Source organism: Lepidochelys kempii, chromosome 1 (assembly GCF_965140285.1).
Source record: "Lepidochelys kempii isolate rLepKem1 chromosome 1, rLepKem1.hap1, whole genome shotgun sequence".
Classification (NCBI taxonomy): Eukaryota; Metazoa; Chordata; order Testudines; family Cheloniidae; genus Lepidochelys; species Lepidochelys kempii.
Window position 1 is genome coordinate 214249642 of NC_136380.1, and position 71369 is coordinate 214321010.

Below are 71369 nucleotides of genomic sequence, written 5' to 3' on the forward strand. Positions count from 1 at the left end.
GTAACCTTCTCTCACTCCCTTTTTTGCAGCAGCATTATTAATGCTGTGAAGTAGGATATTCCTCTTCAAGCACGGATTACATCTGATAATGAGTCTCAGGGCAGCAGAATTCACTGCAATTCAACATGGAATGCAAGGAAGAAAATTCAGGGACTTGTGTAACACTGCTTGCACCTTGTATAGTCATTTACACCTGTCAAGAGTGGGCTCGAGGTTCTGGTGTGCTTTACTTTGTTTTCAATGTGCCCTTGTATGGATAAATCATCTGTGGGTGGGGGAGAGGAATATACTTGTCCAAGCAACTGAGGCAAGTTAAAGTGATGGCCAGGGCTGCAGGTGAGCAGGGCGTAAAGTAAAGGGGGATCACAGGCATGGAAAACATTTTTGAAAACTTGAGAAGGGTTGCACATCAAAACTGTAGACTCATGCAGCTCCTCAGGATCTGCTCCACACCCTCTGTGCAGAAGCACCACTGCCCACTTATTAGGTCATCTGCCCATGTCAGACATGCAGGGTCTGTTTACTGCCTCTCTATTGGGGAGAAATATTTTGACCCTACCCACTGTTGGGTGGAGAGTCGGGAAAGTTGCTGGCCTGATTGGCTCTTTGTTTGGAAGCTGGGAGCCAGTGGGGACCGAGAAAGAGAACACACCATAGAAATGAATGGGGCAATTCACATCTCTGCAAGGCTTCTAAGGTTCTTGAGGTGGGTAAGTTACTCGGGAGATCCCTTTTCCCCTCCAGCTTTACGCCAGGCTCCTTACAGCTCCTTCATACAGCAGTGTAAATACTGGGGGCTGAGAATCTGACCTCAGGTCTCCAGAGGCAAAAACCTAAAAGCTTTCAATATAGTGTCTGGAAATGTTCAATGTTCTTATTTGAAAATTAATCTACCTCTGTCCCTGTTGTTTGGACTCATCAAGCCATATCCGTCGGTTTGTACTGGGCCTAATTAGCAGCACAAAAGGCATGACTTAGCACCTGATCCTGAGAGCTGCTGAATGCCTCTTGCAAAGGTGCTGAGCAGCCTCAACTCCACTGATTTTCAGGTGGTTGGCCCCTTTCTCGAGTTGGCGATCCAGGGTAGGGGAGTAGTATTCAGTGTTACTTTTGAGAGAGGATTAATGCTGTAAACAAACAACTAGCACAGAGGAAAAATTGGCAGATGATGTAGAATTTCAAGCATCCTTGAAGACATAAGTAAATATGCTAGCTGCCCTGTTTACAGCTCCTTCATACAGCAGTGTAAGTATTGGGGGCTGAGAATCTGACCTCACGTCTCCAGAGGCAAAAACCTAAAAGCTTTCAATATAGTGTCTGGAAATGTTCAATGTTCTTATTTGAAAATTAATCTACCTCTGTCCCTGTTGTTTGGACTCATCAAGCCATATCCGTCTTCCTTTCTTCTCTTCATAATTTAATCCAGTCCAAAGAAAAACAGCATCTTTGTCCTTTAATTTGTTTATAAATTCCTACAGATAGAATTACATCATTACACCCTAATAATAATGGCATGTTGCAAAACTCCAGTGGTAATAAAGTTCAATAGTAACACAATATTTGCTTGTGCACTTTTCATGCCTAAGGATTCAAAAGTGTTTTACAAACCATCAAACTATGCACATGGGGCCAGATTTGCAGCTGTGCCCAGATTCACTGGTTACAGCTGCTATGGGGGAGTGGCATGGGAGGCAGATCTTGGGGTCTATTCTGTGCTCTCCCCAGCCCATGCTAGCTTACTTCAGACCAGCTGCAGGTTCTAAAGCACACCGGCTTTTAATGTGTCTTATTGCCGAGGAACTGCAGGGGTTAGGGATGCTGAAGAGCACTTCACTAATTCTGTCAACTGAAGATCCAAAAAATGTTGGGGAAGTCCCCATTTGGGGAGGTCCAGCTGCTTTCTAGTCCCTTTTTGTTGCAGGAGTGACAAAGTTGTTGTTTAGGATTTGGCCCATGGGACGTGATTCTCCACTGCCTTGTACAGACATTTAAAATTCTGCAAAGGAGGCCTAAGGTATGCAGAGTAATCACTCCACCCACCGGTGAAAAGCAGCAGCCTTCGGGGTGGTTTAGTTGTGCACAGAAGTTTAGGACAAAAATTGAAGGACAGAAATCCCTGAATAAGTTACTAAATATCTATTGTTGTTGGGGTTTATCACTAAGACAAATTACTGCAAATATTGTTTATGTGAAATTTAGGCTGATGCACATCACATCATTCATACAGACAGCCAAGAGTTTTCTTCATATACAGGGGTCTATTTTCCCTCAGCGCACTTGCTTACTAGCCATTAATATTGCATTATATGAGCATATTTATAGAACTGACCTCTGTTAATACGGGGAAATATTCTGCTCTTTTTCAGATTTATATCCATGTAAATGAGATCAGAAGTTGAAACACAGTAAGCAATGCAGCTTTACCATTTCAGTTTCATCTTCAATAACAAGGAGCTCAGATATTTTTCTGAACAATATTCTTTATTGTAGTTCCAAGTCTCATGATCTTCTGAGTAACAGTAACATCTCCCACTGTGCAACACCCATGCATTGGGGCAGAGCTCACATTCTGAATCTGAAGAGTTAAGGAGTGAAAAGGTATTAATATTAGTTATTTATAATTGTTTTATGTATTGCCCAATTCAAACTTTTGTTGTGGATTTTGAAAACAGAAGCCAAGATTTTTTTTTTAAATGGGTGCCTAAAGTCATGCCCATAAGTCTGTATTTAGGCACCTAAATAGGTGCCTGCTTTTAAAAGTCTCAGCGTTAAAATGAAAAGGAGGACTTGTGGCACCTTAGAGACTAACCAATTTATTAGAGCATAAGCTTTCATGAGCTACAGCTCACTTCTTCAGATGCATATTGTGGAAACTGCAGCAGGCTTTATATATACACAGAGAATATGAAACAATACCACTTTTCATGCCTCATGTACCTTGTACCCTTTCTACTTGTGCTGCTTTTCTTGTGGCTTTTCTATAAGGAGAAGCCCAGCGGGCAGGTATTGGGAACTAGCTGATCAAATTAAACAGCAGCTAATAATTGGCTCTGATTCCCAGCTGGAAGATCTAAGTGAGGCCTCAGTGCTGTTGTGGGGTGGAGGTGAGAAGGTATAAACACTTTTCTGGCAAGGTTGGTGTCCTGAGATTAAGAGAGGGCTGTGATCCGATTCCATGAGCTGTGGGGTGGGGATCCTGCAGCATCAGTCCAGGTCAGGACTATCATTTGTTACAAAACCATAAGGAACATAGAAAAGTGACAGAAAGTAAAAGAGTCTGTGCAGAAGGCTGACATAGAGTGGGAGTATCTGATTGTTTTGTCCCCTGAGCCAGTGGGCAGGCCCACCACACTACAGCCTCCTTCCATGAAGTCTTCTGAATATAACAGGGCTGGGCAAACTACAGCCCGGGGGCCACATCTGGCCCTCCAGACATTTTAATCCAGTCCTCTAGCTCCCGCCAGGGAGTGGGGTCAGGGGCTTGCCCCACTCCACACAGCTCTTGGAAGCAGCGGCATGTCCCCCCTCTGGCTCCTATGTGTAGGGGCAGCCAGGGGGCTCCGCATGCTGCCCCTGCCCCAAGCACCTCCCCTGCAGCTCCCATTGTCTGGGAACTGCAGCCAATGGGAGCTGCAGGGGAGGTGCCTGCAGATGGGACAGCGCGCAGAGCTGCCTGGCTGTGCCTACATGTAGGAGCCAGAGTGGGGACGTGCTCCTGCTTCTAGGAGCTGCTTGAGGTATGCACCGCCTGCACCCCCTCCCTCCTGCACCCCAACCCCTTGCCCCAGCCCTGTTCCCCCTCCTACACTCCAACCCTCTCCATCCCAGCCCGGAGCATCCTCCTGCACCCTCACCCCAACACAGAATTATAGAATATCAGGGTTGGAGGGGACCTCAGGAGATCATCTAGTCCAACCCCCAGCTGAAAGCAGGACCAATCCCCAATTTTTGCCCCAGATCCCTAAATTGCCCCCTCAATGATTGAACTCACAACCCTGGGTTAGCAGGCTAATGCTCAAACCACTGAGCTATCCCCCAACCACTAATTTCATGAGCATTCATGGCCCTCCATACAATTTCCATATCCAGATGTGGCCCTTGGGCCAAAAAGTTTGCCCACCCCTGGAATATAAGATGCACCTGTTGGGGAATGCCTAGGTTAAGAACATGGATCCACATTCTTAAAGGTATTTAGGTATCTAATGATGCAGGGGCACTTAATAGGATTCTCAAAAGTACCTAGACACCTAACTCACATTGATTTTTGTCACTTAGGCACCTAGTAGGATTTTCAAAAACTCCTGTCTGTATTGTAAGGTGCCTAAATTCCTTTAAAAATCTGGCCCATAGTGTCAACTCACTTAAGCAGCGCTTGGTTCCAAAAACATTGGCTGAAATCCTGGCACTATTGAAATCTGTGGGAGTTTTGCTATTTGCTATTGACTTTGGTAGGGTCAGGATTTCATCCATGCAGGAGCAATGAAGTACTTAAACGGTACTAGCCACACTGTTACTTTTTTCCTTTCCTTTTATTTTTATAAATGTGTGGGCCAAAATGTTCCAATGTGGGTGCCTAAAGTTAAGCACCTACATCCATATTTAGCAAGGAGAACATGACTGCTGGGATTTCTGGAGGTGTGGAGCACCTGGAGCTCCCACTGATGTCAGTGGGATTTGTGGATGCTCAGCACCTCTGAAAAATCAGGACAGTTTTATTTAGGTTCCTAAATAAACCTAACTTTAGGCACCCACATTTGAATATTTTAGTCTATAGTTGTGGACATGCTCTACTTTCTCTTTACATTACTGAGGACTTAAACAGCTAATATTGCAGAATAATATTTTATTTTCTTACCCTTTGTATCTATGCACAGACTGTCCTTTAATCCAATCCCGCCCTCTGAACCCCTCGGTCCCAGCCTGGAGCACCCTCCTGCACCCTAAACCCCTCATCCCCAGTCCCACCCCACAGCCTGCTCCCCCAGCCAGTGCCCTCACACACACACCCATGCCCCAGCCCTCATTTCCCTCCTGCTCTCCAAACTCCTCAGTCCCAGCCCAGAGCCCCTCCTACACCCCAAACCCCTCATCCCCAGCCCCACCCCAGAGCCTGCACCCTCAGCTGGAGCCCTCACCCCCCCCCCCGCACCCCACCCACCCTGCCCCAGCCTGGAGCCCCCTCCTGCATCCTGAACTCCTCATTTCTACCTCCACCCCGGAGCCCACACCCGCAGCCAGAGTCCTCACCTCCCACACCACAACCCCAATTTCGTGAGCATAACATGGCCCACAATACAATTTCCATACCCAGATGTGGCCCTCGGGCCATAAAGTTTGCCCACCCCTGCACTATAGGAAGGAAAAGCAATTAAGAGCAGAAATAATGGGGACCCTAAAAGCAATTTTATTTTCCCACTGAGTGATACTGAATGTGACGATAAAGTACTGAGTATTAGATAATAAGAAAAATGTCAATTATGTAAAGTCCATATTCTACTCTTGATCTTTGTGCAAACCTCCCATTGACATCAGTTGGAGATATACTATGGACTGAGGAGAGTATGGGGTCCTAAATTTATGCCACAGTGCTCTTAACATATTTAAAAATGGAATTTGGACCTCTCTACAGAACAAATTTCATATTCCCTGTGCTAAAGTGTCAATTTGCTCTGGAATAAAATAATATCTTGATAACCCAAACTGGATAATCCCCTGACAACAAATAGCCCCAAATACTTTCCCATCACTACAGTGGATTTTGTTCACAAAGGAGTTTTGAGGTTTAATAAATATTGACAGAAAAATTATGTTTCAGAGAACATCCTTACACTTTACTTTGATCACAGTCTTTATTGTGTAGTATCTACACAGGGAACAAATATTTGCTAATGGGCTCTTCAGTCTAGCAGAAAATGGTATAACACCATCCAATGGTGAGAAGTCAAAGCTAGACCAATTCAGACTGGAAATAAGGTGTACATTTTTTACAGTGAGAGTAACTAACCCTTGGAACAATTTACAGAGGGTTGTGGTGGCTTCTCCATCACTGACAATTTTTAAATCAAGAGTGGATCTTTTTCTAAAGAATCTACTCTAGGAATTATTTTTGGAGAAGTTCTGTGGCCTACTTTTTCTGAGGACTTCTGGCCTCGGAACCTATGGATCTACTTACCAATTCCTCTTTGCTTTCAATTACAGCAAGTAAAGCATCTTGTTGAGAACAGAATTCCTCACTAGTCTCCCAATACTTTACTTCATCAGAAAGGTAGTAACATTTTCCTTTGTAGAGCAGCCAGTTATCAAGACATGGATCTTTTCACGTTGGGTCCCAAGAAGCTAAATAATTGGAGAGCAAACGTTATTATTGTTCTCTTATAACATGCTCTCAGCGCATATTCACTGGGGTAGCTTGGCCCAGCCTACAGGTCATTCCCGTCTGACGAAAGACAGCACGATGGCAGCAGAGGTGGTGCCTACACATCACACCTTGTGTCAGAACTCAAAAAATCTCAGATTAAGATGAAAAACTGAAAAAATCTACCCTATTTTGTGGAGATTTTTAATGAAAACAGAATTTGACACAACTCCCAAAGGCAGGTCCAATATGGCTATTAATCCGACCTTCTGTTCCAAATAAAGGGTGGGCATAATCATCCAAAAAGTGATGTTAATTTGTCTCTTATATTGTTAAATTGTAGAGTTCTTTCCTATGCTTTAACTCTGCCCACCAACTGTCACCCTTCCCACCCCTGTTTTGCGTTTGTCCCATCTATTCCAGTGTCAAAAATTACATAAAACATGCAACTCTTTGCTAGAACTGGTCAAGAATATTCCATTGAAATGTTTGTATGAGATTCCCATGATATACCAGAGTGGTTCAACCAGAGCAAAGACTATGGTGCAACATGGGATGTGTAGCCCCGCAGAAAGAAAGATGGGCACACGAAGCACCCGCATTACAACACTCATGAGGTACTAGGGCAGATGCACTTCCAAGTTAAACTGAGAAGTAAAACATTTTGATTTGGGAATGTCAGAATATTTCATTTTGGCTGAAAAGGTTGGAACAAACATTTTGAATCAAGTTTTTTCTTAACTTTTCCTTCTGCAACAAATTTCAGTATTTTGACTTTTCCTCCTGATTCAGGCTGAAAACTGTTGAAATAGCAGAATTTACCACAGGATGGAAATTCTAGTTTTCCTCTGGCTTGACCACTGGCATATACTAATACTTCCCTGGCACTAAGTGCTTTTGACAGCACATATATCTGCAATATCTTCACTGAAGTTGCTTTCAAACACACAGGATGATGTTGTGGCTGCACAAAGGGAAGGCCACCCATGCTATTGGGCTGATATGGTAACACTACTGAAAGGAGAGCCCTACACTACATCTGCTGCAGGAAAGGACCCCTACTATCTTATACCCTGGTTTCTGAAAATTCATGTCACACACACACGGAGTCCGGAGACATGGCAGTTGTAGCGGGGGTGTTCCCTGTCCCTCAGTGTCAACATGACCCTGATACAGCATCTGCACTGCATGAACTCCAGCCCCACATTACCGTTATCCTACTTTCCCAATTACTAGCTGCACTGAGAGGAACTCAGGCATCCTACTGTGCTGAAGTGGTGACTGTACGGAGTAGGAACCCACAGCCCCTCCCCACTTACAGTGGTAATGCGCAGCTCCACTTAGGAAACACCCCAAACTCTCACTCTGCTAATGTAGTAGGAGCACTGAAGAAACCCTTTCCCAATCCTATGTGCTGATGGGGCAGTTTCATGTCCTCTGTACTCCCCGCTCTCCTACACACCGCTCTCCTTTTCCCATCAATGTGGCAGCTGCACTGAAGGAACCCCAAGCACATACTCAGCCGATGTGTGGGAATCACCAAGGACCTCCCTCCACCTAAATGCACGCCATATGCCGGCACAGCAGCTCCAATGGGATGAGGGATCTAGTCAAGCTTTCTGCCACGCCACACTCTATTTGTCTCTATTGCACCTACATTTTGGGGTGGGGGAAGTCCCACAATACTATTTGCCAGTGCAGCAGCTGCACCAGGGGAATCCACGTGCCAACACTGAAATTACACAGAGAGAACTTGATACACGACTGATATGCAGGCAGCATCAGAACTCCCACCTTTATACTTCATACATCTGCTAGCCCCAAGAGAAGTGTCCCTCCATTCTAGCTAAATTTGATCAGATGTGCAAAGGGAAACACACAATGTGGAAATGAGTTGGCTGTACAAAGGGCAACCCCACATACATAAGGTGATTGCACATGACATATTGAAAGAGAACAGATAGCTTGCGCCTTTTGATGGTGCTATAAGCTTCATGCTGGGAAGGTTTAAAGAGAAAAGAAATTATCTGGTGCCTGCATAGGAGAAAGGAGAAAGTGTTCTCTGTCAGTATTAATTTAAATAAATTATATTAGGCCTTGTCAACAGTACACAGTTATTTCGGAATTAGTCGAGTTACTTCGAAATAAAACTTATTTTGTCCACATGACCAAACCAGTTTTTTTTTTATTTAAAGGGCTCTTTAATCCGATTTCTGTACTCCACCTCGGCAAGTGGAGTAGCGCTAAAATTGAGATTGCAGTTCCAGGTTACAGGTACTGTGGACGCAATTCGACGTTATTGGCCTCTGGGAGCTATCCCAGAATGCTCATTGTGACCGCTCTGGACAACACTCTCAACTCCGATGCACTAGCCAGGTAGGCAGTAAAAGCCCCGAGAACTTTTAAATTTCCTGTTTGCTCACCATCAACACAGGTCAGCATCAGCACAGTCCATCATCACAGGCGACCATGCAGAGTCCACCATCACAAGAGACCACGCAGTCCCGGATTCGCAGACGAGCTCCAGCATGGTCCGAATGGGAGGTACTGGATCTCATTGCATGTTGGGGAGACAGATCTGTTATGGCAGAACTACCTTCCAAAAAAAGAAACGCAAATACATACGCTAAAGTCTCCAGGGCCATGACGGAAAGAGGCTACTCCAGGGACACAGAACAATGTCGTACAAAAATCAAGGAGCTCAGGCAAGTGTACCAAAAAGCCAGGGAGGTGAACGGGCACTCTGGTCACAGCCCCATACATGCCGCTTCTACCGTGAGCTGCATGCAATTATGGAGGGGTGATGACACCACTACCCCACCACTGTCCATGGACACCTGCAAGGGGGGAGTAGCACGGGGCGAGGAGGATGAGTTTTTGGAGGACGAAGAGGAGGAGGACAGTGCATAGGCAGCAAGTGGGGAATCCGTTTTCCCCCCTAGCCAGGAACTATTCTTAACGCTGGAGCCAATAGCCTCCCCCCACGCCCAAGGCACGCTCCCGGACCATGACCCTGGAGAAGGCACTTCTGGTGAGTGAGAGCTAGATCAGAGCCACACGGTGGGGGGTGGGGGGAAACCCAGCCGTGCTGGGCTGTTTCCGTTTAGTTTAAAGAGCTAGTTCCTGCTCAGAGCCTCATCAGAGCCACGCGGTGTGTGGGGGGGAGGGGGTAGTGTGAAGCGATCATCCCAGAGAGCCCGCAGGCCCTCCTTTTATATGGCAAACCCATCAGGCATTGCTTGCTATGGGAAAGGGGGCCCGGCAGTTTGAAAGCATTGAAATTAATGTAGAAGAAGCAGAATCCAGCGTGCCCCTAGGGCTTACCATGGCTGCCTGCAAGCTGAATTCTGTTGCCCGGCCGCATGTGATAACTTACTCACACCAAAGTGGCAGGCACTTCAGTATAAGAGGCAAACCTTGTACAGAAAGAACATGTGCTGTGTACTATGAATTGCCTGTTTCATGGAGAAAGAGTGTCCCCTTTGTTCTCTAAAATGTATCTTTTAAAATACTACCCTCCCTTTTTCTCCTCCCCCAGCACGTGCAAATGTTTCAACGCGGCCCCTATCTACTCCATCCCAGAGGCTGGTTCAGATTAGAAGGTGGAAAAAATGAACTCGGGACGACATGTTTGCCAAGCTCATGCAGTCCTCCCGCACTGATAGGGCCCAGCTGAATGCGTGGAGGCAAACAATTGCGGAGTTGTGTAAAGCATTACATGAATACGAAGAGAGGAAGGACGCGTGCGATGAGAGCAGGCAGGATGCTATGGTCAAGCTCATGGGGGAGCAAACTGACATGCTCCGCTGTATGGTGGATCTAATGCGGGAAAGGCAGCAAGACCACAGACTGCCGCTGCAGCTCCTGAATAACTGCCCTCCCTCCTCCCCAAGTTTCATAGCCTCCTCACCCAGACACCCAAGAACATGGCGGGCTGGGGAGCTATGAGGACCCACACAGTCAATCCCAGAGGATTGCACAAGCAGCAGAAAGCTGGCATATCCTAAATTTTGATTTGCTTTCTGGACTTGTCCTTCCCTCCGCTACCACCACTCTAACCCAATACCCCTTCCCCCCTCCCCATCCCCCTTACTCTCACACATATTGTGGGGCACACAGCAAGCAGTAACAACAATGGGAATATTGGTTTCGCTGAGCTCTAGCTGAGTCAGTCAACTGCGCCAGCGCGCCTTTAAACGTCCAAATGCACATTCTACCACCATTCTGCACTTGCTCAGCCTGTAGTTGAACAGCTCCTGACTACTGTCCAGGCTGCCTGTGTACGGCTTCATGAGCCATGGCATTAAGGGGTAGGCTGGGTCCCCAAGGGTAACTATTGGCATTTCAACATCCCCAACAGTAATTTTCTGGTCTGGGAAGTTAAGTCCCTTCCTGCAGCTGTTCAAACAGACCAGAGTTCCTGAAGATGACCCTTTCCCAGCCATCCCACATTGATGTTGGTGAAACGTCAGTGAAACGTCTCTTGTGATCCACCAGTGCTTGCAGCACCATTGAAAAGTACCCCTTGGGGTATATGTACTGGCTGCCCTGGTGTGCCGGGGCCAAGATAGGGATATGGGTTCCGTCTATCGCCCTGCCGCAGTTAGGGAACCCCAGTGCATTAAAGTCATGCACAATGGTCTGCACATTTCCCAAAGACACTACCCTTGATAGCAGCTGGTCAATGATTGTGTTGGCTACTTGCAGCACAGCAGCCCCCACAGTAGATCTGCCCAGTCCAAACTGATTCCCGACTGACCGGTAGCTGTCTGGCGTTGCAAGTTTCCACAGGGCTATCGCCACTCGCTTCTCAACTGTGAGGGCTGCTCTCATTTTGATGTCTTTGTGCTTCAGGGCAGGGGACAGCAAGTCACAACGTTCCATGAAAGTGGCCCTACGCATACGAAAGTTTCTCAGCCACTGGGAATCATCCCAGACCGGTAACACTATGCGGTCCCACCAGTCTGTGCTTGTTTCCCGGGCCCAGAATCAGCGTTCCACGGCATGAACCTGGCCCATCACCACCATGATCTCCCAATCGCCACATGCCATGCTTCTAGGAACGTCTGTGTCCATGTCCTCATCACTATCATAATTGGCTATTGTCACTCCCTCGCCCGGTTTTGCAGGTACTGCACATACTGCTGGATAATGCGCAAGGTATTTACAATGGTCAAAACTGCAGCGGAGATCTGAGTGGGCTCCATGGCTATGGCGCCTGCACGGGTAATCCTGGAAAAAGGGCTCAAAACGTAGGAGAGCAGAGTGGCACTGGAAGAGGTGCTGTTCGGTTCATGATAGCTGAAAAAAGGCGGGAAATGGTTGTCTTCTGCCCTGCCTGCAGCCAGCCCCTGTCGCATGCACCCGCTGCCTTGTCTCCAGCCAGCCCTGCACCCCCTGCCTGCAGCCAGCCCCTGCCACAGCCCCTGCCCTGTATCCAGCCAACCCCTGCTGCACGCACCCCCTGCCCGCAGCCAGCCCCTATCTCCAGCCACCCCCACACCCTCTGCCCTGCCCTCACCAACCCCTGCCGCACCCCCTGCCCTGCCCGCAGCCAGCCTGTCTCCAGCCACCCCCATACCCTCTGCCCTGCCCGCAGCAGCCCTTGCCGCACCCCCTGCCCTGCCTGCAGCCAGCCCCAGCCACACCCCCTGCCCTGCCCGCAGCCAGCCCCTGTCTCCAGCCACCCCCTGCCCTGCCTGCAGCCAGCCTCTGCCGCACCCCCTGCCCTGCCCGCAGCCATCTCCTGTCTCCAGCCAGCCCTTCACCCCCCTGCCCTGTCTGCAGCCAGCCCCTACCTCCAGTCAGCCCCTGCCCTGTCTCCAGCCAGCCCCACACCCCCTTGCCTCCAGCCAACCCTGGACCCTCCTGTCTCCAGCCAGCTCTGCACCCCCTGCCCTGCCCACAGCCAGCCCTGCACCTCCTACCCCCAGCTAGTCCTGCCCCATGCCCCTGTCTGCAGCTGGTCCCATGTCCACTGGTGTCCTGCAGTTCCCAGGGTAGTAACCCTGCACACCTGCTTCAATGAGGGGGGCAGGGAGCAGCTGAGACCCACACATGTGCACACCCTAGGGTGACCAGACAGCAAGTGTGAAAAATCAGGACATGGGGTTGGGGGTAATAGGAGCCTATATAAGAAAAAGACCTCAAAACCGGGACTGTTTTTATAAAATCGGGACATCTGGTCGCCCTAGCACACCCCCAGGGAGTGGCGGGGACCCACACATGTGAAACGGAGCTCATTTCTAGTTCAGGCCCATCTTTTAAAAAAAGAACTTTAGGCGGGGTTAACATACACCTGTATTTTCCCAGACAAGTCCGGCTTTTTGGTTCTTAAATCGCCGTCCGGAGGAATTTTTAAAATTTAAATTTTAAATTTAAATTTTAAAATTTAAAAATTCCTCCTGGGAAAATACGGACGTATGGTAACTCTGTTGGTACAAAAAATACATACTGGGGACATCCCTTACATCAGAACTTGTTAAGATTTTGGCAGCTCATCACTGCCTTCATGTATGTATCAGCCTTAGCAGAGAGAGGTCTGGAACAGGGGAAGAGGGAGTTGGAGAAGAGTCGCTGCTAGGCCCATGCTCAGTTGCTGTCTCTTGTTGCCCTGGACTTGGGGGAGTTGGGGAAGTGGTGCTGCAGAGACCTGGGCAGAGGAGAAGCCCCAGTACAGTGGGAGAGAAGTATAATTTAAAATAAAAAATAATTATTTTAAACTATTTAATTAGTGCAATTAAAATGAGATCTTTTTTAAAAACCTAAACGATTTATTGTAATTACTGGATAATTTATATATTTATGTCATAGGCGCTGACTCTGTGGGTGCTCCAGGGCTGGAGCAGCCATGGGGAAAAAATGGTGGGTGCTGAGCACACACTGGCAGCCCCCCCATCAGCACCTCCCGTTCCTCCTGCCCACCAGCAGGCCCCACACATCAGCACCTCCCCGCGCCTCTCACCCACCGCAATCAGCTGTTTTGCAGTGTGCAGAAGGCTGGGGGGGAGAGGGAGGAGTGGGAATGGCCTCACTCGGGGGAGGGGGTGGAACTGTGCGGGAACAGGCAGAGTGGGGTGGAGTGTGGGCGGGAAGAGGTGGGTGTGGGGTGGGAAAAGGTTGGGTGGAATGGGGCCTTGGGGGAAGGGGTGGAGTGGGGGCAGGGCCTGGGGCAGAGCTGAGGGTTGAGCACTCCCCAGCACACTGGAAAGTCGGTGCAGTTTATGTAGTTATCAAAATTATACAAAGAAAGGCTGATTTCAAGATATTTTTGAAACACTTTGAATGTGATTGAATTGCTTATTTGAAAAAAAAAAACATATTAAGAATGCTAAATATAATTACTGCACCGAGACATAGAAAGCTCTACTTGGGTGAGGGTTTTCCAGCAGTTAGCAGGGTTGCTGACATTATAAAGATGTGTAGATAGACTCATAGATATTAAGGTCAGAAGGGACCATTATGATCATCTAGTCTGACCTCCTGCACAACGCAGGCCACAGAATCTCACCCACCCACTCCTGTAATAAACCTCTCACCTATGTCTGCACTATTGAAGTCCTCATATCATGGTTTAAAGACTTCAGGGTGCAGAGAATCCTCCAGCAAGACCTTCTTCATGTAAAGATTTTTGCAGCTCACCTAATCTTTACTAAAAAATTCATTTAAAAACTTGATCCATGGGGCGGATGCTTTGTGTTTCTTGGATATTCACAGTTCACTTTCCAGCTCTATTTTATAGCCTTTGTACAGTATATTCAAAAATAACATCACAATCCTTTGTGTCTGATTTATGAAGGTGCAGGTGACCAGTCAGGAAAATGGGAAGGAGGAGAATTAGGGAGGAACGTTGAGGAGGGGAATATGGGGGGAAGGTGGGAAACAAGGAGAGAAGAGTCAAGACACAGGTAGCAATGGATGGGAGTTCTCTTATCAATGGGGGGGAGGAAGTAAGTGGAGTCTCCATCTGAACAGTCAGGGAAGGTGTGCATTTTTGTGTATGGTTGACTTTTCAATCTGATTTATCACACACAGTGACAAAAGTAGATATGATTTTAAAAGTCAAAAGACAGACTAAAAAATATGATTTGATTTTTTTTAATCTCATGATTTTTATGTCTGACATGTTTTTGATCTCTTGAGATTGGCAATATTGTAATAGATCAGTATTGCATAACTTGAGTCTTTTCATAACATAACAACTAGTTCCAACAGGCCAGAGCCTCTTAAAAGTACAGTTCCTCACATCTTCCTTCCCCAGTCAAACATAATAATAATTAACAATCAAATCAATATAATACAGAATTTGAACTACTTTTAGCCAACCTAGTAACTAAACTAACAATGTTCAATTAGTCTCTGAGGTGCCTTCTGCTGTTGTGTGGACCTTTCAGGCTCCCCTGAGACATCAGCACCACTGTTATCAGGCAGCAGTAAGTCCATTAGTTCAGGCTGGTCCATACCAATGAAGTGAGCTGTAGCTCACAAAAGCTTATGCTCAAATAAATTTGTTAGTCTCTAAGGTGCCACAAGTACTCCTGCTCTTTTTGCTGATACAGACTAACACGGCTGCTACTCTGAAACTTCCTATTGACACTCTGTTTTTGTTAGCACCTTCGACACATACATCATTGGTCTCTAGTTTTGACTATACTTCCGTAAGAGGACTGTACCAGTACCCTCTTCAGGGGCAACCCATGGACAACACTGTTTTGTGCTTCCTGTCATAGAACCTTAGCCCTGGGGCCTCTTTAATTAACTCCTTCCGTTTCTCAGACTGTTTATTAGAATTTGCATCCCATGTCCAGTGGATATCTTTGTAGAACAGCAGTTTCAGGTTACTGGTTTGAGCAGCTAGATTAGGGATAGATTCCCTTATATAGTTCCCCATTCCAAAGAATCTTTGTACCCTTTCTTTGTCTAGAGGCAGGCATGTTGTTATACCAATAAAATAAAAACCAGCAGGATCTTATTAAAGGGGAAAAGGCAAAATGCCACATTTATTGTGAATACAGAAAGAATCATAGTAAGCAGTTAGTTATAGCTATAACATTCCATTCAATTTCATATTTATTCACACATTCATTCATACACACACACAGGTTCTGCAAGGTTGTTATCATAGTAACCAGCCTTAGAGTTGCTCATGCCACGCCACTGGCCAGGTGGCCTAGACATGAGGAGGGAGCAGGGCCTTGTCAGATGCTCATCTGATGCTCCTGGAAGTTGATTTGCAGAATCAGACCCCAACGTTCTCACTTTCTAGAGTCCATTTTTATAGGAATTTCTTCCTATGCCAGTCTATGGGAATTGCTTCATCATGCTGTTGCTGAATCAATCAGCAGATGTCACATTCCTGACAGCTCCGTGCTGCCAGATGTTATCATGTTCTTTGGTTCTCCCATCCTTGAGGCTGTTGGGTGGATTCCAGTCTGCCCTCCGGGGGTCCTCCGGTTATTTCCACTTGACGCCTTCTTCAGCCAATGGACACTGGATTCTTAGGCTGGCACCTCCCTGATCAGTCAGTTATTATCCACACCAAGCATCCATCCACATACATCCTTTATTTTAATCACAATTGTTAACAAAGCAAGATGAATACAACAAAAGGGCGGGGAGTCTCTGGGTGCTGTTTCTGTTGTTACAGAGTATTGCTTTGAGTCTCCCTCTCTGTGAGTAGTTGTTGTTACAAAAAATTGCTTTGAGAACAGACTCTGTCTTAGAATGTACTAACACAATTAGCAGCTTGCAAGTTTCACACATAGAGGGAGAGAAACAGTACCAAAAACCAAGAGACCTCTTAATTAGTAATACCATGGAATTTAAACTATGGGGAATCAAACTCATTTATGATTTTAGAACTTCTTTAATATGATCCAACAATGTTGGTGATGGCCTCAACCTTACTGTGATCTACCTCTACACCTTGCTGTGTTAACTTCTCTCGCAGGTATTCTTATATCCATTACATGAAATTTACATTTTTGGTTGCTTAGCTTTAGCCCTGCTGCTCGGCTCTTTCCAAAGCAGCCTGGAGCTGCTGGTCATGCCCTTGTCCTGTTTTTCCCCCCGATCAAAATGTCTTCTACATAAACCTCAGTGCCCTCTAAACCCATCAAAATTTGGTGTATTTTTCAGTGAAACATGTTGGGTGTAAACAACCCAAATGGCTGTCTGTGGAAATAGTGTCTCCCCAAGGGGTATTGAATGTACACAAACCTACGCTCTGTTTTAATAAGGGCACCAGCCATCTCCCCAAAATTCCTCCTCTTGTAGGCAGTGGAAAATGTTCCTACTAACATATTTATTTAATTCTCTGGGGTCTATAAATAAGTGAAGGGGTCCATCTTTTTTTCCTGCAGTGACCAACAAATGTACACAACTCTGCTGGTTCTTCTATTTGTTCTATGATTCCCAAAGCAATGAACCTATCACGGGCAGCACGTCAATCCTCCATTTAGTGAGGCTGTGTGTGCCTGGACCGTGGCCCCATCCCAAGGCGTGCCCCAATTCAACCTCCACCCCTGGAAGCCCCGCCCATGCTCTATCCCCAGCCCTGGTTGGTCCCCACTCCGAGGCCCCCCTACCTGCTGCTCATGCCTCTTCTCCCCCCCACCCTTCGCGCTGCCCCCTCTCTTTCAGTGGCAGCTCCAAAGGTGGCCTCTTATACCTGCTACCTATGGAACCTTTCCAGTTCTTCTGAGCTGCGTGGATGCAAGTCCTGTAACAATTCTATTTCCAGTACCCTATAGCCTGCCCAAGTCCTCAAAAGATGTGTGCCAAAGTTAGCCAGGTGGAGACTGCACTAGGGCAAAGCTTTTTTTTAACACTGCTGTGAACTGGTATCTTGTCAGGAGGCTGTCCTCTCAGTGTATAAGTGTCCTCTCAGCTCCATAGGGCTAGCAGAACTTTGACTGCCCTTATTCACTTGACTGCCCAAAAAACAAGTTTGAGGTGGCAAAATTGGCAGATGATACAAAACTTCTCGCTTTAACGTCACTGGCCCTTTTGGCCCCCTGGGCCACTGAGAGGGGGCAAAAGGGGCAGCTGCCTCGGGGCCAGCAGTGCCCAGAGTCCCGGGTGATTTAAACCGCTGCCAGAGCCCTGGGCGGTGCGGGCCGGGCCGGGCAGCATGGAAGGGTTGGCTGGGGGAGGCTGAGCCCCAGCCCCACCCCTTCCGCCTGAGGCCCTGCCCCTTCCGAGGGCCTGGAGCCGGGCCCCCGTACCGGTAAGAGTTTTATGTTACTTTCACCTCTGGTGCTGTGGGGCTAGAGATGCCACCTTTTTGAAGTGATGGTAAAACTCTGGCCCACTTTTGGTTGTTAAAGATCCCCTTGCACTGTTCACTTGGAGGGATGGCGGCTGCAGATCCAGCGCCTGGGTAAAGAACATGCTGATGTAGAGATACTAGATGAATCTGTGTAGGCACATTCTTCATGATCCTGTATGCGAAACCTGAAAAATATGTGATAAAACAGTCTTCGGGAAATAATTTCCAGCATGACATTCACATCCTGCTGTCTTCTATGAGGCAAAACTTCTACTGAAGCTAATTTCAATTCATGTGACTACTTGCGTCACTTCAGATTGAATTAAACGTTCCAATTAAGATTTTGCAATGGCATAAAAAGTTTTACTAAATTCCAGATACGGTATATACATAACTGCTGCATTTCTTCACAAAAAACAATCAAGTGTATTTAACATGATTTATTCTTTATAAACCTGACACTTTATTGCTCATCAACTAATTCCATTAGCCTCTAAGTGAAAACATATTTTCTCTTAAGTTTTCTCCATTATGGAGTGAAGGTAGATTTAACAGACAGTAACTGCCAGGATCACTGTACTTTCCTTTTTAAATATGCTTACCAGACTGGCTTTTTAAAAAATTTTATCAGCTACCTGCTTGAATCTCCGTGGTTCAGGGATTCACTTACAGCTCAATGTACAGATATTCACTTTTTCTTAGTATTTCATTCCTGCCTTCTACCAGTTTTAGTTAAAAGATCTTCAATTTTCCATTACCTTTTTTTTTATTTTTCTTGTTTAAAAAAAAAGACAGTCCATTACAACTATGTTAAAATCATGATAGATTCAGCCTGTCTCCTAATTTAAAGGCTGTTGTTGTTTTTTTTTACTGAGTTTTCCCTTTGTATATTATTATGGAAGTGCTGCTCACAATTCCATAATTAAGGCTGAGTTGAGTTTTCCACTATAAAGCAATGGTATAACCACTTTGTAAGACAAGAAGAATACAGGACATCTACCCTAAAATTACAGCACTTACTCTGAGTACAGAAGGAATTTCCTGAGAATTCACAACTAAATTTGTTACTTGGTTTGAGTTAAAAATAATTTTTAAAATTAAAGTTTAGCCCCCCGTGTCAGACCATTTTTATGTCCCAAATGATCTTCATAATGGAATAACACAAACCCTTAAATTGTCCCATATAGTTAAAACTCATGGATTGTGCATTGGCTATATTTTGAGAATTATCTTTAGTATCAACAGCCATTTTTCCTGTTATTCTTCATACCTGTTTCAGATGTTTGTCCTTCAGCAGAAGCTGTCAAATACTGTTCTCCATCATGGAACTCTTTCAAAATGGCTGCTATCTCCTATGTTCTCAATGAGAATGAAGCTAAAGGGATGCCATTCACAAAAATGCCCTCTCTCAAAATGGCTACTGTGATAAATGAAGGGGGAGGGGGGTAGTTCTCCTTTATGGACACCCAGCCAGCCAGTTAGCTGTAAAATCCCTTTTGGTAGCTGTTCTCTACTTGCTTTACCTGTAAAGGGTTAAAAACGTCCCCAGGTAAAGAAAAGGGCACCTGACCAAAAGAGCCAATGGGAAGGCTAAAACTTTTTAAATCGGGAGGGAAGCTTTCCCTTTGTGTCTGTGGTTGTTCTCCGGAGAGGAGGGAACAGAGCAAAGTCAGGGCTATGACTACGCTATAAACAGCTTTAAGCCAGGTTGGAGACATCATCGGATTATACCTAGAATTACTTATTTGAAACCCCCCCAAATATGTAAGTAAATTAGGAATGTTTAGAAAGATGAGATTAGGTTTGTTTCTGTTTATTTTTTAAGGCTTGTGGACTTCTCTGTGATAACCCCAGATGCTTTTGTTTGCTTGTAACCTTTAAGCTGAAACCCCAAGAAAGCTATTTGGGTGCTTAATTTTTGGAATTGCTCTTTTAAAATCTAGCAAAAGCCTAAATTCCAGATGTATTTTCTTCCATTTTGTTTTTAATAGAATTTAACTTTTTTAAGAACAGGATTGGATTTTTCGTGTCCTAAGAGGTTTGTGCATGTTGTTTGATTAGCTGGTAGCAACAGCTAATTTCCTTTGTTTTCTTTCTCAGCTCTTCCCCGGAGGGGGATGGGTGGGGACAGGGCTTGAGGGTACCCCACAGGGAGGAATTCCCAAATGCTCCTTCCTAGGTCCAAGGGGTTTTTTGCATTTGGGTGGTGGCAGCGTTTACTAGGCCAAGGTCAGAGAGAAGCTGTAACCTTGGAAGTTTAATACAAGCTTGGAGTGGCCAGTATTAATTTTTAGAATCCTTGCAGGCCCCCACCTTCTGCACTCGAAGTGCCAGAGTGGGGATTCAGCCTTGACAGCTACCATCTTCCATTGTTCCCAAGTGGTGTGAAGCCAAACTGTTCTCAGGAAGACGGTGGCTCTATGTGGCTATTTTGAAAGAGGGCAGTTCTAATACTAAGCACTTATTTTTAAAAATTACTGTTGCACCAGATCTACTCAACAGAGAGGGCAGGAGCGGGACATTTGGCAGTGTAGTGTAAGGACATTTGTGAACAGAACAGAGGAGGAAATCGGTGTGCGCATACGCGGGTGCATGCATGTATGTGAGTGTGCAGGGAAATGTGAGGAACAGCAGGGAGAGGAAAATTGAAGGGAAATGTTGGAGACAGTAATGGGGAGTAAGGGGCATGTGTAGGAATTTAAGTTCCACCACTTTTGGAGGGGCACGTTCTGTGCCCTCTCCTGTTGGCCACCAGCCAAAGGAGCTCACTCACCCCGCCATGGCCCTGGGACCAGAGGAGCTGTAAGTTCCCACCATGACCCCGGGGCTGGAGGAGTTCTGTGTCCCTGCCAATTACTGGGGGGAGTGCCATGTACCTGCTTACCCCTCCTTGTGCACGCCCCTGGGGAGAGGAATTGGTGTGTGCATGGGTGAACGGGGGGAGACATGTGGAACTGGAGGAAACTGGCCACTATATTCTGGCTTGTTTACATAGCACCACAGCAGTAAAAAGAGGCTAGAATTGGTGACTCTGATAATAAAAGTTAAAAATAGGGCTGTCAATTAATCGCAAAAACAACAAGGAGTCCTTGTGGCACCTTAGAGACTAACACATTTATTTGGGCGGGACTGCTATGGGTACCCGCATGGCCCCACAGTATGCCAATATTTTTATGGCTGACTTAGAACAACGCTTCCTCAGCTCTCGTCCCCTAAAGCCCCTACTCTACTTGCGCTCCATTGATGACATCTTCTTCATCTGGACCCATGGGAAGGAGGCCCTTAAGGAATTCCACCAGGATTTCAACAATTTCCACCCCTCCATCAACCTCAGCCTGGACCAGTCCACACAAGAGATCCACTTCCTGGACACTACAGTGCTAATAAGTGATGGTCACATAAACACCACCCTATACTGGAAATCTACTGACTGCTTTGCTTACCTACATGCCTCCAGCTTTCATCCAGACCACATCACATGATCCATTGTCTAAAGCCAAGCTCTAAGACACAACCACATTTGCTCCAATCCCTCAGACAGAGACAAACACCTACAGGATCTCTATCAAATGTTCTTAAAACTACAATACCCTCCTGGTGAAGTGAAGAAACAGATTGACAGAGCCAGAAGGGTACCCAGAAGTCACCTACTATAGGACAGGCACAACAAAGAAAGTAACAGAATGCCACTAGCCGTCACCTACAGCCCCCAACTAAAACCGCTCCAGCGCATCATCAAGGATCTACAACCTATCCTGAAGGACGATGCCTCACTCTCACAGACCTTGGGAGACAGGTCAGTCCTCGCTTACAGACAGCCCCCCAACCTGAAACAAATACTCACCAGCAACTACACACCACACAACAAAAACACTAACCCAGGAACCAAATCCTGCAACAAACCCAGTGCCAACTCTGTCCGCATATCTATTCAAGGGACACCATCATAGCACCTAATCACATCAGCCACACCATCAGGGGCTCATTCACCTGCACATCTACCAATGTGATATATGCCATCATGTGCCAGCAATGCCCCTTTGCCATGTACATTGGCCAAACCAGACAGTCTGTATGGAAAAGAATAAATGGTCTCAAATCTGACATCAGGGATTGTAACATTCAAAAACCAGTAGGAGAACACTTCAATCTCCCTGGACACTCAATAACAGACTTAAACGTGGCAATTCTTCAACAACAAAACTTCAAAAACAAACTCCAACAAGAAACTGCAGAACTGGAATTAATTTGCAAACTGAACACCATCAAATTAGCCCTGAATAAACACTGGGAGTGGACTACAAAAACTAATTTCCCCTTGCTGATACTCACACCTTCTTGTCAACTGTTTGAAATGTGCCACCTTATTTACATTGTCCTCATTAGCACTACAAAAGTGATTTCCACCCCTTCTTGTCAACTGTTGAGAATAGGCCACTTCCACCTTAACTGAATTGTCTTGTTAGCACCGAACCCCTACTTGGTAAGGCAACTCCCATCTTTTCATATGCTGTGTATTTATACCTCCCTACTGTATGTTCCACTCCATGCACCTGATGAAGTGGGTTTTAGCCCACAAAAGCTTATGCCCAAATAAATTGGTTAGTCTCTAAGGTTCCACAAGAACTCCTTGTTGTTTTTGCTGATACAGACTAACACGACTACCACTCTGAAATTAATTGCAGTTAACTCAAGCGATTAATGCAAAACAAATTATCTAGATTTTAAAAAATAGTCACAATTAATCACAGTTTTAATAGCACAGTTAACCAATAATAGAAGACGAACTTAAATTTATTACAAATATTTTTGGATGTTTTTCTATTTTCAAATATATTGTTTTCAGTTACAACATGGAATGCAAATTGTGCTGTGCTCATTTTATATTATTTTTGATTACAAATATTTGCACTGTAAAAAAAGAAAAACAAAAGAAATAGTATTTTTCAATTCACTTCATACAAGCACTGTAGTGTAATCTCTTCATCATGAAAGTGCAATTTACAAATGTAGAATTATTATTATGGCTTTCAATTACTCTCAGTTAATGCATGTGATTAACTCAAAACAACTTAACGTTATATTTTTTAATGAGCGTTAATCACACACCTCTGTAGATGGGATTCAGCAGCAGCTGGGCGAGGAGGGAGGCACTGGCTGCGGCAGCAAGTAGGAGACAGCCAGGGACAAGATACTCCATAATATCCAGACTAGACGTGCAGATTACAGAAATGTGTCCCGACTGAGGCTTACACCCTAACGACTCCTCTGAGTAATTACTGCATCTCTTGAGGAAGCTCATAGTAGGAAGGTAATATGGATGGGGAGTGTTCAGCTGTTGTGACCTGCACTGGATGTGCCATGTTTGTCTTTCTTCCACAGGACAGAAGCGACTTTGTGTGCACAAAGTGCAAGCTGGTCTCCATATTGGAAGAGAAGGTTCAAGGTCTGGAGCAACAGGTATCGACCCTGTGTTGCATAAGAGAAACTGAAGATTTTCTGGAAAGACGTCAGGATATGCTTCTACAGGCACAAGATTCTGAAGATTCAGAGCAGGCTGTGCAGCGGGGACAGGCGGACGGTGAAGAAATTTGGCAACATGTGACCTCCAGAAAAAGAAGAGGGAACGTCCATGTACCAGCAACACAGATACAGGTAAGTAACCGTTTTCATTTTCTCTCCACAGGTACCATTGCGGGGAGTGGTCCAGATGATACGTCTGGGAGAAGGGAGCAGAAGGAGACTCCACCAGTTGAAAGGCATGAGATGCACTGTCCTAAGGTTGGGGGTTCCACGACCACCACTCCCAAGAGAAGGAGGCGGGTGGTGGTCATCGGGGACTCTCTCCTCAGGGGGACTGAGTCATCTATCTGCCGCCCTGACCGGGAAAACAGAGAAGTCTGCTGCTTGTCAGGGGCTAAGATTCGTGATGTGACGGAGAGTCTGCCGAGACTCATCAAGCCCTCGGACCACTACCCCTTCCTGCTTTTCCACATGGGCACCAATGATACTGCCAAGAATGACCTTGAGCGGATCATTGCAGACTATGTGGCTCTGGGAAGAAGGATAAAGGAGTTTGAGGCGCAAGTGGTGTTCTCGTCCATCCTCCCCGTGGAAGGAAAAGGCCGGGGTAGGGATCGTCGAATCGTGGAAGTCAATGAATGGCTACACAGGTGGTGTCGGAGAGAAGGCTTTGGATTCTTCGACCATGGGATGGTGTTCCAAGAAGGAGGAGTGCCAGGAAGAGACGGGCTCCACTTAACGAAGAGAGGGAAGAGCATCTTCGCGAGCAGGCTGGCTAACCTAGTGAGGAGGGCTTTAAACTAGGTTCACCGGGGGAAGGAGACCAAAGCCCTGAGGTAAGTGGGGAAGCGGGATACCAGGAGGAAGCACGAGCAGGAGTGTGTGAGAGGGGAGGGCTCCTGCCTCATACTGACAACGAGGGGCGATCAGCAGATTATTTCAAGTGCCTATATACAAATACACAAAGCCTGACAAACAAGCAGGGAGAACTGTAGGTCCTGGCAAAGTCAGGGAATTATGATGTGATTGGAATAACAGAGACTTAGTGGGATAACTTGCATGACTGGAGTACTGTCATGGATGGGTATAAACTGTTCAGGAAGGACAGGGAGGCCAGAAAAGGTGGGGGAGTTGCACTGTATGTAAGGGAGCAGTATGACTGCTCAGAGCTCAAGTATGAAACTGCAGAAAAACCTGAGAGTCTCTGGATTAAGTTTAGAAGCGTGAGCAACAAGGGTGATGTCGTAGTGGGAGTCTGCTATAGACCACCGGACCAGGGGGATGAGGTGCATGAGGCTTTCTTCCGGCAAGTCGCAGAAGCTACTAGATCGCACACCCTGGTTCTCATGGGCGACTTCAATCATCCTGATATTTGCTGGGAGAGCAATGCAGTGGTGCACAGACAATCCAGGAAGTTTTTGGAAAGTGTAGGGGACAATTTCCTGGTGCTAGTGCTGGAGGAACCAACTAGGGCGGAGCTCTTCTTGATCTGCTGCTCACAAACCGGGAAGAATTAGTAGGAGAAGCTAAAGTGGATGGGAACCTGGGAGGCAGTGACCATGAGATGGTCAAGGTCAGGATCCTGACACAAGGAAGAAAGGAAAGCAGCAGAATACGGACCCTGCACTTCAGAAAAGCAGACTTTAACTCCCTCAGGGAACTGATGGGCAAGATCCCCTGGGAGAATAACATGAGGGGGAAAGGAGTCCAGGAGAGCTGGCTGTATTCTAAAGAATCTTTATTGAGGTTACAAGGACAAACCATCCCGATGCGTAGAAAGAATAGTAAATATGGCAGGCGACCAGCTTGGCTTAACAGTGAAATCCTTGCTGATCTTGAACACAAAAAAGAAGCTTACAAGAAGTGGAAGACTGGACAAATGACCAGGGATGAGTATATAAATATTGCTCGGGCATGTAGGAATGAAATCAGGAAGGCTAAATCACACCTGGAGTTGCAGCTAGTGAGGGATGTTAAGAGTAACAAGAAGGGTTTCTTCAGATATGTTCGCAATAAGAAGAAAGCCAAGGAAAGTGTGGGCCCCTTACTGAATGAGGGAGGCAACCTAGTGAAGGGGGTTGTGGAAAAAGCTAATGTACTCAATGCTTTTTTTGCCTCTGTCTTCACAGACAAGGTCAGCTCCCAGACTACTGCACTGGGCAGCACAGCATGGGGAGAAGATGGCCAGCCCTCTGTGAAGGAAGAAGTGGTTCGGGACTATTTAGAAAAACTGGACGTGCACAAGTCCATGGGGCTGGATGCGTTACATCCGAGAGTGCTAAAGGAATTGGTAGATGTGATTGCAGAACCATTGGCCATTATCTTTGAAAACTCATGGCGATAGCGGGAAGTTCCAGAAGACTGGAAAAAGGCTAATGTAGTGCCAATCTTTAAAAAAGGGAAGAAGGAGGACCCTGGGAACTACAGGCCGATCAGCCTCACCTCAGTCCCCGGAAAAATCATGGAGCATGTCCTCAAGGAATCAATTCTGAAGCACTTAAAGGAGAGGAAAGTGATCAGGAACAGTCAGCATGGATTAGTCAGGCATGACTTGTCCTTGGTGAATCTAATTGCCTTCTATGATGAGATAACTGGTTCTGTGAATGAAGGGAAAGCAGTGGACGTGTTATTCCTCGACTTTAGCAAAGCTTTTGACATGGTCTCCCACAGTATTCTTGTCAGCAAGTTAAAGAAGTATGGGATTGGATGGATGTACTACAAGGTGGGTAGAAAGTTGGCTAGATTGTAGGGATCAACGGGTAGTGATCAATGGCTACATGTCTAGTTGGCAGCCGGTATCTAGCGGAGTACCCCAAGGGTCGGTCCTGGGGCGGGTTTTGTTCAATATCTTCATTAATGATCTAGAGGATGGTGTGGATTGCACCCTCAGCAAGTTTGCAGATGACACTAAACTGGGAGGAGTGGTAGATACGCTGGAGGGTAGGGATAGGATACAGAGGGACCTAGACAAATTGGAGGATTGGGCCAAAAGAAATCTGATGAGGTTCAACAAGGACAAGTGCAGAGTCCTGCACTTAGGACGGAAGAATCCAATGCACAGCTACAGACTAGGGACCGAATGGCTAGGCAGCAGTTCTGCAGAGAAGGATCTAGGGATGACAGTGGACAAGAAGCTGGATATGAGTCAACAGTGTGCCCCTGTTGCCAAGAAGACCAATGGCATTTTGGGGTGTATAAGTAGGGGCATTGCCAGCAGATTGAGGGACGTGATTGTTCCCCTCTATTGGACATTGGTGAGGCCTCATCTGGAGTACTGTGTCCAGTTTTGGGCCCCACACTACAAGAAGTATGTGGATAAATTGGAGAGAGTCCAGCGAAGGGCAACAAAAATGATTAGGGGTCTGGAACATGTGACTTATGAGGAGAGGCTGAGGGAACTGGGATTGTTTAGTCTATGGAAGAGAAGAATGAGGGGGGATTTGATAGCTGCTTTTAACTACCTGAAAGGTGGATCCAAAGAGGATGGATCTAGACTATTCTCAGTGACAGCAGATGACAGGACAAGGAGTAATGGTCTCAAGTTGCAGTGGGGGAGATTTAGGTTGGATATTAGGAAAAACTTTTTCACTAGGAGGGTGGTGAAACACTGGAATGCGTTACCTAGGGAGGTGGTGGAATCCCCTTCCTTGGAAGTTTTTAAGGTCAGGCTTGAGAAAGCCCTGGCTGGGATGATTTAGTTGGGATTGGTCCTGCTCTGGGCAGGGGTTTGGACTAGATGGCCTCCAGAGGTCCCTTCCAACTCTGTTATTCTATGATTCTATGACTCCCGGGAGCCGGTCTCGTGCCCCTTCTTCCCATGATAATCCATTGATTTATTTTACATGAGGGGAGGGCTAAGGGCAATTGCTAGCAGCCGTGAGGCTATAAAGCAGGGAAAGGGTGATTCGCAGCTGCCACTGCAGGACCCCACCTGCCGGGTGACTCCAGTTATCTCTTCCTGTTGCACTAGTCAGTCGTGACCCAGTCCCGTAGTCTGCGGGCGATTTAGGAGAGCAGGTTAAACACCTTTCAGGGGGAGAGAGGAGCCAGGCCCCCTGCCACCAGCATCATCCCAGCCCCGCTAGACAGGGGCGGCCTTAGGGGTGGGCAAGGGTGGCCACTGCCCAGTGTGTCATGCTCAGTGGAGCACCACTGCATGCCTCAGGGCTGGGGTGCCTCTCCTCCACCACCCTGCTCCACTGCTGCTCCCACTTCCCCCACCACCACCATGGAGCTGACCCTGGCCAAGCTGCTCCAGACCAGGAGCCTGCCTTCTGTCTGCTGCGCAAAGCGGTGGCGGTGGGAAGTATGATATCAGGGTGTCCCTGTCCCGCAGCCTCTGTACCCAGGCACCACTGAGCTGGAGTCAGGGAACACGGGGAGCCTGTCTACTGCTGCTGCTAGCTCAGGAGTGAGTGCTGCCAACAGCAGCTGCAGCTGGCTGAAAAAGCGTTCAGGCTCCTGATTGCTCTGCTTAAGGAGACAGTACTCCCCCAAACACACACTCTTCCTCCCCAACACACACACCCTTTCTCACACCAAATCAAAATTTGAAATGGCACCCCGGTGAGCCAGGAATGGCCAGAGGGCTGGGGGATGGCCGGGGGCTCTGGCAAGATGGAGCCCCCAAGCGACAGCACACAGTCCGCCTTGAGCTGCAGGCTGAGTGTCAGGTACCATGAGCTGCAGCAGCAGCGCAGAAGTAAGGGTGGCAATACATCGTATACCATACCACCCTTACTTCTGATTGGCTGAACAAGAAGTAGGACTGAGTGGACTTGTAGGCTATAAAGTTTGACACTGTTTTATTTTTGAGTACAATTATGTGAAAAAAAATGTACATTTGTAAGTTGCATTTTCACGATAAAGAGATGGAAGTACAGTGCTTGTATGAGATGAATTTAAAAATACTATTTCTTTTGTTTATAATGCAAATATTTGTAATAAAAAATAATAATATAAACTGAGCACTGTACACTTTGTATTCTGTCTTGTAATTAAAAAAAATGGTTACTAACCTTTCCGTAACTATTGTTCTTCGAGATGTGTTGCTCATGTCCATCCCCATGTAGGTGTATGTGTGCTGTGTGCATCGTTTCCAGAAGGTTTTTCCCCTCCACGGTATCTGTAGGGTTGGCTCCAGCACCGTCTCCCCCCACCCCCCGGAGTCATGCCCTCATGGTGCTGTATATAGGAGCCTGCTGCCCAGTCATCCCCTCAGTTCCTTCTTGCTGGCAACTCCGACAGAGGGGTAGGAGGGCAGGTTTGAGAATGGACATGAGCAACACATCTCGAAGAACAACAGTGATGGAAAGGTTAGTAACTGTTGTTCTTCTTCGAGTGCTTGCTCATGTCCATTCCCATGTAGGTGATTCCCAAGTAGATGCAGGAGGTGGGTTCAGAGTTCAATGACAAGCAGACTGTAGCACTGCTCTGCCAAGTTCAGCATCGTCTCAAGCCTGCTGCATGATGGCATAGTGGGTTGCGAAGGTGCGGACTGAAGACCACGTTGCTGCTTTACAGATATCCTGGATAGGAACCTGTGCCATGAATGCCACTGAAGACACCTTAGCCCTCATGGAATATGCCATCACTGCCGGAGCAGAGACTTTCACCAGGTCATAGCATGTGCGAATACAAGAAGTAATCCATGAAAAAATTCTTTGCGTTGAGACTCGGAGGCCCTTCATCCTATCTGCCACTGCCACAGAGAGCTGAGTAGTCTTTGTAAAGGATCTGGTCCTATCTGTGTAGAAGGCCATCACCCGCCTGACATCTAGCAAGGTCAACCTCTGCTCCTGGCTATTGGTATGTGGAACTGCGACACTACCTTTGGGAGGAAGGCCGGCTGGGGGTTCAGCTTGTCCTTGAAGACCGTGTAGGGCGGTTCTGAAGTAAGGACCCTGACTTCTGAGACCCTCCTGGCCAAGGTGATGACCATGAGGAAGACCACCTTCCACGAAAAATAAAGGAAAGAGCATGTTGCCAAGGGCTCAAATGGTTTCCCCATGAGTCTCGAGAGAACCAAGTTGAGGTCCCAAGGCAGGATTGGCCGTCTCACCTGCAGGTAGAGCTTGTCCAGTCCTTTAAGGAAATGGCTACAGAGCGGGTTAGCTAAGATGTACCTGCCTCTCATGCCCAGGTGTAAGGCCAAGATGGCTGCCAGGTGCACCCTAATCGAAGACACCAACAGCCACTGATGTTTTGGATGTAACAAATAGTCCAGGATAAACGGTATTGTTGTTCAAGTAGGCAAGATCCTCTTCTGCCTGGCCCAGATTGAGAACCTTTTCCATTTGTCAGGTAGGTGGCCCTGGTGGATGGCTTTCAGCTCCCTAACAGAACCTCCTGAACCAGGTCCAAGCACGCTAATTCCAAAGGGTTCAGTCATGGAGCTTCCAGGCTGTCAGATGGAGGGACTTGAGGATCAGATGATGTCTGTGATCCTGGGAGATCAGGTCTGGAAACAGCGGTAAGGTGATTGGTTTTCCAACTGAGAGCTCCAGGAGGGTGGTGAACCAATGTTGATGTGGCCAGGCCAGTGCTACCAGGATCAGGCTTGCTCTATCCCCTTTGACCTTCAGTAGGACCTTGTGTATGAGCAGAATCCGTGGGAATGCATAGAAAAGATGGTGTGGGAGAAGGAACATGTCTGCAAGCGAACCCAGACTGTAATTATGAAAGGAGAAGGACTGTAGACACTTCCTGTTGTACTTTATCACAAGCAGGTTGTCAAGGTTCCTTCCCCACTCTGAACTCCAGAGTACAGATGTGGGGACCTGCATGAAAGACCCCCTAAGCTTATTCTTATCAGCTTAGGTTAAACGCTGCCACCACCAAAGTGTTACACAAAGAACAGGGGAAATGCCCACTTGAAAACGTCTCCCCCCCAAAATCTCCCCCCAAACCCTACATCCCCTTTCCTGGGGAAGGCTTGATAAAAATCCTCATCAATTTGCATAGGTGAACACAGACCCAAACCCTTGGATCTTAAGAACAATGAAAAGCAATCAGGTTCTTAAAAGAAGAATTTTAATTAAAGAAAAAGTAAAAGAATCACCTCTGTAAAATCAGGATGGTAAATACCTTACAGGGTAATCAGATTCAGAACATAGAGAATCCCTCTAGGCAAAACCTTAAGTTACAAAAAGACACAAAAAAAGGAATATACATTCCCTCCAGCACAGCTTATTTTATCAGCCATTTAAACAAAACAGAATCTAAATGCATATCTAACTAGATTGCTTACTAAATCTTTACAGGAGTTCTGACCTGCATTCCTGCTCTGGTCCCAGCAAAAGCATCACACAGACAGAGAGGATCCTTTGTTTCCCCGCCCCCCCTCCAGCTTTGAAAGTATCTTGTCTCCTCATTGGTCATTTTGGTCAGGTGCCAGCGAGGTTATCTTAGCTTCTTAACCCTTTACAGGTGAAAGGGTTTTTCTTCTGGCCAGGAGGGATTTAAAGGTGTTTACCCTTCCCTTTATATTTATGACACAGGTCTATCTAGGGAGCTCCCTATCTCTGGAAAATGTCCCTCACAACATCTGGGTAAATGGACCAGTTGTGATTGGAAAAGGACCTGTTGAGATGATCTGCTAACCCATTCTGGGGCCCCAGAAGGTAGGAAGCCTCGACTTCCTGGCATAGGTGAGAGGAGTGCGCTTTATCCTTTCTTTATATAGAATATCGATGTTGTGTTGTCTGTAAGCACTGACACACACTTGCCTTCAAGGTAGGGCTGGAACATTTGGCAAGCACACCACTCTGAGTTTTCTCACATTGATGTGTAGCAAGAGCTCCTCCTGGGACCACAGGCCTTGAGTCCTGAGGGCCCCAGGTGAGCTCCCCATTCCAGCTCAGAAGCGTCAGTGACTAGAGACATTGATGGCTGTGGTCTCTTGAATAGAACACCTGTGCACAACACCCCTGGGTCCAACCACTATAAGAGGGAGTCGATCACCAAAGGGGGAAGTGTGACCACTCTGTCCAGGCAGTCCCAGCCTAGTTGGTACATGGTCATTAGCCAGGCCTGAAGCGGTCTGAGTTGCAGCCTCATGTGCTTTACCGTGTACATGCACGACACAGTGTGCCCCCGGAGCTTCAGGCAGGTCCTCACAATGGTGGTGGGATATTTTCTGAGGTCTCTGTGATTGAGCTCCGCATCTGGAACCTGGCTTCTGGTAAGAAAGCTTTGGCCTGGACTGAACCGAGGACAGCCCCTATGAACTCTATCTTTCGGATGAGGGCGAGGTTTAACTTTTGCGTGTTGAACAAGAGGGCTAGCCTCTGGAAGGTTGACAGTACTAATTGAATCTACTCTTCCATCTGAGCTCTGGACTGGCCTCTGACCAGCCAGTAATCGAGGTAGGGATATACCTGTACTGTTTCTCAGGAAGGTCGCAACCACTGCCATCCACTTTGTGAAGACCTGCAGGGCCACTGACAGGTCAAATGATAATACTGCGAACTGATAGTACACATGCCCCACAACAAAGCACAGGAATTGTCTGTGGTCCGGGAGTATGGAGATGTGAAAATATGTGTCCTTCAGGTTGAGAGTGGCAAACCAGTCTCCTGGATCGAGAGAGGGGATAATGGAGGCCAAGGAGACCATGCAAAACTTTAGCTTTTTCATGAATCCGTTGAGGTTTTGCGGGCCCAGAATGGGATTGAGGCCACTGTTGGCCATGGGGATTAGAAAATATCAGGAGTAAAACCCCCTGTCCCATAACTCTGGAGACCTCCTCCGCTTCTTCCACTTGTAGGAGCATCCGCAGCTCTTGAATTAGAAGTTGCTTGTGAGAACGGTGTGATGGGTTACCCCCGACCCACAGATTCGGAGTGCCACCTGATGTACTGGGGTTCTACTGAGCCCGCCCGTTCCACCAGCCAAGGGCTCCCTCACCCTGTCCTGCTGTGCCAGGCCCTCAAGCCTCCCCTAGCACACACACAGGTAGGGACACACCCAGCTGTAGAATCACACAGAGTCTGCAATCAGTTTGGTGTGGGAAGACTCAGCTCGGGGATTGCCCAGCATTCAAGTGCACATCCCCTCTGGAGTGTAAACCCAAAATTGTATTGTCTTGCGCTGTTCAGAAATCTATACAGTGTAAGCTCATGAAAATTGCCCCCTCTCTCCAGTGGCGGCTCTACCAAATTGCCGCCGCAGGACACGGACTGCCGCCTCATTCTGAATGCCGCCCCAAACACCTGCTTGGAAAGCTGGTGTCTGGAGCCGGCCCTGCCTCTCTCACTGTGGAGGAAGATATGCAGGGCTTCCCCCTGGCCCAGTTATGAATTGCAGAAACTGGGTTTTAGAATAAACAAAAACAAATGTATTAACTACAAAAGGGAAATTTTAAGTGATTATGAGGCATAGCAAACAGATCAGAGCAGATTACTGAGTAACTAAGACAAAACACGCAAACTAAGCTTAATACACTAAAGAATGCTGGCTACAAATAATAATTTCTCACCCTAAATATTGTTTTAAACAGATTGCAGAGTTTCTTGAGGGTAAACTGTACTGGTTGCACCTTAAATCTCCAAGTATTCCTTTCACAGGCCAGACACCTTCCACCCTGGGTCCAGTTCTTTCCCCAGTTCAGTCTTAGGTGTTTCCAGCAGACATTTTGGGTGGGGATTCTGTGAAGAACTGACCATGATTAACTCACTCCCCAGCCTGAAATAGGATTTATATATGGCAGGAATCCTTTGTTTCCCAGTTTGATCTGCACCCCCTCCTAATGGGAAAAATACTAGCAGTTCAAGATGGTGTCCAGTACCAGGTGACTTTATCACCTGACCCTGCAGTGTCCAAAGCAGCATCCCAGGAAACTTCTTAGGAAGGAGGGAGATTAGCATCTTCAAAGACCTACTGTTCTCCCTAATGGCCCATCCAGGTTGACTGCATTCTGTCTGGTGGGTGTTTCCCCAGGTACAAACACAGTTGTAATTGTTACATAATTCATAGTCTTAACTTTAGATACAAACATGGTACATGCATACAAATAGGATAATCATATTCAGTAAATCATAACCTTTCCAATGATATCTCACATGACCCATCTTGCATAAAATACATCTTAGTTATGCCATATTCATATTATAACAATATTTCTGTGAAGAATATGGGGTGTCGTGTCACAAAGGGTCCCTGAAAAGAGACGAGGAGATAGGGCGGGAGGGAGAGGAAGAACTAATTCAGGAGTGTATCCTGGTCCTATTGTGCATAGCACCCAGCTATCTGAGGTGATATGGACCCACGCCCGATAGAAGTGGGATAGCCAGTCCACAAAAATAGGGGAGGATGCCATCCACGGGTACACCCTCAAAATGCCTGCTTGGTGCCAGATGACTGCCTGGTGGGCCCAGATCCCTGGATCGAAGAGAATTAGAAGGAGGTCGCCTCTTGTAATTCCTGCCCTGCCTTTGACTATAGTCTTGTCTCAGTTGTGACCTGTAGAACTGAGGCAATGGCTGTAACTTGAAATGTTTTCTCAGTAGGGTCATGGTGTGTGGTCCCAAAGACATCAGCATGGCCCTGCAGTCCTTCAAGCTGTGCAGTTTGGCATCCATTTGCTCAGAAACCTGTGCAGTGCCTTCAAAAGTCAGGGCTTGGATTGTCTGCTGCCCCTCGTGAGGGAGGCCTGAGGTCTGCAACCGAGAAGACCTTCTCATAACCACCGCCAACACCATGGTCTGCTCAGCTAAGTCAGCTACAGCCAGAGACACCTGCAGGGATGCCTTTGCTACCACCCTGCCCTCCTCAACCAAAGTTGAAAACTCTGCTCTGGACTCCTGGGGCAATTTAAATTTTGTCATTGCTCCCCAAATATTAAAATAATATTGGCTACAGAGCATTGCTGATTCGCAACACAAAGCTGGAGCCCCCCTGTGGCACAGATCTTTCTGCCGAAATGGTCCAGCTTTATGGCATCCTTAGCCTTCAGGGTATGACCCTGTTGCCTTTGTCTCACTCGTTTGCTGCTGAGACTCCTAGGGACCCAGGAGGGGGTGGGTTATAAAGATATTCAAATCCTTTTGGTGAAACTAAGTATTTTCTCTCCACCCTCTTTGCCATAGATTGCAATGAAGCTGGAGTCTGCTACAGTGCCTTGACCGGTTCTAAAATGGCACTACTGAGAGGCAGAGCTACCCTTGATGGACCCAATGGTGCCAAGATATCCACCAGAGCATGGGAGGTCTCTGAAACTTCCTCCACCTCGATCCCCAGGTTTTGAGTGACCCTGTTCAGCAGCTCTTGTTGCGACTTGTGGTCATCTTGTGTGGGCACCATTAAGGTTCCTGCAACCGCCTCCTCCGGTGAGGAGGTAGAGGATATTAGAACCAGTATCGGCACTTGGTCTTGCCTGTGAACTCCTGATGGGTCCCGTGGTGCCAGTCCCTGAGGCACAGTACCGGGCTTGGTGCCTTGGTCATGTCCCTGTACCACTAGAGGACGAGGCAGTGCTGGGGCTCTACTTTCTGATGCCACTGAATATGACTTCCTCGACTGAGGTCCTTGGGCCTGGTGAAAAGCCCAAGGAGTCCAAAATGGCCATTGCACCAGCATCTGCCATTGTGCTAGCCAGCCCATTGGTAGGAATCCCTGAGTCGTGTCCTTTATTCAGCACAGTTGGCCCGACCAGTGACAGCTCCTTTGTGAGTCTGATGCCAAGGATTCACTGCCCAGAGACCAAGGGGGTGCTAGATGGTACCAGCAAGCAGTGCCGGGATGGGCTGTTGCATCATTGCCGGCTTTCCTTTTGACAACGCCTGCGGTCTTGGTACCGAAACTGTCCTTGCTTCTGGTGCCGCTCGCGTCTAGTTGGTGATGGAAGTACTGGGAGGGACGTCAGGTCCCATGTTGCCTGGAACTCCTCAGCAATGCACGGGAGTGCCAGCCCTACACTCCTGTGGCTCTCCAGTGGCACTGGACGCGACAGCTCCCTCCCTGGGGTTGGGGTCAACAGTGCCACAGTAGCAGTTGTTGAGTCTGAGTGGCCCTGTGCAAGTCTCACTCTGCCAGAGTCCTTATGACTGGTGGGCTTTGGGGTAGGGGAGTGCCCCCATCAGTTTTGCACTGCTTTTTGTGCAGTACTGGGGAACAGGAGTAGTGCCGCCTACTCTCCTGCACCAACCTCCTCTGTACTGGCAAACTGTGGCAATGCCGGGAGTCATGTGATGCTGATGAGGAGTCCTTCCTCAGTGCCAGGGAGATTGGGCTGCGGTGTCTGTCCCTCACAGAAGCCTCACACTCCTCACAGAGGCAGGGGTGCTCAGTGTCCAGTCGGGGTGACCCGGCTCTGAGGGATGAAGAGCCGCCTCCATCAGGAGGAACTTAAGTCTCTGTTCCCTTCCTTTTGAGTCCAGGGCTTAAAGCTGATATAAATTCCTCTGTGATCACGCAGCTGGGATTCACCCAAACACTTGAGGAAAGTGGAGTGGGAATCACTGTTAGGCATAGGCTTGTGGCAAACCTCGCATGGCTTAAACCCCAGAGACGGAGGCATGCCCCCATGCTGGAGCAGGAAAGAACCCATGAAGCAGGGTCCTACTCTATGCTACCAACTACTAACTACCGCAAACACTAACTACAAACTTCTATATAACTATTTACAGGAAAATGTACAAGAAAGTCCACTGGGGAGGGTACCTGCAGAGCAAGAAGGAGCAGTTCCAGCAACCGTCACAGGCAGAAAGCTGGAACTGAGGGGATGGCGGGGCTGCAGGCTCCTATATACAGCACCATGAGGGCACAACTCCTATGGGTGCTGGAGCCAACCCAATGGACACCACTGAGAGGAAAAACCTTCTGGCGATGGTGCATGCAGTGCACGTACACCTACATTGGAACGGACATGAGCCAGGACTCGAAAAAGAATCAATATATTTGAAAATGTAGAAAACATCTAAAAATATTTAAATAAATGGTATTCTATTGTTGTTTTACCGTGCAATTAAAACTGTGATTAATCATGACTATTCTTTTAATCTCACAATCAATCACAATTCATTTTTTTAATCCTCTGACTGCCCTAGTTAAAAATAAAATGATTTAAGATACAAATATCAGATGGTAATATTATTTGGGGGCTTATTATTTAGTGTTTGGGTATACGATTGTTTGGTTTTTTAAAAAGGAAATTCCTAAACAAAAATTCCAAAACATCCAAACGTTAAAATATGGGGCATACCCAGGTAAGCTAGCCAAACAATCTAACTCTGCCCTGTAGTGATAACATGAGGAACATGAAAAACCTAATATAGCTTTATAAATCCGCTTCATCTAATCACAAACATTATTATGCACTAATCATGTTTGGTTATTGCATGGCATAGCTACAGGCAAAGTTTAAGTTGTTTGGGTGCCTTAACTGTGCACTTCCATACATAAAATGTTTGGTTCTCCACTTGTGAGGTAACTCCCTTCTCTTCATGTGTTGGTATAATAATGCCTGCATCTGTAATTTTCACTCCATGCATCCAAAGAAGTGGGTTTTTTACCCACGAAAGCTTATGCCCAAATAAATCTGTTAGTCTTTAAGGTGCCACTGGACTCCTTGTTGGTTTTGTGGATACAGACTAACATGGCTACCCCCTGATACTTGACAAAATGTTTAGATTTGTTTTATGTTGAAGTCAGTTTCCTGAGTTCGTAATGCTTGTCTTTGGGATAATTACAATACCCCAGTGATGTTTTACTTCCAACGTACTGATACGTTTTATATATTTTTTATTCAGGAATATTTATGAAAGCTCTTCCTATTCTCCTGTGTCTAGTAGTAACACATTCTATATTTTTGCTGCATTTCTTTGTTCTCTGCAGGCTTAACAGACCCTGTTTATCTTATGTATTTCCCTGGTTCATTTTCTGTAAGAGTGCTTTTTGTACTAGGGAAAAAGCAGAGCAGTTTGGAACTATACCACTGTCAGGAGTGTCTATTGCCAACTCCACGCATTCAAAAATAATGAGATTTTTAAAAGTAATGCATTTTGTGTTCTTTTTATTTGTCATCTGGGTTGCAATGTTAGGGCTCATATTTTCAAGCTTTTCTCTACATCATAAGCACTGAAACTTACTGGTTTTGTATAAAAGTCATGTGTAGACAAGCCCTAACTCTGCATTTGTTTAATTACTTCCCTTATTCTTGATCAGCATCAATATATTAGAAACTCAGAGGGAACTTACAGGTCTGTTGTAAGTGGAGTGCCACTGACCCAGTAGAAGCCTTCTTCTCGCTTGCGCAATCCAATCCAAGAGTCTTGCATGTGCATACGCTTAGTGAGGAAATGCTAAACAAGACAATGTTTATATTAATTTGAATTTCCCCACTGGGCACTTTTCTGTACCCACTCAGGAGGGATGATTAGTCATTCTATCAAGGAGTTCTCATTGTTATTGCACAGAAAGTGATGGGCCTGATTCTGCACTTACATCTGTCTTATATTCATGTAACTCCAATGACTTTAGTGAAGTTACTCGTGGTTTACTCCAGTGCAAGTTATTGCTGTTTATTGTTTACACTGCAGAAACACTTAGCAGTCCCAACAAGGTCAGCGCCCCACTGTATGCTGTTCTGACATACAGTAAAAGAATCACTGCCTTGAAGAGTTTACAATCTTAGTTTAAGTCACAGTGTAATCTAACCTAACCTGAGTGAAGCCAACAAAGAGCAGTGGAAGGGAGCAGGAAAGGGAGGACAAGGTAACAGAAATATGAGCATGTTAGCATGTGGAACTCATTGCCACAAGTTATCACAGAGGTCAAGTGTTGAGCAGGATTCAGTAAATCATTAGCTATTTATATGGCTAGCAGGAATATTCAGGATTATGACTGTAAGGGGGTTTATTTAAAAGATTTGGAAGGGATATTATAACAGACTGACAATATCCTGTAATATCCTGAACAAACCTTATGGAATTAAGATAAAGTTTATTGAATTAAGTTAGACCTTATTGAACAAGGCTTAATACTTCTGGTGTACAATATATTAAAAATGTAACTGTGTATATGTTGTTGGGGCATTGTATGTATCTTCTCTAATAGGAGGGGGATGCTAATCAACTTCTTCCTTCATCAACCTTTGAGGTCCCACGGGGAGATAAGCATATGTTAGTTCCAATTGGATTTTCCAGGGAAGAGACGACAAAGAAAAGAATTTTGGATAAAAGCCTGCATTTAAACTGATTCTAGGCCTCATTTTTGATGCAGCAAATGGACATTTGATAACAGCCTTCAACTACCTGAAGGGGGTTCCAAAGAGGATGGAGCTAGGCTGTTCTCAGTGGTGGCAGATGACAGAACAAGAAGCAATGATCTCAAGTTGCAGTAGGGAAGGTCTAGATTGGATATTGGGAAACACCATTTCACTAGGAGGGTGGTGAAGCACTGGAATGGGTTACCTAGGGAGGTGGTGGAATCTCCATCCTTAGAGATTTTTAAGGCCCGGCTTGACAAAGCCCTGCCTGGGATGATTTAGTTGGGGTTGGTCCTGCTTTGAGCAGAGGGTTGGACTAGATGACCTCCTGAGGTCTCTTCCAACCCTAATATTCTATGATTCTATGACAGGAGCCCTAGTCTATGGAGGGCCCCAATCCTTAGGGGAGGACTGGAAGGACTTGGCTATTAAGACCTCATAAGATTGTGTGCTTGTTCTGACCTGAAGCTTTGATAAGCTTGTAACCACAAAGAAACTTCTAGAGTGGGGTGATGCCTGGTAAGCTTATTAGCATGCATGGAGGTTCTTTCACTGTTTTTAATGTTCTCCCTGTAATGCTTTTTACCTTAAGAGTAAAGTTGGCTTGCTTAGAAAGAGCTGTGTGGTAACTTGTATCTATAGTAATCACTCTGTTATCGGTCTCTGAAGAGAATGCAAGCAGGTCTGGTCAGACAGACTATCTGTGCTGGGAGATACACAGTGAAGGCAGGGAACTGTGCAGCCTGGAAATACCCCAGTCAGAAGGGAGTGAGACACAGGGTCTCCACGAAGGAAAGCAACAGCTGGGCAGCTGGAAGCCAAAAGTGGGTGCCGTTGCTGAATTGCTGAGGGGAAATACAGGTGCAGTTACCCTGAACTTTAACAGATGTGCTTCCTACCAAAAGCCAATCGCCAACTAATGGTATGAAGAAGAAACTTTCACTGTGGGCACATTTATGTAACTGCCTTCTCCAGGGTTTCTTATACTTTCTTCTGATGCAGCTAGTATAATGGATGAGATGGATCACAGTTCTGACCCAGTGTAGCAATTACTATGTTCCTTTTTTTTTTTTTTATAGACTAGCTGCGATCAGTTTATAGGTATAGAGCAGTGGTTCTCAACCTTTCCAGACTACTGTACTCCTTTCAGGAGTCTGATTTGTCTTGCATATCCCAAGTTTCACCTCACTTAAAAACTACTTGCTTCCAATATCAGACATAAAAATACAAAGGTGTCACAGCACATTATTACTAAAAAATTGCTTACTTTCTCATTTTGTCTAGATGAAATTTTTGTTTGCACTAACTTCGTTCGTGCTTTTTATGTAGCCTGTTGTAAAACTAGGTAAATATCTAGATGTGTTGATGTACCCCCTGGAAGATCTCTCCATTCCCCCAGGGATACATGTATCTCTGGTTGAGAACCACTGGTATAGAGCATTGTTACTGCTGAATTCCTTTCCAATACAAATAAATAAAATTAGATTAAAAAGCGTAGACTAAATTCATTCTTGATGTAAATTAGTGTAAATTGACTTCAGGACTGAATTATTTCCCTGTCACTATGTTATCACCAATAAAATCAGTAAATCAGATAAAACTCTGGCTTTATGACCATATTCAGTGATTAAAGTAGGACAGAAAGCTCAAATATCAGTCTATCACAGAGGTGGGCAAACTTTTTGGCCCAAGGGCCACATCTGGGTGGGGAAATTGCTTGCAGGGCTGGGGCAGGGGGTTGGGGGGCAGGGGCGGAGTGCGGGGAGTGGGAGGGGATGCGGTGTGCAGGAAGAGGCTCAGGGCAAGGGGTTGGGACAGAGGAGGGGTGCAGGGTGTATGAGGGGCTCAGGGAAGGGGGTTAGGGTGCAGGAGGGGTGTGGAGTGCAGGAGGGGGCTCAGGTCAGGGGGTTGAGGTGCAGGAGGGGTGCGGGACGCAGAAGGGGGCTCAGAGCAGGGAGTTGGGGTGCAGGAGGGGTGCAGGATGCAGCAGGGGGCTCAAGGCAAGGAGTTAGGGTACAGGAGGGGTTCAGACTCCGGCCCGGTGCTGCTTACCTAGAGTAGCTCCGGGGTGGCAGCGGCGCGCATCAGGGCCAGGGCAGACTCCCTGCCTGCCCCGGCCCCGCGCTGCTCCACTTCGGGAAGTGGCAGGCACCATATCCCTGCACGGCCCCTGGGAGTGGGGTGGAAGAGGGGCGCAGAGGGCTCCGCGTGTTTCCCTCACCTGTGGGTATCTCCCCCGAAGCTCCCATTGGCCGTGGTAATCCATTCCTGGCCAATGGGAGTTTTGGGGGAGGTACCCACAGGCAAGAGCAGCGTGCGGTGCTCTCTGCTCCCCCACCCCACGGGCTGCACGGACGTGGTGTGGCCGCTTCCCGGAGCGGCACAGCGCCATGGGTGTGGCAATCCCATGGGCCGGATCCAAAGCCCTGAGGGGCTGGATCCAGCCCGCAGGCCGTAGTTTGTCCACCCCTGGTCTATCAGAAACCAAACTTTCCATAAGAGTACAGTATGTTACCTGTTCAGTATATTACTCAGAATACACAGGTTCAAGTTCTCATCTAATAATAAGTAATAATGCAGCAATGTCACTAGTGTTGATTAACCCAGTGCGGTTGGACAACAACAGGAAGGAATGAAGATATGTCCGTGCAAATGACAAAACAGTGAGTTAGAATCCAAGGAAGGCCAAAGTAGATCAGTCCCGATCTACACCAAGGGATGATCTACAGTCAAGGGATCTACAGTCAAGGGATCTAGTCCCACCTTGGCATAGTTGGTGTGTATCTCTAATAGGGATGAAGACCAAAATGTTCAAATCTGGGTTATTTAAAATTAGGCAACTACATCCATATTTAGGCATTAAATAAAAGTGACCTGAAGATCCACTGCTCCCAGTGCGATATGGAATTAGTTGCCTAATTTTAAGAACCCATGTTTAACACTTTGACCTAAGTGTGTGTCAAGGAGAACAGATGATACCTGGAGGCAAGGAACCACAAGAAACAGCAGTGTAATCATTCCACATCACTCACTGCTTTCCAGAGGGAGAAGGGAGAGATAGGAAGGGAGAAACAAAAATTTACAGAATTTAGAGACTGGAGTGGTAAAGAACAGAGACCACAACTAGAGTACTCTCCTGATATTGTAGTCCATACCCATAGCTCTGCGAAAGCACCCCCTTTAATCTAAGGAAATTTTCTCCCACTAGTGCCTGCAACCCAAGGAATGAATTGGGCTCATTGTTTTAAGATTCTGATGGCTGTCTTACATTCTTTTAAGGTGGTCAGATACCACAGGTATGGCCATGATATAAATATATTGACAGAGGAGCAAAAACACCACTCCTGTTGCCAAAATTCTGTTAGAAGGAGGTGGGTTAAACTAATGAGGCATCATCACTCATCTGTCTGAGACCATGAAAGCCCCTCCACAGAAATATTATTCCTATGTTATTACATGGTTTCAGGGATATGATTAGGTGTGGAAAGGATATTGAAGAACTGTCCTTCACAGCACTGTCCCCCTTCAAACTCATTTTGATTTCCCTACTGGCTATATCAATAAGATGGAATCCCACTCCATGGTATCAAACTTCTTCAGTAAGACGATTGACCTAGTGTATCTAGAGAAACCATGACAGCTAAGCCACTGAGGCCAAAGGTTGTGGGGCCAGGAAGTTGTGTGGATGCAGTGACCTCCATCTTGGTGCCTGGCCTTCTCAGAAAGGTCTCATATCTCCAGGTTTTCCTCATTAATCTTGGGACCTCTATGATGTTGGAAAACCATGTCTCCCACTTACTACATGGAAAGGAGTACTTGTGGCAACTTAGAGACTAACACATTTATTTGAGCATAAGCTTTTGTGAGCTACAGCTCAGTTCATCAGATGCATGCAGTAGAAAATACAGTAGAAAATACAGATGCATGCAGTAGAAAATACATTACACAGAGAAAATGAAACAATGGGTGTTACCATACACTCTGTAACGAGAGTGATCAGGTAAGGTGTGCTATTACCAGCAGGAGAAAAAAACAACCTTTTATAGTGATAATCAAGGTGGGCCATTCCTAGCAGTTGACAAGAACAAGTCAAGTTGACAAGAACAAGAACTGTTGTGTGAGGAACAGTGAGGGGAGGGGATAAACATGGGGAAATAGTTTTACTTTGTGTATTGACCCATCCACTCCCAGTCTTTATTCAAGCCTAAATTAATTGTATCCAGTTTGCAAATTAATTCCAATTCAGCAGTCTCTTGTTGGAGTCTGGTTTTGAAGTTTTTTGTTGAAGAATTGCGACCTGTAGGTCTCCTAACACGGCTGCTACTCTGAAACCTGTCATTACTACATGGAGAGGCAGTCTGTCTTCCCTCATCTGTACTTAAATTTGGTGGGAATTCTGCAGCCTCAAAGCCAAGGAGTCTTTCACATATGTGGACTCCGGGATTGTCTTCTAGGTGGGAAGCAGTTATCTAGTCTATAATTTGTCATTCTCAAGTAATAAAATTAATATGACTCATGATAGATGTTGTTTGTATGGGCCCAACCTTTTCTGGGGGTTTCTTTCTCCCCCATATTTAAAGGAAGACATCAGATTTGCAAGTAGATGATACTGGAAGGTGACCTCCATTTCACTGAACCGTGTTTTACAGGATCTGATTTCTTTACCACAGATCCATTCATCTCTGTGTCCTGTGAGCTTGGACATGCACTGGAGGGAGGAAGGGACAGGAAGGGTCAGGAGATTAATAATTTCACCTATAATTTGCAAGTTCAAATCCAGCCATCAGGGCAACGTGTGCATTGCTGCTGCCTCTGCTGGTGTTAAATAAAGGCCCTTGGTTTCCTGGACTGACAATCTGGCATCTTTCACTATCTGACTCACATAATTTTTTATTTTACAAAGATTTAAAAGGACAAATGTTGAATGAGAAAGTGGGGAAAAGCTAAGTGAAAGTAGCTTACAGGAGCTAAGGGAAGAGACTAAATGAATTTTGTTTTTATTCCCTTACCATTTCTTGATGGTTTTCAATCACAGCAAGTGAAGCTTCATAAAGGGAACAGAAGCTCTGACTGGAGTCCCAGTCCTTCTCCTCCTCTGAGAGGTAATAACATTTCCTTTTGAAGTACAGCCAGTCCTCAGGGCATGGCTCAGAGGGCAGGGAGATGGGAGGTTCTTTATAGGAGAAAAGACATACAAATAAAAAGGGGAAAAATGTGTCATAGTTCTTTCTGATAAAATCTCCCAGTTCAGGTTCTCTGGGGCAGATTAATCCAGCCAAGTTTAGCCCTTCTGAAGCAAGATTCACAGTGAATGTCAGAGGAAAAAACAAACTAAATAAAGAATAATAATGCACCTAATCCTGCAAGCCCTTCTGCATGCAGAACTCCCATCGGTCTCAGCAGTTGAGGGAGCTCAACACCATGCAGGATTGTGCCCTCAGTGACATGCCCAGGATCTCAGTGACAGTCTCATCCTCCATGAGCACCAATGCACATCCTAGGTCACGAGCACCTTCATTACCGAAGGCACCAGAAGTTCTCTACCACTTGAGCTATACTTTAGCGGATAGTAGTAACAAGCTCTAATCTTCTTTTTGGGCCACTTCACTCACCTCATGTCAAAATAATTGGGCTTTATACATGTGAAGTACTGTGGAGAGGAGGAGGAGCTTGTGGGGAGTGAATATATGTCCCAGTCCCTGTGGCCAGAACCTCCTGCTGCTCCAGCTTCTCCTCACCATTTTTGTGTTGTGTTAGATCATTGGATCTGCACAATTGTCAGTCATGTAGCCATTCTCTCAGCCTGTCCCAAATACCACCTTCTGCATTGGCCCACGTAGGACTGGTGTGAAATCCCTTTCTGCAATGCACAGAGAATATAGAATCTGCTTCCATCTGCACAACCTCATCGGGGGCATAAATGGTGTCAGGGGCTTTGCACAAGGGATCCTCACCAGGGTGAAATGCACCCCATGGTGAATTATTATTTATGTCAGAGTAACTCCCAAAATATCTCACAGCACTGTACTGACATGTAGACAGATGTATTACTGACCCCAAAAGCTTATTAACCAATGGCAGCCATGAAAAAAGAGCTACAACAATAGATGGGAAAATTGGAGGATGGCCAGAGGAGGGTGTGATGAAGTGGGGATTTTCCCTTGTTACATTGTATGTGTGAGTCTATGTGAGTTTTACTGTTTTGCATGAATACTGTGTGTGCCTCAGTTTCCGTATGCTGCACCAATGCCTAGGTGGTGGGAATAAGGGTGCGTGACTTTGGCTGAGACCCTCAGGGGGCAGGTGAGGCTGCTCCAGCTGCCTGTATGTAGGCGATGGTTGGTGCTCTTCATAACCTGAGACCCAGGAGGGGGATGCAACCAGGTGATGACTAGGTGATTTTGCCTGGGAAGCAGGACAAAGACTAGGAGAAGGAGCAACGGGGGTGCCTGAGGTCAGGTTGCTGGAAGCTGGCAGTCTGCTTGGGGGGACTGGAAGAGGGGGAGTCCAGGGCATCTGGCCCAGGACTTCCCAAGATGGACTTGGCTGGAAGTCACTGATTTCTGTGCTACCAAGCTCTGTTCTATGCTGTGTTCCTGTCGACTAATAAACCCTTTTGCTCTACATGCTGACTGCCGTGTTGGGGTGCAGGGCCCCCTGGCTTCCCCAAGAGCCCCATCCAGGTGAACTCACTATGGGAAGCACACGGTTTGGAAGGGGATGCTGAAAGCTCCAAGGTCAGATCCAGGAAGGTCGAAGCTGTGTAAGCATCTTGCCCTGGTGACAGTATGCTCAGAGAAAGTAGGCATGCTACCCCAGAGTCCTGACTGGCTTTATACGGCATAGTTCCAGAGCATTGCCCTGGTGACTCCATGACAGAGGGTTGCAGAAAATAAGGTCATGTACACTTAAAATTTTACCAGCAGAGATACATCAGCTAGGGGTATGATTTTTACCAATATAGTTATGCCAGTAAAAGCCTTAGTGTAGATGCAGTTATATCAGTATGACAGTGCTTATGCCAGTATAGCTTATGCTGGGCAGGGAAACAGGCATAAACTATACTACTGTAAGTACTTTCATACTCATAGAACTTCGTCTACAGAGGGTTCACCTGGAGTTATGCACATCTTGTTACAAAATGTGTTTGACAACATGTATAAAACTCCCTTAACTCACTTAAATCCTCTTCCAGGGTAGAGTGCCCCTATATTCAAACTCCCAACCCCATCCTCACTCACCATTCAACCTCTCCATCCACCACCCTCTCTAAACATCCAACCATCCTCTGTCCTCATTCTACATGGCAACTCCTTGGCAGGTCATCCTGTGACCATTCCATACCTACTCCTAGCAGCCTGCTCCTTCACGAGTTCTCCCCCCCCCCCCGGGCTATTGTGAAAGTTTTCAGTAACAAAACTTGATAAAGGAGAAAAAAACCTTGATTATTAGGCAATACACTTGCCCTCTCCAATCCAGAGGCGGTACTTGCAGGAGCGGGCAGCACACGGAGACCTGCTGCCCCCCCTCCCCTCAGGGGGCATGCAGAAACGTGCCAGCAGCAGCCAGCCGCATTTGCTTGTGGGAGCGGTGTGGGGCCACGGCATGCAGGCAGCCTGCCTGAGCCCTGCTGCGCTGATGGCCGGGAGCCGCCTGTGGTAAGTGCCTCCCAGCTAAAGCCTGCACCTCGCACCCCCTCCTGTATCCCAAGCCCTGCCTCAGGTCAGAACCCCGTCCTGCCCCCAAACTCCCTCCCAGACCCTGCACTCCCTCCTGTACCCCAATTCCCTGCTCCAGCCCAGAGCCCCCTCCTGCACCAAACTCCCTCCCAGAGCCTACACCCCTCACCATCTCCTGCACCCCAACACTCTGCACCAGCCCAGAGCTCACTCCTGCACCCAAACTCCTTCCCAGACCCCGCACACCCTCCTTTACTATAGTAGGAATGTGCGGCCTGGTACAACTTACCAAAATTCGTGGAGTGGCCCCCCCGCAAAAATTATTGTCCGCCCCGATCCAATGGCAGGTTGGTGTGGAGTAGGAAAATGGGATTCTTTCTGGTCTCCAATGAGTTAGGGGCTAGAGTTGGCTGAAAAAGGGGAATCCTTTTCTGGAAAAATTCTTTCCATTTTGAAAAAAGTTATGTCCTGAAGCTAAACTTATTTTCATCAGAAAATTTCTGACAGCTCCGTTAGGGTACACAGGGCTGTATTTCACCCTTAACAAATGTTTAACGAACAATACGAAAAAATAAAACATAGAAAAATAGCAAATGACCCCACAGAATGTTTGTGGGAAAGGGGCACAAAAGGTCGAGTTAAGAATAAAAAGGTAATTTTATTGCTAAATCCTCTGGATTTTATTAATTTGTGGGGGGGAATTAAACAGTTTTGGAATAGCAGACTTCATCATTTTTTAAGATTCTATATTGAAGTTATTCCACCTCAATAGCAGCATCACATTGCTGTAAAGATGCCGGACATAATAAAATGAAATGTTGCCTCCATCAATGGGGGTTCTGGCTTTAGGCCCCAGCATTTCCAGTATTGTTGGATACAAGTATTATTGCATTTGACAACTGAAGTCCTAGAGCATGATAGTTAGATGAAATGTACAGTACTTCAAATGGCAAAAAATAATACAAATACTTACTCAGGAAAATTACCAGGACCAATACCAAAATCCCAACAGCAACAGTTCCAGCAATGAGTTTCTGGCCTGAGAAAAATCCTGAAAAGGTGAAGATCATTAAAGGCTTTAACATGTGTTTCAGGTTTAGGACTACTGGCTGGAGTTAGGCTGTGCACCACAGAGCCAGATAAAGGAGTCCTCAGACAACGCTGGGACAATTTCTAATCTCAGTTACACCAATGTAATCCTGAGCAACTCCACTGCAGTCAAAGAAGTGGTTGCTCCAGTTTTACATCAGTGTAACAGGGCTTTTCTACACACAGAATTACAGTATACCTGATTAATGTCACATGTGGACACTCTTACTATTTGCACATGGATTATGTATGCTAAACATGAAGAAAGCACTTTTCTTACAGAATAATAGTGGCCACACATGGAGTAATTCAGGAACAGCTACTGTGCTTTAAATTCACACCCTATCTTAATCAGGGTCAATTTTCAAGCATACACAACTCCTGTGTGAGATCAGAATCTGCCCAGTTGTGTCTACCTAGCAAATCCACCCAACGCAGTCAACCAGTCAGCCACATGTACATACCTGTAATCATGTTATATTAACGAATGCAGCAAGATGGGATGTTAGATGGGGTGGGATCTGAGTTACTACAGAGAATTCTTTCCTGGGTGTCTGGCTGGTGAGTCTTGCCCACATGCTCAGGGTTCAGCTGATTGCCATATTTGGGGTTGGGAAGGAATTTTCCCCCAGGGCAAATTGGCAGAGGTTTTTTTTGCCTTCCTCTGCAGCATGGGGCACGGGTCACTTGCTGAAGGATTCTCTGCACTTTGAACTCTTTAAACCACGATTTGAGGACTTCATAGGACTTCAGTAGCTCAGACATAAGTTAGGGGTTTGTTACAGGAGTTGGTGGGTGAGATTCCGTGGCCTGCATTGTGCAGGAGGTCAGACTAAGACGATCAGAATGGTCCCTTCTGACTTTAAAGTCTATGATTCTAATACAAGATGAGGTACTTGAGTGGGGTTGGCGGGGTGTGGGGTTGGGGGGCATGGGGTGGGAGACAGAGAAGAGTTAGAATCTCATATGAGAGGAGCAAAGGGATACAAAGGATACCAGGACAAACCAAGGACAATAGTGACTTGGATTTAAAAGGGCATGTCTACTTGAAATCTAATCAATTTAGAATATATATGTTCGTTAAGAAGGAGCCTCAAGCTCTATACCTGCTCCTGAATACCCCTACCAATTGCTGTGGTTTTATAATCACATTTTTCTAGTTTCAAAAAGTTTTGTTTCATGCCTGTTGTTGTATGAAAGACCCACACAAACAACAGGGAAACAAATAAACAGCAATCACATTTCCCATAGATTTTGGGGCCAGTTTGAGAAGTGCAACTTTCATAGGGGGCAGCCCCAGACAGAGGCATTCAAAGCCACTAACCGCTTCTGACTTTTTGGCCTTCCTGTACAGGGACAGTAGAGAGTTTGACTCAGCACAAGACCCCAGACCCGCAAAGGTATTTCAGTGGGAGTCAGGCACCTAAATACCTTTCAGGTTCTGGGCCAATGTGCAAGCAAATAGAAAGTAAATGGATATTCTTTCTCTAATCTCTTTTAGTTACAATAATTGTTGATGTTATTTGTAGTTAGTATGAAACATTTTCAAAGAGAAGTATGATTTTTAATTGGCAGTATCCTTTTAAATAAGCAATGGCTTTACGTTTTCCTAGTGCACCTGTGATAATCCCTGCATAAAGAGGTATGCTTGAAAGGGTGTGAAAGAGTGAGGAATCTATTGTCTTGTTTTTCCACTTAAATAAAAACACATTCTCTTAATCACAGAATTTACAAGTGTATTAAGAGGCACTTGGCTGACAAGATTTATACTTTGTTCCTGAAAAACAGACCCATAATATTGCACAGTTCAAATGGCAGAATTTGGGGCAGGAGGCCTGGCTGCACATCTTGAAAGCGAATCAACTGTTGGGGTGAGGGGCCTCACCACTGGATTTTGTGAGAGAGAGAGAGCGTCCATTCCATTGTGTTGTGTCCTTCGCGTGCAACTAGCGCTTGCAGCAAACTCAGCCCCCACCCGCACCCGGTCGGGGCATCTCGCTAGGACCGCGCAGAACTCAAATCTGGGACTTCGGCAGTCTTTCCCAACCTGGATGTGGCGCCCAACTTCCCCCGCGATGGAGGTGTTCAGCGTGGCCCCTTTCCGAGATGGATGTGGCGGGGTTAATGTAATTAAACATTACAACCTCCCCCTGTAATATCGTCCCATCGCCAGCCCGCTCCCTTTTCTCCCACCCACACAATCCCCATTCTTGGGTCATCGTCCCCGAACACGACCTTTTCTCTTCTCTTCCCCCATCCAAAATCCCCCCACCCCCAAAGGTGGGCACCCTTCCCCCTCAAATGGTCTAGGCCCGTAACTGCAGCGGAGAGGAGTGGGGACAATTCAGATCGCACCAGCTCCAGTCTCCTGGAGTAAAAGCTCTTACCGGACACAGCTGCCTTCATCCGACTGAACGGCTCCCCGCACAGCTTCCAGGTCCAAAAAGTTGCATTAGTCGGTAACGAAGGGCTCCCGATGGCAGGAGAACCCCGAGGACTCGGCTCTCCCGACCCGCGGCGAGGCTGGGGCTCACTGCCGGCGCCGGGTGCCCACCGAGTGCCCTGCGAGCTGCGATCTTCCGGGGTTCCCGGGGGTGCTGTGCTTGTTAGCGGCTCTCTCTCCTCTCGGCCCTCGGGCAGGGTCCCAGCGGCTCCTGACGCAGCCCGAGGAGGAATCCCCCCTTCTCCTTCCCCCTGGGCCCCGACAGGCTCCATCCCCGCTGGGACGCGGCCTCGGAGTGGTCGCGCTTCCGCAACGATCCGCTTCCCCCCTTTCACTTTCACTTTCGTGCCCGCAGGAAAGGCAGCGGCTCCCCCCGGTAGCACCCCCCTGCTCTGCCCTGTAGAGGCAAGCAGGGAAGGGGAAGGGGTGGGGAACGGGGAGAACAGTGCCTCCAGGGGGCGACGAGGGCAGAGTGGCACAGGGGGAAGGGAGATGGGAATGACCTGGGAGTAGAGAAGAGGTTACAGGGTGGGTAGCACAGAGAAAGGAGGGGATGCCATGGGCAAACAGCAGGAAGTGGTACAGAGAAGAAGGGGTGGCCTGGGACACAGGGGAGAAGGTGAAGAGATGGCACAGAAAGGAGCCTAGGCATAGTTGGAGGGCTATATTTGGGGGGGAGGGGCAAAGCACTGAAGCCATTCTCCCCCCACCTGCAGTGGTCCCTGGGCTGCTGGTGCCAGGGTCGGGGGAATGGGTTGGGATGGCTTAATGGGGCATCCCCAGCTACTGCTGTGGCAGCCTGAGCAAGGGAGCTGTGGCCACTCTGGCAGCAGCTGCTGCCCCATTGTGCCTGCTCTGGTGCCCCCCTGTGCTGCTGCAGCGCGCTCCCTGCTGGGGCTGCTGCTGGGGGGACAATACATGCTGGCCTCTCGCTTCCCCCTGCCCCCCATTTCCATATCCAGGGATTTCCCTACACACACACACACCCCTGAGTTTTCTCAACACCTCTCCCCCCACTCAGTTATATGCAGTGTTGCCAATTTACTGGGTTGGAAATTTGAATTGATATTGAAACATTAATACACTTTAAAAGCATATACAGTATATGAGAAAATATTTTTACCTGAGAAAACATAATGGGTTTGAAAAGTATGAACAAGGACTACCTTCCTCACACAGCTGTTATTTATGACAATGTTGGTGAATTTGTTTGCGCTATATTGGCCTACCTAATCATTTCAAATTATGATTTGTAAGCCAGGTCTGAATGAGCTCTCCCCTGACATCTAGTGATGAGCCAGTAGTGGGTGGAAAGGCTTCAGGACCAGACTGTATATACATGAACACACTTACTCTGCCTAGGTATCCAGCAAACACAACTGTGCTGCTCAAGTGATCAATTTCGGCTGGTGTTGGGTTACAAATCACTTTAGTATTGAAAGTGGGAGTCATGAAATGTTATCCTTATTGTACGAGTAAAGGGTGGCAGAACTGTACTTAGCCTGCCTGAATTCAGAAGGGGGGTGTCTCCCTCAGTGCTTAATTTGTGTTAGGGCTTGCCAGAGCTGAGCCCCAGCACCTGTGGGCGTGGCAGTGCATAGCCCTGGGACCTCTGGGCTTGTCACATCAGTTATGAAAGTAAAAAATTTGCTTGAGCCCCACCACCTCTGTTGTTACAAAGTAAGCACAGGTCACTCTCAGCTGAACTGCACTCCCTACATAGGAGGTTTGGATGCCATAGTCTAGTGAAGAGAGAGAGATGTTTTGATTGGTGGTGTGGGCTCTGCCTAAAAGTCACAGGCAATATTTGACCTGCCCCTCTCTCCTATTTAGAGATAGAGCTGATTAGGCTCGCTAGGGAGTCTTTTGGTTTGTTAAGTGACCACTTGAGCTGAAATCACTGATAATCAGGTCTGAGTGCTTAGATCTGCTGTAAGACAGTGTTTCTGTGGAACAGACAACCCAGCCTTCACTAGAAGTGAGGTTCCCCCACTGAGAGTTGAAATCACTGAGAGCTGGGTGGCAGGTGACAGCAGAAGGTGACAGTGCCAGGCCATTGGGGACAGAGTGGTGGAGTGAATGGTGGCACGACGAACAGCAGCGGCCAGAGCATTTGTTTGTTGGACTATGTTTTTGTGACTTTGCTCCAGAATGCCAGATTTGTGACAGGATGGGCAGGGATGCATCACCATGCTCTGAGTGTCCCTAGCCTCTGTTCACCAGAAGCTGGGAGTGGACAACAGGGGATGGATCACTCGATGATTCCCTGTTCTGTTCATTCCCTCTGAAGCACCTGGCATTGGCCACTGTCAGAAGAATCATAGAATCATAGAATATCAGGGTTGGAAGGGACCTCAGGAGGTCATCTAGTCCAACCCCCTGCTCAAAGCAGGACCAATCCCCAATTAAATCATCCCAGCCAGGGCTTTGTCAAGCCTGACCTTAAAATCTTCTAAAGAAGGAGATTCTACCACCTCCCTAGGTAACGCATTCCAGTGTTTCACCACCCTCCTAGTGAAAAAGTTTTTCCTAATATCCAACCTAAACCTCCCCCACTGCAACTTGAGACCATTACTCCTTGTCCTGTCCTCTTCTACCACTGAGAATAGTCTAGAACCATCCTCTCTGGAACCACCTCTCAGGTAGTTGAAAGCAGCTATCAAATCCCCCCTCATTCTTCTCTTCTGCAGACTAAACAAGCCCAGTTCCCTCAGCCTCTCCTCATAAGTCATGTGTTCCAGACCCCTAATCATTTTTGTTGCCCTTCGCTGGACTCTCTCCAATTTATCCACATCCTTCTTGTAGTGTGGGGCCCAAAACTGGACACAGTACTCCAGATGAGGCCTCACCAATGTCGAACAGAGGGGGACGATCACGTCCCTCGATCTGCTCGCTATGCCCCTACTTATACATCCCAAAATGCCATTGGCCTTCTTGGCAACAAGGGCACACTGCTGACTCATATCCAGCTTCTCGTCCACTGTCACCCCTAGGTCCTTTTCCACAGAACTGCTGCTAAGCCATTCGGTCCCTAGTCTGTAGCTGTGCATTGGGTTCTTCCGTCCTAAGTGCAGGACCCTGCACTTATCCTTATTGAACCTCATCAGATTTCTTTTGGCCCAATCCTCCAATTTGTCTAGGTCCCTCTGTATCCTATCCCTGCCCTCCAGTGTATCTACCACTCCTCCTAGTTTAGTATCATCCGCAAATTTGCTGAGAGTGCAATCCACACCATCCTCCAGATCATTCATGAAGATATTGAACAAAACCGGCCCCAGGACCGACCCCTGGGGCACTCCACTTTACACCGGCTGCCAACTAGACATGGAGTTCCTTAAGTCTAGATGATCCAGGACTGTGGACCCACTTGAGCAGTAGCCTGAGGGACTTCCTTGTACTGTATGGGCCATAGCAAGTGAAAAACTTCATGTCCCCCAAAGACAATGAAGACAGAAGTTTCCATCCAACACATTACTGGCATGAAATCCCCAATGGTGACAAAGTGGAGAGGCCATGGCTTATGTACTCAAAAACCCAGAATGCTGCATGCTGTTTTTGTTGCAAACTCTTCCAGTCTAATGTTCCAGCCACATTGGGTTCTACAGGAACAAAGGACTGGAAAAATCTGGCTAGAAATCTGGCATGTCATGAGAAGGCAGCAAATCACTAGAGAGTATTCCATAGGTGGAAAGAGCTTGAGATGAAACTAAGGTTAAAGGCCACCATAGATGATCAGCATCAAGAGAAGATTGCATCAGAGTCTCTTTACTGGCAAAATGTTCTGAAAAGGTTCATTGCCATTGTGAGAATGCTTGCTACCCAAAACCTAGCACTGGGTGGCACTTCAGATCAGCTGTATGTGCCAAACAATGGGAACTTCCTTAAAATTGTGGAGCTGATGGCTGAGTCTGATGCTGTACTCCAGGAGCATCTAAGAAGAGTCACCACCCAAGAAATGTACACGCAGCACTACCTTGGAAAAACAATTCCAAATGAGATCATACAGTGACTGGCAACAAAAGTCAAACAGAAGATTGTGGCAGATCTGAAGTCAGCATGATATTACTCTGTTATTCTGGACTGCATACCTGACGACAGCCATACGGAACAAATGACTTTAATAGTGTGTTTTGTAACAACAACAGAACCTAGTGAAAATGTCCCTGCAATGGTGACTGACAGATGTTAGGATATAGATATTCAGACCTGTCGGTAAAGGCCTGTACTCTAAGAATTTAGGTGTATTCTTATCACTTAGCTAGTTATAGAGGTATAAAAGAAAGAATCAAATCACTGTCTGCCGGAGTAAGAGCCTTCTCTTACTGTGACAGTCTGAGGCCCTGTTCTTAGGCTAAGGCCTTTGGCTAAGCAGCAGAGACAGCCATAAGCTGGGAAGTGACCGGTCACATCCTCACATTCCAAACTAGTCACATTGAAAGAAGGTGCTATTGGGCTGTTAGGAATACAATCCTGTCCTGATACTGCCTGTCACCCCCAGAGAAAGGGAAGTGCCTAGAAGATGTAAAAGGAAACTTAGTTTGATAGCATCCTGTCTGGCAAGAACTCACTTATCAATAGCTGGGATGTGAAATCCTCACTTCTGTATTGTTTTGTCATTAAAGTTCCCACTTAGCCATTGTTTGTCTGTATAATCTCTGTCTGGTTCTGTGATTGTTCGTGTCTGCTATATAATTAATTTTGCTGGGTGTAAACTAATTAAGGTGATGGGATATAATTGGTTACATAATCATGTTACAATATGTTAGGATTGGTTAGTTAAATTTCAGGAAAACGATTGGTTAAGGTATAGCTAAGCAGAACTCAAGTTTTACTATATAGTCGGCAGTCAATCAGGAAGTGAGGGGGTGGGAGTGTGGGTGGGTGTGTGTGGGGGAGATGGGAACAGGGAATGGGGGTAAGGAAATTGGAATCATATTTTGCTAAAAGGGGAAATGGGAACAGGGAATTGGGGTAAGGAAATTGGAATTATGTTTGGCTAAGGGCAGGAATGGGAACAGGGACACAGGTGTAAGGCTCTGTAGTGTCAGAGCTGGGGAGGAGGATACTAAGGAAGGAAACTGGAATCATGCTTGCTGGAAGTTCACCCCAATAAACATCGAATTGTTTGCACCTTTGGACTTCAGGTATTGTTGCTCTCTGTTCATGCGAGAAGGACCAGGGAAGTAAATGGGTGAAGGAATAAGCCCCTAACATCAGAGAGCATTTTCTAGAATTTAATGACATTGATGATACTATAGGAGCTGGTATGACAAATGTGATTCTTAAAAAGCTGGAAGATAGGGGAATTGTGACAGCTGACATGAGAGGTCAGGGCTACGATAATGGTACCAACATGAGAGGAAAGAACAGAGTAGTGCAGACACGGATCCAAAAGTTAAACCCTCAAGCTTTTTTTGTCACATGGAGTTCTCATTCATTGAACTTGGTGGTCAGTGATGCAGCATCAGCTTCTAGTGAGGCTGCTGAATTTTTTAATGTAATTCAAAGCATCTATGTATTTTCCTCTGCATCAACTCATCGATGGCAAATTTTGAAGCAACATCTGGGAACATCCTCTCTGAAACTGAAACCACTGAGTGCCACATGATGGGAAAATCGAGTGGAGGCGATAAAGCCTATTAAACAACAAATTAGGAAGATAGATGAGGCCATAGTTGCCATTATGGAGGATAATGCTATGACAGGAACTGTTCGTGGAAGAACAGTGGCAGAGGGAAATGGAATCACCAGAAACATACATCACTCCAAATTTCTGTGTCGCTTAGTGTTGTGGCATGACATACCGTTTGAAATAAATGTTGTAAGCAAGAGACTCCAAGGTGTTGACCTTGATATATCTGGAGCAATGGAACAACTGGACAAAGAAAGTCATACCTACAGTCTTACTGATCAGGTGAGGGATTTCAAAACGTTCTGAAGAGTGCACAGAAGTTGGCAGAGGAACTTCACACTGAAGCTATTTTCCCACCCATTCAAGAATACAAGAGTCACCAAAGAAGAAAACATTTTGATTACGAGGCACGGGATAATCCCATAAGAGACCCCAAACAACAATTCAAAGTTGAATTCTTTAACCAGGTGCTCGATTGTGCAATACAGTCAGTTGAAGAACGTTTCATGCAGCTAAAGGAACACAGCAGTATATCTGGGATGTTTCTATGATATTCCAAAACTCCTCACTATACCTGAAGAAGACCTACACCAGCAATAGAGGGCACTAGAGACAGTGTTGACACCTGATGACATGCGCGATATTGATGCGAGTGATTTAGGTGATGAACTGAAAGCCCTTTTGAGATACATTTCAGCAGGATCAACTCCAAAGGCTGTTCTGGAGTATATGTTCACAAATAAGATGACCACCCTCTTTCCAAATGCTTTTGTTGCTCTGTACATACTTCTAACACTTCCTGTAACAGGTGCCAGTGGAGAACACAGCTTCTCCAAGCTGAAGTTAATAAAAACACATCTACGCTCCACAATGACACAGGAGAGGCCGGTCGATCTTGCAATCATGTCAACAGCATGAGCTGGCGCAGACTGTGGACCTTCAGCAAGAAGCAGTTCAAATCTTCGCAACCAAGAAGGCACAGAAAGCACCACTTTGATTATTCAAACAGATACAAATGCCAATGCAGACAAGAAAAGTTACATTTGCTGTTCAGGCATTTGAAAGTTAAGTGTTACTTAAAATTTTTGAACAAGGCATTTAAAGTTGTTTGTTCTCCTTTATTGGGGTAGGAAGCCGAGCAGTACCATGAGAGGAGTAGAACAGGAAGAAGGCAGAATTGAGACCTTTCAAAGCTATGGCCGAGCAAGAGGGCATGGGGACATCATTTGAGCTCCCCGTCTCAGATGCCAAAATGTTGTGGGCCGGCCCTGCCATCTAGGCATTAATCCCGTGTCCCCTGTCTCTGTCTGTCTGTAAAACCTCAGTCCTGTGCCTTGTTGCAAAGAGGGGGGTGGAACAGGAAGAATGCATTGATTCTGTGTCTTGATGTGGATGACATGGTTTGACACTAAAATTGGAAGCTTTTGCTTGCTTCTGCCACCTGGCTGTCCTGCGTCCTCAGCCTTTTCTACAGCGGGGAAGAGCGTCTGCATCTGGTGTTTGGGCTCAGCTCACTCGAAGGTTCAGGTTTCTGAACCCCTCTGATCTCCCCGAGTCTGGGCGCGCTGGTAACTCGGCAGGAGGGTGCCTGTCTCTCTCTGCTGGCTGCCGCCTGGGACTGTCCCTCGGCGGGGCCCCTGCTGAGCCCTGTCCCCGCCCTGGGCGGCGGGGCCGGGAGCTCGCGGGGGCAGTGAAAGTGAAAGTAGGCGCGAGAGGCGCGTGCTGGGTCCCGGGGGGCCGCTCGGGGCCGGGGGCGCTGCGCCGCCGGGGGGATGTGGAGCCTCGCAGGGCGGAGCGGGAGCGAATGGCGCCAGCGTCCTCCGCCCCGCGGGGAGAGGCCGCAGCTGAGGAGGAGGCTCGGCCGCCACCGTCGATCCAAGTCCGAGCCGGACCTGAGGGGTGTAGCCCCCGTCCCGGCTGGGGCCCCGCGAGCCCTGGGCGGCGCTTGCCCTGCGGACCCCTCCGGGAACCGGGGCTCAGCACGGCACTGCCTGGTGCAGGTGGATACCAGGGACCGCGATGCGGAGCCGGGACAAGGCGCAGGAGGGGAAGCGGAGCAGCTCTTGGGGCCAGGGCGGGGCGCCGGGACCGTAAAGGCCAGCTGGAGACAGGCCACGTGGGGTAAGGGGGGGGGGGAGGGGGGAGGTCTATGGCTGGTGTTTGTGTGACATGATGCCTCCTCCTAGAGCCCCTCATCGTCCCTTCTCCCCAGTTTGCCCTTTCACCCCCTCTGCGACGCCACCCAATCTGCCTCCAAGCCCTCTGCTTCCCCCACAGCCCCTGGCTCTCCTCCACAGCCCTTTCCCCTCCACTCACTGCCTTCTTCTGCCCTTTCTATTTCCTCCTCTGCCCTAGCCTGCTCGCCTTGTTTTTTTCCCTGGAACAAGCAATACTTCATTAATAATGTGCAAGACAGCTCCTTACACTTCAGCACAGCAGGGCTGAAAGAGACAGGAGAGGAGTGGGGGCAGGGGAAGATTGTGTGGGGAGAAAAAGAGGCAGGGCCTGTGAGAACAGGGTCACCTCACAGGCCATCTGTGAGGGAGGGGATTCCTGGATACACAGGCTGTGCAAGGAAATAAAGGCTTTCGAAGTCACTGCTAGAGCTGGGAATAATTGGGTTTTAGGTTTGGGGAATCGACCTGAAAAACCCAAATGAAAATTTGTTTTCAGTGAAATTGATTTACCTCCCCTGCAACAAAATGGAAACGCTGGAGGTGTTTGAGGTTGAATAAAACATTTTGTTTTGACCCATCATCAGCATGGACACATGTCCCCTGGACTGGTGGTTGAAGCATGAAGGGAGATATGAATCTTTAGTGCATCTGGCACGTAAATATCTACAGCAGTGCCATGAGAACGCCTGTTCTCACTTTCAGGTGACTTTGTAAGCAAGAAGCAGGCAGCATTATCTCCTGCATATGTAAACAAACTTGTTTGTCTGAGCAATTGGCTGAAGAAGAACTAGGACTCAGTGGACTTTCAGGGTCTAAAATTTTACATTGTTTTATTTTTGAATGCAGGTTTTTTGTACATAATTCTACATTTATAAGTTCAACTTTCATGATAAAGAGATTGCACTACAGTACTTGTATTAGGTGAATTGAAAAATACATTTCTTTTTTTTTACAGTGCAAATACTTGTAATCAAACATAAATATAAAGTGAGGAGTGTACACTTCGTATTCTGTGTTGTAATTGAAATCAATATATTTGAAAATGTAGAAAACATCCAAACATATTTAAATAAATGGTATTCTATCATTGTTTAACAGTACGATTAATCACACGATTATTTTTTAATTGCATGATTCATTGCAATTAATTTTTTTAATCACTTGACCGCCCTACTAGTTATCCTTCAGTATAACATGGGTTCCACTCTTTGTGATGTGAGAGGGATGTGTGTTGTAATGAGTGGACTGAGGTAGGGTAGACCTGGCCTCTAGCATCTCAGTTGTCCATCCTTCTAAGAGGAGAGGTACTCTATCAATGAGTCATTCTCTAGCTAACACTTCTGAAGGAAACCACACATTCACAGAGGTAAACACTTCACATTTTGAGTGCCTAAAGTTAGACACCCACATCCATATTTAGGCCTTATTTTCAGAGGTACCAAGCATCAGCAGTTCCCATTGACTTCTGTGGAAGTTGTAGCTGCTCAGCACCTCTGAAAATCAGGTCACGTATTTAGGTGCCTAAATATGGATGTAGTTTGAATCCATGTTTGATTCTTTTTTTAATGACCAAGTCTCTAAATTCTTTAGTTCTATACATGTTTAATTCACCGAAGCTTCTCAACTCTCTCCTTTTCAGGCCTCTGCTCACACTTCTGGTTCTGGAGACGGGTTGCTGGAGTTTTGATTGCCATTATTGTGATTTTACTCTTGGGCTGGTTTAGCTCACGTAAGTGCTTTTAAGACAAAATGATGTTGGAAAGACAAAGCAATATCTCTTTTCTTTCCTCCTTCCCACCTCAGAGCCTTCTGGCTGCTATGAGGATGGGAGAAATCTATTATTTATCTCCCTCTCCCTGCCCCAAACCTACTGGCTGCTCTGATGGAGGAAAAGGGTGTCTTTACCTTTCCCCCAGGCTTCTGTTTTTGGGTCCCTGTCAGACAGTAGCCCAAACGTGTGACCCTTTTTTGACTGTATTCTGTCAACACACTTAAAATCTCTACACCAGCGTATGAAGTGCAAATCTTGCCCAGAGCAACAAGCTGTGCATTTCACCCTGCTCACTGCATCACTGTGACACGCCCCCCCCATGCCCCCCTGGATACAACATGGACTGTGGGACTGCTCTGCCCGCTTTAACTCTCTGGCTCAGGATACCTCTCACACTGCTCTGCTAGTGACAAGCAGCCCCTTCAGGCTTTGCTCTCACACAGCCATTAGCATACAAAGGCACACCCAAAGTTACATGCAGGCTCTCACAGCCTCTCATAAACTATCCACAGGGAGACACCAGTAAATCCCCGCAGCCTTGCATCCCAGTAATGTGCCATCTTATACTGCTCAAGGCTTCCTTGGACAGTACAAGCTCATACGTCCGTCATTTTATCAAATAAAATTAATATGCACCAGCCCTTGTTATTCTAAGCTGAGATTCCGTAAGCACTTCAATCAAAAATGCACTGGTAGAGATAAAACATTAAACAAATTTATTAACTACAGAAAGATAGATTTTAAGTGATTATAAGTGTTAGGTATAGAGGTCAGAGTTGGTTACATAAGAAATAAAAGGTAAAATCCTGAACTTTATCAGACTAAGCAAGTTTTGAATCAAACAGTTTTTCTCACTTTACTGGATGTTGCAGGCACTGGAGGCTGTCTGTCAACAGACTTAGGAAGACGGCAATGTATTGGTTACACTTGGTTCCAGTTTGGAAGGTTTCCTGGCTTCAACCAGAGAATCTAAGAGCAGAGAGTCAGATTCACCATTTTGTGTCAAGCTAGGTTTATGTCTGCTTTGAGTTGTTGTATCAGTGCAAATCACCAAGGATACCAGTGAATCAGGCCTTTAATGAAAACTTAGGTTCAGCAGAAGTTGATGGTACTTTCCTGGGAAAGTTTCCTGTGCATTCTTAGTGAATGGACAAATGGACTTTTCAAGCTCACTCAGACCATTTCATCTTCAAACTGCTTAATTACTATTTATTCTTGGTAAATATTATCATTCCTAGTTTATAGGTGGAGAAACTGAGGCAGAGTTGTCAAGTGACTTGCTCAAGGTCACACAGTAAATCAGTGGCTCAGGCAGATTGGAACTTGAGCTCTTGGCTCCCAGTCTTGTCTTCAATTTACTAGACTGCATCTAATTTTCCACTTTTTCCCATCACGGTGTCTAACTAGTAATAAAGGCCCAGATCCTCAAAGGCCCAGATTTAGGCTTCCAACTTCCATTAATTACAGTAGAAGTTAGGGGCCTAAATACCTTTGTGAAACTGGGCAAAAGTGCCTGTATTGCTGTGCAAAATTTGATAGTATTTCTAATCTGATATTAAAATTTTAGCTAAACAGCATCAATGCCTCTCGTCAATTTTTAAATTAGAACCGTCTTTAATTTACATAGAGTGCTTTCCAGTGCTCTCCAAGACATTTTAAAAAATAATACCTGTCCTGGTATTTAACAAAACAGCCCCAAAATAATACCAGTCCTGGTATTTAACAAAACAGCCCCAAAATTGTTCTCCTTGTCTTCTCAGGTCCTCCGAACCTGCGCGTGGTGCCATATTCTAAGTAAATAAATTGCTGCTTCATCATGTAGGTCATTGAAAGGTTTCAAAGTTCATAAGAACTGTTTAGAATTAATGTTAATTTCAGCTCAATCCTACATACTTACCTGTATTAAGAGAATGTTAATGAGGTTGCAAAGCCAAGCACTCAAAAGTCAGTAAATGCCAGTATTATGATTGTCTGTGCAACTTAATTCTGCCACCTTTTGCGTATATATTATGAGACAGTCTTTAGTTATGTGATCCCATACTATTTTTCCCCTTGGACCCCAGCCTCATTCAGTGGCCAGTATGGTTGGTGTGCAGGTAGTGAGGCAGCTGTTCGATATTTTTATTCTCATTATTTAGTTATTAGTGTACACTATTCAAAGTCTGCAGTGAATAAAACATTTTTCGTTTCCTGGTAGTCTGTAGTTGAGCACTTGTCACTGTACTATCTGAGGTCCTCACAAACATTGAGAAATTTCTCTCTACAATGAGGTAGGAGGGCATTATTATCTCCATTTTACAGATGGGGGAAATTGAGACAGACCTGCCTGAGACCAAACAGTGTATCTGTGGCAGAACCAGACTTAAAATTTAGGTCCGCTTCACTCCCAGCCTTGTTTTCATTCCTTTAGACCATGCTGCCTTACTGTCAAGCATCCACTGACTTTAAGTGTAGTTATAGGTGCTCAGCAGTTCTGCAAATCAGCCCTCAGGTGTCATGGTTGGGTACCCAGAAAATGAGAAACATGTCATTAATAGCCACCTGCAAAATTTTTGGTTTAAGTGCCTTGTTCAGCATCACATAAGAATCCCATGGCAGAGCCAAAGATAGAAATGAGTTTGCCTGTTTGGCATTCACCTGCTTTAACTACGATACCATCCTCTCCACACATTTTCTAACTTCTAGAGCAAGTGGGGCAGGAATCCTACATGCAGCCTAATTTACTCCACAACCCTGATTCATTCTCTGACCATTATCCATCTGTTGCACTGAATGAGACAGGGACCTGTAAAAAAAAGTATGTGATCATGTAATTAAAAACTGTATCATAATGCATATACACAAGAGGGCCAAACTGAGGTACACAGGCCACCTAAATTCTGGCATTTTCTAGGTTTTGAGTGCTTTCCTTTTGCAACCTAAATAATGTTCTTTTAACATAGTCTCATAGACTTAAGATCAGAAGGGATCATCAAGTCTGACCTCCTGCACGCTGCAGGTCACAGAACCTCACCCACCCACTCCTGTAATAGACCCCTAGCCTCTGGCTAAGTTACTGACGTCATCAAATCATGATTTAAAGACTTCAAGTTATGGAGAATCCACCATTTACACTAGTTTAAACCTCACTGAAAGTGGGTTCTTTTAAAAGTGCCTAAACAGGTTCTTTTAAAAGTGATTTTAATGGGAGTTAAGCACCTAACCTGTTTAGGTGATTTTGAAGAGATCACTGTAAGTGCCAAAGTCACTTTGAACATTTTATTCAATGTCAGGTTTCAGAGTAGCAGCCGTGTTAGTCTGTATTCACAAAAAGAAAAGGAGTGCTTGTGGCACTTTAGAGACTAGCAAATTTATTTGAGCATAAGCTTTCGTGAGCTACAGCTCACTTCATCGGATGCATCTCTCACAATCTCAAACCACTTCCCATGCCTCAAAGCCCCAAACATTCTTCACTCAGCTGTCTGCCCTTCCATGTCCTGCCAACTTTTAGCTGTGTATTTTCAATACAGAAATTTACAGCCCATTGTCAATTGATAATTTAGGGAGAAAGTAAAATAAATTGAATTTAATATTTTAAATAATTAACAGAGCATATTGTATTGTATCGTTCAGTTTCATCTTTAATTCAATACAAGCTTCCATTTTTTAATATACTAGAGGTTGCTGCAGAATTTCCAGGTTGTTCTGGCAGTATCACAGACACCAAAGTGCCTTGCCACAGAATTTAAGACCAGCTTGCTGTGAAGTTTTTAGGGAATAGTGAATAAAACACAGTCCTATGCATTTGCTATGTACTAGGATAGTAATATTCACTTCATTTCAAATAAAGATCCTCTCAGATTGCCTCACCTGGAGCCATGCCCTGATGACTGGTTATACTACAGAAAGAAATGTTATTACCTCTCAGAAGATCAAGCAGACTGGGACTCCAGTCAGAGCTTCTGCTCTGCACACAGGGCTTCTCTTGCTGTGATTGAAAGCCAACAAGAAATGGTAAGGTTTCCATCCTTCTGATACAGCATCCCTTCTCTCACCCCAACGATTCCTGTAATTGTATCACTCTTCCCCCTTCCTCCCTCTCCACCACCCCCAAACACCCTGGAATATCAGAATATGCTGGAATCCAACATAGCATGTGACAGAGCTGCTTGTCACTAACAGAGAAGTCAAATCGCAAACAGCATGTTCAATGACATATAGGTTGTTTTCCATCAGCATCCATCACAGAAGCCCATTCATGTTCTGAGATGGGGTGGAAGAACCTTTCAGAAATTAAAACTGCAAAGTGGGCATGTATTAAAAGTAATCATCAAAGGAAATAAAAAATTTGAGATGGACTTTTTTTGTGTTTGTGTTTTTTGTGTTTTTAATTAACAGAAAGGCCTAAATGTTGTTTTTTTAATAATAATTTTTTACTTATTAGAAATTTAGGGTCTCCTGTACCCCTAAAGTCAATGGGAGGTTTGCAATTTGACTTCAGTGAGTGCAGGATCAGAATTTAGATCTGATCTTCCCAGAAAGAAAATAGAATGAAATGGTGAAATGATATCGCCAAAGTCAAGAGTAAAAATTGAACAACTGGGAAGGTAAGGGATATTTGTTCTGTATTTCTCAACTTTTATGCTGGTGTAACTCTACTGAAATCAGTAGAGTTACCCTGGCATAAAACTCCATCAGGAAAATGGTGAATTAGGCCCCGTGTACTTAAACACTGTAATCTCTTAATCTAGATATGTATTTACTTAGATTTCACCTACTCTCACCCCTCACCACTATTAATTGAGTGAAGTCATTGTACTGAAATATTTTGCTATCCTTCAGAGCATTGTATTATCTGTTATCCATGATATACAGCTGATGATATTAATGATCTATGTACTTTTGCAACTGCAGGGGTAGCGGAGCATGAGGTGAGGTGGGGTGAGGATATACCAGTGTCATTGTGGTGGTTTCTTTCTGACTGGCTGAAGTTGTATTTTGGTCTACTCTGATCAGCGAGCAAGGCTCTGTTTGTCCAATAACATGGCCAACTGGCTCATCCTCCATTGACTATAGGTCGTGACCTCTCTGTGCTTTTAGAATTGTTTCTTGCAATGAAATTTAGCAATAGAGCAGTAGCGATCTAATCAAGAAAACACATTGGGCTTGATTGTCCACTTCCTTGTATCTTGTGTGGCTATTTAGATCTGTACAAAGATGGGGTAAAACCCTTCCTTTTCAGAATGGTGTCATTTTAGACCCACTTGGCCAGGCAAAAATGACAACACAAAGTGCAGGGCTGTGGAGAATCAGATCCCCGGTATCTCTAAAATAAAGGTAGGAACCCATTTTCAGAACGGAAACTCTTCCATACTGAATGGATTCAGAAAAGATGCACTTCTCAGTGTGGAAATTCATTGTGACATATGTTTTGTCTAGAATTTCATAATGAATCGAATACGCACAAGAGACTCTTGGATTGGGCTGCGCAAGAAAGGAGCCAAGTTCTACTGGGTGAATGGAGAGACACTTAATACGAGTCTGTAAGTTTTCTTTCAAATGTGCTATGTAAGAGGAGAGTAAGGAAAGTGAAAAATTAAGGGCTTGTCTACACACAAAAGTTGTTCTGCTTTACCTTTACCATCTAAAATGGACCCCCACCACCACCCCACCCCAAGTGTGGACACAGTTATACTGGTATAAATGTACTTAGGGGAAGAGGAATAAGCTATGCTAGTAAAAATCACCTTTATACTGATGTAACTGTGTCCATACTAGGAAGGCTATATTGGCATAACTATTTCAGTAAAAATATCAGGCCCCTCACTGAACTAATTATACCAGTACAAAGTCCGTGTGTAGACCTGGCCTAATGCTGTTGTTCTTCACAGAAGCTGGGGCTATTGTCCCCCTGAAGTATCATTTTCCTTTGTTCATTAGGAGAGAGCTCAGCTTCTTTTTAGCTAGTTAAAGAGGAGAGAAGAATTAGATATTGAAATTGTTGCTGTGTGTATGGTAACAGTAAAATCAAGACACTGGCCCACTTTCTACTCTGTTACGTCAATGCTGATCTGAAAGTACTTCATTGACTGCAATGGAGTTACTTCAGATTTACACCAGCTTAAATGAGAGCAGATCTGAATCAATCTGTTTCATTTAATCCTGTTGCCTGCCTTTTATTTGACTATATGCACATTATGCTGCTACAGTCATGACTACAATCCATTATATCTATAAATTTCCACCTTATGTGAGGAGAAATTGACAGTAGTAATTTTAGTGGGTAAGATTGTTCTCTAAACAGGAATTACCTATGCAATATGTTAAACTCCATGAGGTTACCCGGTATGTGAATCGTCTAGGATCCAGAGGTCCTGTACTCTTTTAATAGCTCTCTGTATTATAGCGCTATATTGATAAGGGCTCCAGCACTAGCAGATGTCCCCAGAAGCCTTACTAAAGATTGGTTCCCAGTGTGAACTGGGAAATGCCTGAGGTAGCATTAATTTAGATGATTTTCTCCACCAAGTTGGTGGCCACCTCCACCTCTACCCCTCAAAAACCTAGCAGAGGAGGCTTCTCTGAAGTCTGGAAATCGGGAGACCTATGCTACAGGTGGGACTTTTCCTTTCCGTGGATTCCTCACTAGGTTTTTGCTGGGATTTTGTCCTCTCCATCCATGGAGATGGTCTGGGCCATTCTTTCATATTGAAATACCATTTTAGATTTTGAACTGCCTTGCGCATTCCAAACACACAAGCAGCTCCAGTAACCTAGCATCCAGCTGTGACTAAAGTAACCTTCTTTAGAAAGGGTGTCACACTAAGCAATAGTGGGAGTTTTCCATATACGAGTGTCACATGGTATGCTCCATCTCCCCATGTGTTTTGCTTTGCAAATAGCCCCCACACACTCCTCTCTAAGTCCAACATCATGTGCTTTAATTGTAATGTCATATACACGTTCATGGTCTCCAAAACATAATGCTTTCCCCAAGCTTCTACTTACTCCCTAGACACAGGATGAGAGAGGGGGGTGAGTTCACCTTTCTGAGCTCCTGGGCTTCTTTGCTCTTCCTTCCAGCCTTCTCCTGTCCCATTCTGTCTCCATTTTAACTGCCCCCGCTGATGAGCTGAATCCCCTTGTTAACTGGTTGATCACCCAGTCTTTAATCAGTTATCTCCCATTTGAGCCCAGACAGGGAGGCTTACAGAGTGCATAGAGTGATGACTCAGCCTTAGGCTATGTGACGGGTTGGATCACAGAAACCCCCTTGGGGCTGCCAACTGATTTGCCAAGATTACTTCTGCCCCTGCTTTCCTGCCGTGGCAGCTTGGGACTTCAGTGCCCTGCCTGGTTTGAGCGAGACCTGCTAGCCTACTACAAACCCAGTCCCAGGTCTGAACCATGTCCCCTAACAGCTGTAGGCTTAATTGAAAGCAGCTTAAGAAGTGTTCCTGCTTTAACACTCAGATACCCAACTTCCAATGTTGAGTCCAAACCACAAATAAAACCGTTTTACCCTGTATAAAGCTTATACAGGGTAAACTCATAAAATTGTTCGCCCTCTATAACACTGATAGAGAGATGTGCACAGTTGTTTGCCCTCCCCCGCAGGTATTAATACATACTCTGGGTTAATTAATAAGTAAAAAGTGATTTTATTAAATACAGAAAGTAGGATTTAAGTGGTTCCAAGTAATAGCAGGCAGAACAAAGTGAATCACCAAGTAAAATAAAATAAAACATGCAAGTCTAAGCCTAATACAGTAATGAAACTGAGTACAGATAAAACCTCACCCTCAGAGGTGTTCCAGTAAGCTTCCTTTTACAGACTAGTCTTCTTCTAGTCTGGGTCTAGCAATCACTCACACCCCCTATAGTTACTGTCCTTTGTTCCAGTTTCTATCAGGTATCCTTGGGAGTGGAGATGCTATTTCTTGAGCCAGCTGAAAACAAAATGGAGGGGTCTCCCACGGGCTTAAATAGGCCTTCTCTTGTGGGTGGAGACCCCCTCCTCTCTCCTATGCAAAGTCCAGCTACAAGATGGAGTTTTGGAGTCACATGGGCAAGTCACATGTCCATGCATGACTCAGTTTTTACAGGCAGCAGCCATTGCCCACATGCTATCTTGACTGTCTCCAGGAAGACTTCTTATGTGGATTGGAGCCTTCCAAGATCCATGGTTTGTTAAGTGTTTCTTGGTTGGGCACTTAATTTGCACATTCCTTTCTCAAGAAGCTGACCAAATGCTTTACTAAGGCTACTTAAAAATCAACTAAGTACGCAGCCAATATTTATAACTTTGAATACAAAAATGGTAGATGCATACAAATAGGATGACTAGATTCAGTAGATCGTAATCTTTACAGAGATATGTTACATGGCATATGTAGCATAAAACGCATTCCAGTTATGTCATATATATACATTCATAAGCATATTTCCATAAAACCTTATGGGGTGCACCATCACAGGCTACTCCTGTTCTGACCCACAGAGAGATGGACAAAGCAACACGTTTGTTCCTCCTGAATCAGACAAATGTCAAATGGTTCCCTAAAATGTGTTCTCTGGGGCTTTGTCAGCTCCAGTTTTAAATGACATAAGCAATGAAGTATTGATCATTTATTTTAGAATTTTCAGACTGGAATTTCTGCCTTAATTCCTATTTTCTTGTGGTTTTTCAGATTTCCTGTACACCTATCAGGTCATGAAGAATGTGCCCACACAGATTCAATCTCCATTTCCACATCAGAGTGCAGGTTACTCAGGAACTGGCTCTGCAGTGTGGGTCTGCCTCAGTCCAGCACACTTTCTCCATAAAACAGAGCTTGATGTGTAAATCCATTGACTTTCTTCACATGTGGATCACTGGCCTGTAGTCCACAATATCTGAACATTTTGAAATTCAGGATCATGGTAGCAGCAGAGAAAACAGAGCCATTGTGGTAGGGTTCGTGAATGCACATCTTCAGTGCCAACTGGATACTGATAAAGAGAGCAGTCATCCCTACATGGAGAAGAGTGATAATTCCTACAGAACGCTGGTAGGGTCCGAGGGAAGGGCTGATATACTGATAGCAATTGTAGCAGACTTGACGGGCCATTGACCATAATGAGACCTAACAAATGACTGCAACATTTATGGCGGGGTGGGAGATTGAGGCAAATCTCCTGGCCGCTGGTTATGCGCAGCCAGACACCAGGGCAGTTAGAAGAGCACAGGAGGGCACGGTGCGCATCAGAGAAGCTTTGAAAACCAGTTTCATGACTGGCCAGGCTATGGTGTGAAAGTTCTGTTTGTTTCTCCTTGATGAAATCCCCCGCCCCTTGATTCACTCTACTTAGAATCATAGAATCATAGAATATCAGGGTTGGAAGGGACCCCAGAAGGTCATCTAGTCCAACCCCCTGCTCAAAGCAGGACCAATTCCCAGTTAAATCATCCCAGCCAGGGCTTTGTCAAGCCTGACCTTAAAAACCTCTAAGGAAGGAGATTCTACCACCTCCCTAGGTAACGCATTCCAGTGTTTCACCACCCTCTTAGTGAAAAAGTTTTTCCTAATATCCAATCTAAACCTCCCCCACTGCAACTTGAGACCATTACTCCTCGTTCTGTCATCTGCTACCATTGAGAACAGTCTAGAGCCATCCTCTTTGGAACCCCCTTTCAGGTAGTTGAAAGCAGCTATCAAATCCCCCCTCATTCTTCTCTTCTGCAGGCTAAACAATCCCAGCTCCCTCAGCCTCTCCTCATAACTCATGTGTTCCAGTCCCCTAATCATTTTTGTTGCCCTTCGCTGGACTCTCTCCAATTTATCCACATCCTTCTTGAAGTGTGGGGCCCAAAACTGGACACAGTACTCCAGATGAGGCCTCACCAATGTCGAATAGAGGGGAACGATCACGTCCCTCGATCTGCTCGCTATGCCCCTACTTATACATCCCAAAATGCCATTGGCCTTCTTGGCAACAAGGGCACACTGCTGACTCATATCCAGCTTCTCGTCCACTGTTACCCCTAGGTCCTTTTCCGCAGAACTGCTGCCTAGCCATTCGGTCCCTAGTCTGTAGCTGTGCATTGGGTTCTTCCGTCCTAAGTGCAGGACCCTGCACTTATCCTTATTGAACCTCATCAGATTCCTTTTGGCCCAATCTTCCAATTGGTCTAGGTCCTTCTGTATCCTATCCCTCCCCTCCAGCGTATCTACCACTCCTCCCAGTTTAGTATCATCCGCAAACTTACTTCCCTGTAAACTAACCACCCTCCCCTCCTCCGTTCGATCACCGCTTGCAGAGGCAATAAAGTCATTGTTGCTTCATATTTATGCATGCTTTATTAATTCATCACACAAATAGGGGGATAACTGCCAAGGTAGCCCAGGAGGGGTGGTGGAGGAGAGAAGCGCCGGGAGGGGTGGTGGAGGTGGTGGGCGTCTGGGTGAGGAGGCTATGGAACTTGGGGAGGAGGGCAGTTGGTTACACAGGGGCTGTAGCGGCAGTCTGTGCTCCAGCTGCCTTTCCTGCAGCTCAACCATACGCTGGAGCATATTAGTTTGATCCTCCAGCAGACTCAGCATTGAATCCTGCCTCCTCTCATCACGCTGCTGCCACCTTTCAGCTTCAGCCCTCTTTTCAGCCCGCCACTTACTCTCCTCAGCCCGCCACTTCTCCTCCCAGTCATTTTGTGCTTTCCTGCACTCTGACATTGTCTGCCTCCATGCATTCATCTGTGCTCTGTCAGTGTGGGAGGACAGCATGAGCTCGGAGAATATTTCATCACGAGTGCGTTTTTTTCGCCTTCTCATCTTCACTAGCCTCTGGGAAGGAGAAGACCCTGTGATCCTTGAAACACATGCAGCTGGTGGAGGAAAAAAAAGGGACAGTGGTATTTAAAAAGACACATTTTAGAGAACAATGGGTACACTCTTTCACAGTAAACCTTGCTGTTAACATTACATACACAGCACATGTGCTTTCGTTCCAAGGTCGCATTTTGCCTCCCCCCACCATGTGGCTAGCCCCTCCCCCCTCCCCGTGGCTAACAGCGGGGAACATTTCTGTTCAGCCACAGGCAAACAGCCCAGCAGGAATGGGCTCCTCTGAGTGTCCCCTGAAGAAAAGCACTCTATTTCAACCAGGTGACCATGAATGATATCACTCTCCTGAGGATAACACAGAGAGATAAAGAACGGATGTTGTTTGAATGCCAGCAAACATACACTGCAATGCTTTGTTCTACAATGATTCCCAAGTATGTGCTACTGGCCTGGAGTGGTACAGTGTCCTACCATGGTGGACGGAATAAGGCTGCCCTCCCCAGAAACCTTTTGCAAAGGCTTTGGGAGTACATCCAAGAGAGCCGCAAATGCCAGGGCAAATTAATCATTAAACATGCTTGCTTTTAAACCATGTATACTATTTTAAAAGGTACACTCACCGAGGTCCCTTCTCCGCCTGGCGGGTCCAGGAGGCAGCCTTGGGTGGGTTCGGGGGGGACTGGCTCCAAGTCCAGGGTGAGAAACAGTTCCTGGCTGTTGGGAAAAATGGTTTCTCCACTTGCTTGCTGTGAGCTATCTACAACTTCATCGTCATCATCTTCCTCGTCCCCCAAACCTGATTCCGTGTTGCACTCCATCTCCATTGAAGGAGTCAAACAACACGGCTGGAGTAGTGGTGGCTGAACCCCCTAAAATGGCATGCAGCTCATCACAGAAGCGGCATGTTTGGGGCTCTGACCCGGAGCGGCCGTTTGCCTCTCTGGTTTTCTGGTAGGCTTGCCTCAGCTCCTTAAGGTTCACGCGGCATTGCTTCGGGTCACTGTTATGGCCTCTGTCCTTCATGCCCTGGGAGATTTTGTCAAAGGTTTTGGCATTTTGAAAACTGGAACGTAGTTCTGATAGCATGGATTCCTCTCCCCATACAGCGATCAGACCCCCGTACCTCCCGTTAGGTCCATGCTGGAGCTCTTTTGCGATTATGGGTCTCCATCATGGTCACCTCTGCTGATGAGCTCTGCATGGTCAGCTCTGCTGATGAGCTCTGCACTCACCCGCAGCTTGCCACGCTGGCCAGTTTTATTCCCGGAAAACAAACATTTGAGAACAAACATAGCTAAACACTGCTGTTGAGATATTACTATAGAATTGCCCTTGCCAGGAAGACCCTGGCTGAACCAGTTGCTTGTTCTTGTTACACTCTTCAAATGCAAACAATCGCTAGTTCAGAAAAACAAAACAAAACT

The 71369-nt window shown here is 46.2% G+C and overlaps 2 protein-coding genes across 7 annotated transcripts; one reads left to right on the plus strand and one right to left on the minus strand.

The window, feature by feature from the left end:
* Positions 1–1093: 1093 nt before the first annotated feature.
* Positions 1094–49929, minus strand: LOC140898677 (C-type lectin domain family 2 member B). Of its 5 annotated transcripts, none has more exons than XR_012155063.2 (6): positions 49508–49929; positions 47005–47082; positions 43362–43525; positions 37344–37447; positions 2425–2575; positions 1094–1472 (listed from the first exon to the last, which is right to left on the minus strand). XR_012155063.2 is itself a non-coding variant. In XM_073312847.1 (5 exons), the coding sequence occupies exons 1-5, from the start codon at positions 49833–49835 to the stop codon at positions 17698–17700; spliced, it is 786 nt and encodes a 261-aa protein (XP_073168948.1). In that variant the 5' UTR covers positions 49836–49924; the 3' UTR covers positions 16964–17697. The 5 variants fall into 5 exon arrangements, 3 of the variants coding, with proteins under 3 accessions (XP_073168948.1, XP_073168973.1, XP_073168956.1); XR_012155062.2 differs by having other exon boundaries at positions 1095–1472; positions 2330–2575; XM_073312847.1 differs by lacking the exons at positions 1094–1472; positions 2425–2575 and adding an exon at positions 16964–17809 and having other exon boundaries at positions 49508–49924.
* A 6922-nt stretch (positions 49930–56851) lies between these two features.
* On the plus strand, positions 56852–68260 carry LOC140898696 (C-type lectin domain family 2 member D). Of its 2 annotated transcripts, XM_073312884.2 has the most exons (5): positions 56855–57316; positions 59012–59101; positions 62973–63136; positions 64562–64665; positions 67813–68260. In XM_073312884.2, exons 1-5 carry the CDS (start codon positions 56968–56970, stop codon positions 67946–67948), a joined length of 843 nt encoding a protein of 280 aa, XP_073168985.1. In that variant the 5' UTR covers positions 56855–56967; the 3' UTR covers positions 67949–68260. The 2 variants fall into 2 exon arrangements, with proteins under 2 accessions (XP_073168994.1, XP_073168985.1); XM_073312893.2 differs by lacking the exon at positions 59012–59101 and having other exon boundaries at positions 56852–57316.
* The last annotated feature ends 3109 nt before the right edge of the window (positions 68261–71369 follow it).

Coding starts and splice junctions, on each gene's coding strand:
- LOC140898696 (XM_073312884.2), top strand. CDS start 56,968: ATGTGGAGCCTCGCAGGGCGGAGCGGGAGCGAATGGCGCCAGCGTCCT. Junction 59,102..62,972: donor CTTGGGCTGGTTTAGCTCAC/GTAAGTGCTTTT, acceptor TTTCAAATAAAG/ATCCTCTCAGATTGCCTCAC. Junction 64,666..67,812: donor GAGACACTTAATACGAGTCT/GTAAGTTTTCTT, acceptor GTGGTTTTTCAG/ATTTCCTGTACACCTATCAG.
- LOC140898677 (XM_073312847.1), bottom strand. CDS start 49,835: ATGGAGCCTGTCGGGGCCCAGGGGGAAGGAGAAGGGGGGATTCCTCCT. Junction 47,083..49,507: donor GATGAAGGCAGCTGTGTCCG/GTAAGAGCTTTT, acceptor TCACCTTTTCAG/GATTTTTCTCAGGCCAGAAA. Junction 43,526..47,004: donor GGTCCTGGTAATTTTCCTGA/GTAAGTATTTGT, acceptor TCTCCTATAAAG/AACCTCCCATCTCCCTGCCC.